The sequence below is a fragment of the Ahaetulla prasina genome, chromosome 2 (genome assembly GCF_028640845.1).
Source record: "Ahaetulla prasina isolate Xishuangbanna chromosome 2, ASM2864084v1, whole genome shotgun sequence".
Classification (NCBI taxonomy): Eukaryota; Metazoa; Chordata; class Lepidosauria; order Squamata; family Colubridae; genus Ahaetulla; species Ahaetulla prasina.
The window spans coordinates 95,275,512-95,347,600 of NC_080540.1; positions in this window are offsets into that span (position 1 = coordinate 95,275,512).

Sequence of the window (72,089 nt, forward strand, 5' to 3'; positions counted from 1 at the left end):
CTCGCAATGTTTTGAGGCTTTTCAGGGCGGCCATGTATGCACTGATGGACTCGCCTTCTTGCTGTCTGCGCTCCCGAATTCAAACCGTTGCACATACTTGGATGGCATCGGTGCAAAATGGGCTTTCAGCAGAGTCTGCAGAGTTTGCCACGGTACCGACTGTACCGGCGTTGGCTCAGCCAGGATTCTGCGGTGTCGAAACTTCTGGACCGCAGTGGCTCAGAAAATAGGCTCGTTTCCTGTTGTCGGAAACCCCTTGAAGTTCGTTTGCTTCGAGGAAACACTCGAAGCGAGCCATGTATGACCCCCATTTCTCTTTGGCTGGGTCGAATGGCGCTGGCGGTGTGTAGCCAGACATCGCTGCTTTCCGCCCTTGTTTTGCTGGGTTCACGTCTTCCTGGTGAGTTCAGCTCTTTTCCTGGCGCTCTTAGCCTCGAAATCCCACCTTCGTCGCCAGTGTTAGATTCGGACAATAACGAGGCAGGAGACCAGGATAGTGACAACAGCTCTTTACTATATGGTGAACCCAGCAACCCGGGCTGGGAAAAACCTCTCCTTAAATACAGTTTAGCCGGAGGCTTCAACCAATCAGCAACGTGCTTGTTTCCCGCCAAAATATTTAAAGATACATTACAGAGCTTTCCTCTATAGTTTAGATTTAGTTTGTACAAGATATGTTTTCATTGCACTGAGTAAATCAAAATATTGTTTCTGTAAACATGCACCTGCTCTGTCACTTTGTCATTGTTTTTAGCAAAAAGCACAAACTCATAGCAAAAAAAATAGCAAAAAGGACACATTGCACTCCAATAACAATAGCACAAATTTGGGGAAAGAAAGGAAAAAAAACAGGGAGGGGAAGAGAGGCAAAAGAAGATAAACTCTTTACTGTCAACTCGTTTTTTGAGCCTATAAAGGTTCAAAGAGCGGATCACCCACAAAAAATTGGCTCTGTACATGAAAAATGTTTTATGCTGACAGGAGATTATACGCGCATATATACAGAATATATTCATGCTGCACAGTAAACCAGAACAGATGGAAAAATAGGATTTATGTTCCACAGACTAATTCAGTTAACAGTATCCAAATGATATCCAAATGAACCAGGAGTCCTATACAATATTTGCAATGGAAACCTTTGTATTTTTCCTCCCTCTAACTCACTGATGGTTGTCTGTACAATGATGTTGCCAATTGCACAATCAATTTGTAGAGTCAGATGTTTTCCATGTTATGCAATTGACATTACATCTCAGTTGTGTGTGGATAAGACATCAAGGCACAGAGAGCAGCACACTAAGCAGATCTCTTTTAAGATGTCCTAATGTCTGAGACCTATTCAAAGGAAATCAGGACATTTATACAGCATAATTAAGACCTGCAAACTAGAAATGATTGGAAAAGCTGGAAAAGCATTAAAAACGCTGCTTCTGTGATTCCAGATTTTGAAGAGAGGCAAATATCATGTTCTGTGTCACCTAAGCAGATACAGTAGTTTAGCCAAACATATTTATGGTGATAAGAATGCATCTTTCAAAATTAAAAGTCGGTAGAACTCAGATATTGTTAACAAGCAAAAGTTGTACAGTTTAAAGTTACATTATGATCAACCTTCATACCCCCATTACTTACAGTGGCAATTCTGGCTCAATTCCCATTTAGAAAATTCAGGAAAGCAATAATATATCATTTGGTTTTAGAAAGGCGTAGCTTCTCCAATATTTATTATGTCATAGGGCAAGAAGTTACATTATTGTAACTATGTTATTATTACAGGAATGTCCTTGTAGGTCCCCTATGTTTGTTGATCTATAGCGATGAATTTCAAATTTATTATCCTTATTCTAAATAATTTTTTATCTGTCCATTACTATCTGGATTAGATGGCAGCAATAAGAAAGTTGCCATCTGGAAGCCACAGCATCCTTTGTTCTTCCTCAACTGTTTTATTTATTTATTTATTTATTTATTTATTTATTTATTTATTTGTCGAATAAGTATTAGATAATATATATAAGTATAAGTATGAATTGAATGCATAAAATGAATACAATTAAAGGGAACATTGGGACAGGGATGGTAAGCACGCTGGTGCACTTATGCACAGACCTCTTAGGAATGGGGTGAGGTCAACAGTAGCCAGTCCAAGGTTAAAATTTTGAGGGTTTTGGGATGAAACCACAGAGTCAGCTAGTGCATTGACTATTCTGTTGCTGAAGTCATATTTTCTGCAATTGAGTTTGGTGCGGTTTACCTTAAGTCTGTATCTATTGTGTGCTCATGTATTGTTGTGGTTGAAGCTGAAGTAGTCATTGGCAGGTAGGACATTGTAGCAGATGATTTTATGAGCAGTGTACTAGAATGACAGCAACCCACACTGATGTCAAAATGGTGAACCAGATTTAAAAAAAAAACAAATGCTTAACTTCATAATTCGAATAACATATCTGGTGCATATATTTTTGTATGCATATTTTTGAGATTATGTTTTTTTAAAAAATGAAATGAAATTTCAAAGTGGACTATTTGCCAATGAGATTTTGTTTTTACACCTTGGAATCAGATGCCAAAGATGTTCAGAGCACAGATTTCCATCTCTGTAACTCTGAGATGGAAAGGCCTGGGTTTTTTTCCCCTCAGTGGCAGAGCTATTAAGAATATTGCTCCGGCAATGGGTTCCCCAGCCTTTTGCCTGGGAGATCCACCTAGACAGTTAAAGGCATTCATACTATGTCTAGATTCCATGCAAACTACAGAAAGAGGGCCACTTTTGTACATACCAATTGAGGGAGGAAGGTATATACTTTCAGTCTAAATTCCACCATGACCGCTCCAGGTAAAATCAAGATTTTGGAGTCAGCATTTTAAGAAAATATTTTTTAGAAAGCAACCAGGCTTACTTTCTTGATGGCAATCATCCAGTACAGAACTGGCATTTGTGTAGCAACCATACAGTATTTCTGGTTTTTATCTGATCTTATTATTTTCTCCTCTCTCTCTCTCTCTCAAAATGTACAAAGGACTTACAAAACGTACAAAGGAACAAGTTGAGAAATTAATGGCACATGTTCTTGAGTACACCAGATATTGAATACCTTTAGATTTTTCTAGATAAACATGACTTAACCACAGAAATCTACAAAAAAATAATTATAGTTTTTATCCTACAGAATCCCCTTGTAAGACTATACCAGCTATAAAAAAATGAAATTTCCATGGCCTCTTCAAAAGCCATGCTTTATTATGACAATCCATTTGATGATTTTATCAGCTGTTGTAGATCAAGACATAAGCTTTTCATTCTGATATTCCTGGCTATGCCTTACACCTTCTTCTTTTTCGCAAATATTTCCATACCTCAAATGATCTCCTGCTAAAATGTAATCAGTTACTACTTAAACTAATTACTTTTGCACTAGGTATTAGTCACTAAGCATTTGACCACCCTAAGCTGAAACTACAATAATGCAACATGAGACTTTTTACTTTGTTTGTCTGTTTTGAATCTTTATTCGTATAAATATTGTCCCTTACTTGACATAATCAGAAACAGATAACATTCTCTTGGTAACATTTCCTAAACCTACTTGAAAATTCAGTTTTCAGAATTTACTTCTCACACTTTGCTTCCATCAACATCCTCTATAAATTGCTAGCCCCTCCATTTTGTGGCGAAACAGCAAAAAGGTGTGGGGATTAACTGAAGTTCTTAGTATCCCTTGTTCTCATGGTATGAGGCCATCAATGTAGGTAAAATCAGAAATCAGGCACTGTGTGGATTATAGGAGTTGTACTGCACTGCTGTATGTAGTAATAGAATTTTGAGTGACAGAATTTATCTCTGTTCCATCTTATACATAATAAAATCAAGGTGGGGTTATCTTGAGATTCTTTCTTATGCATTTTGTTTTCCCTGGGCTGTATTGCAATTTTCTCTCCCTTAACAGCTCATCCATTTCTTCAGCAAGATATTTCTACATTCCTTTACTTGTAGTAAAGCAAATTTTAATCTTTATTGACCTTGGAGACAAACTACTGACAAGAAGAGGAGTACTTTGGACTCTTCATTCGCCACAAAACAGCCTGTCGTCAAAAACAGCTTGGCAGGAAAAAAATGGTAGAAGTATAAACTTCTGTCTTTATTTTACCATTCACATCTTCCTTTCTTCCATCATAGAACAGAAGGCAGACTACATGGGATGACCTATTGTGGCTCCATTCATGCACTAATCAGACACATTATGCTTCATAAATATCAGGGTTTAGAACCTAGTGTTAAAAAATAAACTCCACTCGATACGGGGTAGGTTGCTAACAATCTATCTGGTGAAAAGTTTCAGTCAGCATACAAGAATGTTCACTGGAATGTTTCTATGGCTTCCCTTGAACAGGTTAACTCTAAAGATAATGATATTTTTTTTGAAATATCAATTCTCTTAGAAATCTTCCATCTCGGCTAAAATGCAGTGAGATAATATTTCAAATTTCTGAAGTAGTGATTCCCATATTTCAGAGTATAGAATCCTTGAGTCCAGGCAGAAGAAAACAGAATTCTTGAGATGAATTTCATTTATGGGATGCCAACTAGAAAGTGATAGACTTATTAGGCGACCTTTTTCACATCACCATGTGCTTATGAAGTAATAGGTATAGTCCAGAGGTGAAATCCAGCAGGTTCTGACAGGTTCTGGAGAACTGGTAGCGGAAATTTTGAGTAGTTCAGAGAACTGGCAAATACCACCTCTGGCTGGCCCCAGAGTGGGGTGGGAATGAAGATTTTGCAGTATCCTTCCCCTGCCATGCCCACCAAGCCACGCCCACCAAGCCACACTCACAGAACTGGTAGTAAAAAAAAATGGATTTCACCACTGGTATAGTCTTCTGTGTAGGTTTGTACGTTTTGTCTTTGGAATTGTAATATTTCCAAATGTTTGAAAAGTTGTTTTTATCATTGTTTGTTTGTTTCTATCTAACCCAGGGAGAAATGTAGGGTATGCTCTAAGATCCAAGAGACGCTGCTACATAGAAAGAAGAAAAGGGGAAGCTTGGAAAGCATTGGAGAAAAGATACAAATTGGAAAACTATAATATTTTGTGGTTATAACAGTTACACAATCAGAGTTTAAGCTGTGTTTTTCCCTGACATTTGTCTTGTGAATCCAAGACTCTTTTTTAAAAAAGCACAACAAATATTACAGTGGCCAGATAGGATGATTTCAGGAGACGGCACTTCTAGACAGAAAGAACCAATTGGAAGATACTCCTAGCCAAATTGATGGAATGGTTTGGTTATCTCATCTCTTCCTTTGATACAATAAAGGGCTGTTGATGAAAACAGTTCTGGAGGAAAAATAAATCTAAGTTTGACTTCAATGAAATTGGAGTAAAACATGATAAGAAGAGAGGAGGATAAAACGCTTATACCAGTAAGTGTATAAAAAAGTGAACAGGAAGTGTGATAAGAGTGAAAGCAACACTTTGTGAATGTCTTTTCTAAAGAGTAGGCAACATTCAAATTAGACCTCTGGCTGCCTAAGGATATGAAAGTTCTGCAACGAGGCCATACAACCCATAAATATCATTAACTGGTTTATAAAGCTCATTACAAAAAAGGCCAAAGAAAAAAAATGAGATCATTATTATAACACTAAGCTTCAGATTTGTTTTAAGACCAGATTTGGCTCTTTCATCCTCCTCAGCTCCATATATCTTGCTTAATAGTTCTAGTTCATACTAAATATTATTCTCATGTTAATGCAGAGCATCTGGCCATGTCTTTCTCCACTTCATATGAGCCAGATTCCTTGCTAAATGCAGCATTACTAGAAAGGGTTATTTATCAGCACAAATTTACAAGGTTGGTTTCCATCAGGCAATATTAATAATTATATTTCTGTAGCACCCCTCCACCCCACTCCACCGTTTCCCAAAAAGAAAAAAAAAGCAGGAAGAAGGTGGAAGCCCACACAATGTTTTCATGTCAGGTAGAAACTAAATGGGTTGTAGCCAAATCTTTTTTTTAAAAAAGTATTTAATGCATTCTTTTGTACGCTACTAGCTCACTAGAATATTGTATATCAGACCTATTTCTCTGGTGACCCCTAGAAATCCATGGATCAAGAGAGTTACTTGAGATTCCTAATTTAACTCAGAACAGTGTAGAGAGAAAAGTTGTAGGTTAAATAAACTAAGCTTTAAATCAGAAAAACCTGCAAAGTGACAATCGAAAGAAAGACTGGCCAAGGGGTATCTACACTGGTTTTATAAAGCATTAGTGAACAATATCAGCTATCTTACAGGATTCCAAATTCTGTTATCTTCAGTTAGTATCCTTCTTTAAAAAAATCTTCTGAAAGGTAGACAACCAGTTTACAGAGGGTCTCAAAAATGTAAATATTGTTTGGAATTCCTGGAAGCAGTTTGTGTTAAATGAGGGTTGGGATAATAGACATAAAGAATTTCATGATTTAAAAATGGAACTTTAGATGGAATATTTATGTTTCAGATAGAGAGAAAAATGCAAGTCTATTAAATGCAAAAAAAAATAAATCCTTTTAACAACCCTTTAATCTCCTTATTTGGGGTGGGGTTGGGGCAACTGAATGGAGCTGAGCATTTACTGGCAAGATGCCCTTCCCAATGCCTATGTGGAGTTCGTAGCAGATATTTTCTCTTTGCGCCCTGGTAGAGAAACATTAAATGCAAAACATTATAACAATGAAAATACTGATTAGAGATGTTTGAAGAATGTAGTCAGAAATTAGTAGCCACAATTTGACAACGCCAGTAATGAGATCTGCTTTTATGAATAGACTGTGGAGAAATGACAGAACCAAATTTATCTGATAAGATAGAGATGGGCTCTAAAATAAGATTTATAGATGACAGGCCAAGAAAATGAGTGGGAAAAGTATATTTTAATTGGTTTTACAAAAAAAATTGGCTAATGTTATAATATTCAAAATAGAAATACAAATAATAATTCAAGAGAGTGAACTGGACAATTTTTTTCTACTGGATTTTTAAAAAGAGGCTTATTAAAGCCTCAAAGAACTCTGTGCAATGCAACAATTAAGAAATGAAAAGAAATTAAATCCTATGAAAATATTTGAATTAATTACAGTCTTCAACTTACGACCATTCTTTCAGCAACTGTTTGAAGTTACAATGGCACCGAACAAAGAGACTTATGACCGGGGTCCAAAGTTACAGCCACAGCAGCCCCTCCGTCAGGTGATCAAAATTTGGGCACTTGATAACTGCCCTGCACTTCTGACCACAGAAGTGTTCAATTCCCCTCCCCTTCTATCTCCACCCTATCTTGCCAATTGCAGTCCCCTGCAGACCTCCATTTCACTATCCGAGATGATCTTTGCCATTTTCTTGCTCCCACTGCTGTGGAGACTTCTTGTAGTGAAGGCTGTAAGCCTCTTCTATATTTATACACCTCTTTTCTCTTTTTTATAATATTCTGACTGACTTCTTTCTTCTTTCCTTCTATTCTTTTACCTTGCAGCTTTTATTATTTCTTTCTTTTCCCTCTCTTCTCTTGAGTTTAATTTTTATTACATTTTACTACTATCTTCAGAATTCTTAATAACATTACATTAAAAAGCAAAATAAAATGACACCTCTCAAAAAAATAAATAACTTGTAGCATTGTTTAAGTCTGTCCCATTTGGTAAAATTTGTCATAAACATATTTTGGAAGATGATCTGTTTGCATCTCAATTATGCACAGTCCATTTGATATGCCTGTAATTCAGATAAAAATGTATAATCTCCCAAATGTTATTCCACAACTATTTCAGCTCCTGAGTAGCCTTAATTTGTGGTGATTAGCAGCTTAAAGGAATTCTAAAAACCTCCAAGGGATAAATTTAAGAACTTCAAACATTTTTTACAAAACAGATTATCATTTTTTAAAGTTATGCTAAACAAAGAAATTATGTTTTAAAGACTTTCCTTAGGCATTATTTGAACGTTTTCTTTGACAACTCCTATAAACAATCTAATATAACATTTAGCACATTGGACGGTAGTTTTAGTAATCTGTTGATTAGAAAATCCAGTTTCCTAGTATTATAACTTCGTGGTGAGGTGGGTGGCAAACAAATTTAATAAATAAATAAATTTAAATAAACTTGGATGCCCAGATAATAATAAGAAAGCTCTAGGACAGATCACATACCATAAATATGGGATATGCAGGCCATATCAGGCAGTTGAACTGAATAGAACTGGGAACCCATTCAAAGTCTGCACAGCTTTTGACATTAATTTAATGAGATGTCCAAGTGGAGGCCTTTGCAATGTTCCTGGCAATCTGTAACAGTGCAGTTGATGTCCCATCTGGGTGTCTTGTGAAAACACCTCTGAACTCTATGGTAAGTGAGAAGTACAGAGGGGTGAATAGTAGATAAATTGTTTAATGTAGAACTTAAACACACAGTGCAAAAGTTGCTGCCAAATAATAATTTTTAATGTCACAATCATTAACTTTTTAATGTTCACTGAAGAGGCCTTCATCCTGAATCAAATTTATTCAAATTGTTGTATTTGTTATTGTTATTATTAATGAATACATTTTTAGGAACAACCACACTGGCTGTTCTTAATGTAATGTATTTTACATTTTAATTTAAATTAATTTAAATAAAATTCTGTCCTGCCACACACCGATTCCTCGTTCATGTCCTACACTTGGTGGAGCCTGGCCTCCAACATGGACTTAAAAACCAAGTGTAGGTTCTCCAGATGCACACCTATTTATATACCATGTTCATAAATCAAAGCAGCAATAAAGTTGGCTTGTGACCCCTAAACGGGTTTCCCTCTGTTTGTCTTTCAAACTGGAAGTGAACTTAATAAGAAAAGTGCCCAAAGTCTGCATGTAGATCTTTCCTGCTCCTCCTAACAGACTCTTGGCCTCAAAGAACGTTGTGGATGAATTTGATGTTTCTGTAATTTGAAGTGGAAAGAAAAATCCTGGTGATGTATATTTTGTAAGGCTACCAGAGCTTTCTTTTGCAGTCATTAACAGTCTGTGAAATTCTACCCACATCCTTGCCCCTTTCACCGTTCTTCCATTTCTCTCTGCAAGAGTGAAACAGGAAAGAAATTTACAAAGGCATTCCTTAAATGCTCAAAGTTGTATTAGGTAAGAGCAAGATGCTTTAAAGATGATTCTGTTCTGTTCCGTTCTGTTCTGTTCTCCACATTCTTGCTTGATAATGGGATTAGCACTCTAATCCTTTTGAGAAACTCTCCCCACCTTGCTCGTTCTGTTCTCAAAACAAGTCATTTCTGTAGTCATATCTCGTGTTGAGGCGCATGCTGTAATGAGTATTATACAGTAGTGACCAAAATTGTGGAAATCTTTTGGGAAAAGTTTCTAAAACTAGCTAATAACACCACTTTTTTTGTGGGGGAGTAGTACCATAAAATTATATATCAATGTAAAGATCAGAAGTGAAATGCTACCGGTTTGCTCCGGTTCAAGCGAACCGGTAGTGATAAAAACTATTTGTTCAGGTGAACTGGTAGTTAGTTACCAGTTCACTTGAACCGGTAGTTAAAAAAGCTATGATCCAACAATCAGCTGTGCTGCGTGGTTTAGTTTTGAAAACCTGCTTTCCAGTAAAGCTAAACTGCACAGCACAGCTAATCTCCCACCCCTGTTCTACTTACCTTCCTAAGCCTCCTTTTGGCAAATACTGCATATGCACATACAGCACGCACCAAAAGGAGGCTCAGGAAGGTAAGTAGAAAAGCGGGGGGAGGGTCAGCTCTGCCGTGTGGTTTAGCTTCACTAGAAAGCAGGAAATCCTGCTTCCTAGCAAAGCTAAACCGCACGGCACAGCTAATCGTCGCTTTTTTAAACTACTGGTTTGACCGGTAGCTTTTTAAATGCGCAACGTGCATTTGGTGTGCACTGCACATGCATATGCAGCATGCATTTGGTGTGCATGTGCGCGCTTAGTGCACACTTAGCACACAGCACACATGCGGCGCCAGCAAACTGGTAGCAAACCAGTTCAGGTTTCACCACTGGGAAAGATAATTTAATCAAGAATGTAATGGAATAACTTTTATTATCATGTCAGTTAATACTTAGTTGGGTAACCTTTAGCATGAATTATAGCCTTACAACGTCTTTCCATGGAGTGAACCAAGACCTTTAGTTCTGCAGCTGTTATAATGTGAAACCTGTTAAGTTCGGGCAATGAAGAGGCAGGAGACGATACAAGTGACAACAGCTCTTTGGTTTATTGTGATCCCAGCAAAAGCCAACAGGCAAAAACCCCTCTTTAAATAGTATTTTGGCTGAGACATCAGCCAATCAGCAACGTACATTTTCCCGCCCAAATTTCCCTCCTAAAATTCAAATACATTACAAAACCAAGATTGAATGATTGCTTCTATTAACTGGGTTTTATTGCTGGGTTGCTTCTAGCTAACAAGTTTCTTTAGTCGGCTCCATAGATTTTCAATTGGGTTTAAGTCAGGGCTATTCCCAGGCCATTCCAGCCGTGGTATATGATTATCTTGAAACTCCCAAAAAAATTTGTGTTATTAGCCATCAAACCTCAAAAATACACTTTCCCCAAAAGGTTTCCACAATTTTGGCCACTACTGTAGTCCTACAATATGTTACAAAATCCCAGATAAGATAAACATCACAGTTCTGTTGTTTCTGTGGATAACATGGATGCATATGTCACAATGGTGGGAGTACCATAGGTCTCTCTCTATTTTAGTCAAGTGACTAACTTTACAAAAGAGCTGTGAGTGGATCCCCCTAATTTTGGAAATTTGGGCACTCTTGAAATCTTTGTTTGAATGTGTTAATAATAACAACAACAACAACAACAACAACAACAACAACAACAACAACAACAACAACAACAACAACAACAAAGTTGGAAGGGACCTTGGAGACCTTCTAGTCCAACCCCCTGCCCAGGCAGGAAATTTCTCCTTAGTTCTAAGTTGTTTCTTTCCTTGATCAGTTTCCACCCATTGCTTCTTGTTCTACCCTCAGGTGCTTTGGAGAACAGCCCGACTCCCTCTTCTTTGTGGCAACCCCAGAAATATTGGAACACTGCTATCATGTCTCCCCCAGTCCTTCTTTTTATTAAACTAGACATACCCAGTTCCTGCAACCGTTCTTCATATGTTCTAGCCTCCAGCCCCCTAATCATCTTTGTTGCTCTTCTCTGCACTCTTTCTAGAGTGTCAGCATCTTTTTTACATCGTAGCGACCAAAACTGAATGCAATATTCCAAGTGTAGCCTTACCAAGGCATTATAAAGTGGTATTAACACTTCACGTGATCTTGATTCTATCCCTCTGTTTATGCAGCCCAGAACTGTGTTGGCTTTTTTAGCAGCTGCTGCACACTGCTGGCTCATATCTAAATGGTTATCCACTAGGACTCCAAGATCCCTCTCACAGGTACTACTATTGAGCAAGGTACCACATATACAGTACCTGTGCATTTTGTTGTTGAGTATGTTACTATTATACCTTTTGAACCCAAACTCCAGAGTTTCCAAGACCTGGAAGAAAAAGTCCACAGGCAGTCCTCGACTTACGACTACAATTAAACCCAAATTTTCTGTTGCTAGGCAAGACAATTGCTCACTTATTGCGAGACAATTTTGCCCCATTTTGCAACCTTTCTTGCCACAATGGTTAAGTGAATCACTGCAGTTGTTAATAAAATGGTTGTTCAGTGAATCTGGCTTCCCCATTGACTCTGCTTGACAGAAGGTCACAAAAGGGGATCACATGACACATAATAAATATGAGTCAGTTGCCAAGCATCTGAATTTTGATCAGATGATCATGATGATAATGCAACACTCGTAAGTGTGAAAAATGATATGCCATTTTCCAGTGCTGTTGTAAGTTCAAGTGGTCTCTAAGCAAGCTGTTATAAATCAAGAACTACTGTAGAAGAACAGCTGTAGTATTAAAACATACACCCAGACACACAAAACAACTTCCGATTTTGCCCTGGTTTCTCTAGTCCTCAGAATAAGAAAAATATAGATATATTTTTTATAAGGAGATATATATTTTGTAAGGCCTCCAGAGGTTTCCTTTGCAGTCACTAACAATCTGTGAAATTCCACCACATCCTTCCCTCTCTTGCTATTCTCCCATACCTGTCTCTCTCCAAGAGTGAAATGGAAAAGAAACTTACAAAGGCATCCCTTGAACACTCAAAATAATATTAAGAGAGAGTAATTTACTTCAGAAGATGATTCTGTGGTAAATTTACTCCATGGCCTGGCTTGATAATGGGATTAGCATTCTAATCCTTTAATAACCTTTGCTTATTCTGTTTCTAGAACAGAAAGATAGGTTGTTATTGCCACATTGCCTGCATAGGTCTGGGACTAGGCTAGGAATGGCACAAAGAACATGTTAAGACTTAGACTCCTCTGAAATGTACATTTATTGCTTCAAGTGTATAAAACAGGGGTGAAATTCAGCAGGTTCTGACAGGTTCTGGAGAACTGGTAGCGGAAATTTTGAGTAGTTTGGAGAACTGGCAATTACCACCTCTGGCTGGCTCCAGAGTGGGGAGGGAATGGGGATTTTTGCAGTATCCTTCCCCTGCCACACCCAGCAAGCCATGCCCACAGAACCGGTAGAGAAAAATTTTGAATTTCACCCCTGATATAAAACCCTTATTTTCATTTTATGAGAACATAAGAACAGTTCCGGTGCATTAAATCAACACCCATCTTATTCCAGGATTTTGTTTTGTGATTAGAACGCTCTTTAATATAATCTCCAACATGAAAGTCAAATCTTCTGCTATTGCACCCGTCACTCTTGACAGTATAGATATAATACTGAGTCATAAAGACTAATCACTTTTAATAACCGTCTCCTTGATTAATTTAAACACCCTCCTTTAAAGCTGTGCAGATGAGTGGCCAACACTTTCTACAGTTGGGTTATAAATCTCTTTACAGTTTCCATACATTGAAAAATGTCTGGTCCTGACATGGGACAAGGGTGTGATACTGTCCATATTCTCCATATTGTGAGCTTCCAGTCATGTCTCTCTCAGATTACCTTTCTCCAAGCAAAGGAGTCCTGCTTTTCTCATAGGAAGGATGTTTACACCCCAATGCTCATACCAGCTGCCTTCATCCAGAATTTTTCCACTTGCACTGTTTATAATTCAGCTCCCAACTACTACCAGCCATTGTAAGTAAAGGAACTGGTTATGCTCTCTCCTTTCTTCTTTCTCCCAGGATGATTAGTTTGATATCAAGGATGTTCTCATGGCAAAAATAAAGATTTCTACCTTGACTGCCGAAATATGTTTTATGCCCTGCATCAGGCTGAATCACACAAATTATAGTCTAGCTCAGGGGTCTCCAACCTTGGCAACTTTAAGACTTGTGGACTTCAACTCCCAGATTTCCTCAGCCAACAAAGCTGGCTGAGGAAGTCTGGGAGTTGAAGTCCACAAGTCTTAAAGTTGCCAAGGCTGGAGACCTCTGGTCTAGCTAGCATTAGCACCAGCTGGGTTGAGCTGCTCTAGCCTGTGGAATCACCAAACCTTATTAAATAAAAGCAGAACCATTTTCTCAAGCCTTGAGCAGTTTTTCCAACTACAGAAGTTTAGAATCTCTTCATGAAATTTCTGCCTAAATCTGCTTGTAAGAATTTATGACACTACCACCACCACTCACATTTCTCCATGTTTTTAAAAGCAGGAGTGTAACACTCATAATTTCATAGTAATGAAACTGAGGAGGGAGTGAAATGTAATGCCCAGGCAAATCTATTATAATCTTAACTGAAAAGTGAGTTTTATGTGTTGCTAGAAAAATATAACTTTACTGCTTATTTTTCTTTAATGCTGTATGAATAACTAAAGTCTGTTCATTTGAATCTGGTAATGTATTTTCCCTACAGTTCTGATATTAAGCTACAAGTTACCTAATAAATTTACAAGCATTGTAAAGTTCAGTTATTGCTACACCTAAGATTTTTCTGTCAGCTGAGCTTAGATATGGCCAACTGATAACCTTATGGACTCATGCCACATTGACCATGCTGATCTTGAGTTAGAATCATGCCCAATCATCCTATGTTATCATTTATTGATATGCACTGAAACTGCAGTTAATTTCATTAGATGTAAGGAGATTATTGTTCCAGGCAAAATTTCACTCAACTTTTATGATTCATTTACTCTAACCTGGCTTAACATTCATCCTGGGTTGCCCATTCTCCAGAAACCAATCAATAGCAATAGACTTCATACATCATTCCTACTAAAATAGTAATAAACCAAGAAACACTGGATAAAAATAATGCAGGAAAAGCTGAAAAGGTTTGTTTTTACACTGGTCAATGTTTTCACCCCTCATGCCACCATCATACCTGCTATAACGTTCAGAAGCAGTTCCTTCCACCACACATACACATGAAAACTTTCATTCTGTGAGTCAAAAAAAAGTCTGGCAGGACAAGGTTCTCTTTAGAACAGGGGTCTCCAAACTTGGGAACTAAGACTTGTGGACTTCAACTCCCAGAATTCCCCAGCCAGCATGGGGAAGATCCCTGCTTTAGAGAGAAGTCACTAATATGTGTTGATATTTTGTAAGACCTTAGTTTCTACATGACTGCTGGTTTAGAAAGTTTATACAACAAAGGTTCAGTTCTAATAAAAGTCTATAAGGTTACAAAAGCCAGTGTTACTAACCTACTTTTACAGAATTGTGGTGGTGGAAAAAAATAGAAGGGAACGTTAAGTATGCCTCTTTGAGTTCAGTAAACATAGTGTGAGAGAACAGGCTGACTACAAAATGGTTGTTGCTCTGTCCCTTTAAAGCAGTGGTAGTCAACCTGGTCCCTACTGCCCACTAGTTCCAGCTTTCATGGTGGGCGGTAGGGGTTCTGTCCGATACTGAAGCACTTTCCTTTTTTTAAATTTAATTGACTTTTTAAAAAAATTTCATAGCATTATTTAAAAACATTTTCATTAGGTTTTCATAAAATTCCCCATGACAATTTAAATTTCTAAAAATATAGTATTTGTATCGCCCGCGCATAAGTTTACTTCACTTTACATAAGTGAAACTAAATGGCATTATAGTGCGACCGCAAACAAAAGAGCCTCGTCCCAGAATAGCTCGTGCATCTCCCCCCACACCATCCAGCTGTAACAGACAAGCAGAACTGGTAGCCGGCGCCACCCCCCCAACCCAATCCACGATGCGCGAGAGGTATGCGCAGACGACGATACATGGCGCATTACTGTGGAACCGGTGGGCAGTTAGAAAATTTTACTACTAACAGAGATACAAAAGTGGGTGGTAAGTATAAAAAGATTGACTACCCCTGCTTTAAAGCCTCTCCCTTGCCAGCAACTGTTGGCTATAGAAGTTTAGCAGAGAGGCAGTTGGGTGTGGTGTTGTTGATGTGTGTGGTGGGGGGGATAGGAAGGAGGTGTGTGTTTATCTGGAAATAAAGCTGTCTGAAGCAGCCTGAAGCAGATGGAAAAAGAAACTATTCTCCAGCTGTTGGGCTCGTAAGGCGTAGTAGTTGGAAGAACAGTGAGAAGAGATATAGTAATGGGAAAGAGTGAAGTAGTGAGCTGTGAGTAGTAGCCTTTGAGTGCTTATGTGTTGCCTAGGGACCTGTGTGGTTTTATTGGCCCTCTTGGGTTTTGAAACCCATTGATTTGGGTGTATGTAAAAGAACCTGTGGCACACAGATATAAGAGAGAGAGAGAGAGAGAGAGAGAGAGGTAAACTGACCACTGCCCAATCTTTTATAGAGGAAGAAAATAAAGGAATTATTCAGAGAAGGATATATTTATAAACATATGAATAGTTGCATAGTGATATTTGTCAGAATATAATAAAATAATAAAAATAATAAATGCCAGTGGCATTTATTATTACCTGAAATTTGCTGTTACATAACTTGCATTATCCCTCTGCAATTAAATAGTATATATATATACATGTACATGTTCATGGGGTAAGAGTCTGTGTATACATGTTTTCCAAGGCAAAGTAAAGTATATTGGTGCAGATATTTAGCTATGGTTTGATATTCTTATTAAGGTAGAATAAATTCATTAATAAACCAACGAAACATCACCAAGCAAGAGTTTTTTAATAACCTGTACCTGATTTCGCATTTATATTGGAACAAGATTAATAGCCATGCATAGTTAGCAGTGAAAAGTAAGCTTGCACAGAAAACTGCTAATGTCTCATATCATGCTTACAGACTTTCAACTAGGACAAAAGCAAAGGACAAAAGATATTCCAGGAATAAAATCAAGACAATATTTCTCCAAGAATCAGAGCAAACATTATTAAAAATATTAGGTTGCTTTTCTGTCTTTCACTTTCTCTCTGTCATCTCATAGTGTATTTTAGAAGCCTAAACAAGATTACAGCTGGCTCCACAATCCTTCCCTGCCCTGATAAGAAAGTTTCTAGAGCACCTCATAAATTCCATTATAAGAGACATTTGAGACTTCCTGACAGATCCCAAGAGTAACAAGACTGGCCTTGAAATGTTTGCCTTGACTGTACCTATGAAGCAAGGGACTCTCTTTGGCCCTTGTTTCATGGGCCTTATAATGTTTGTGCTCCAGTATTGTAGTAATGCAGTAACAATTTATATGGAAAAAACATAAATGATGTATGATTAAAAAGGTATCGGCTGAGAAGGAGTAATAGAATGTAAAACAGTAAAATGTCCTCCTGGATACATCCATCAGGTTTTCTTCTCAAAGCTAGCCCTGGTCGTCTTCTGCAATAAATGGTTGTTCCACAATCAGATATAATATTCAGAATTGCAGAATCACAGGGCTGGAAAAGACCTAGGAAGTCTTCTACTCCACCCCTGCCCAAGGTGGAGACCTTATAACATCCTAGACCAATAGTTGTTCAATAGTAGCTATACTAGACTGATCGATACACAGCTGAATCACACTATGGACATCATATTTTATACAATAAGACTTCCACCACCAACCACTTTCTGGTTACCAGTTTTGAGTCATATTCCTCCACCACATCTATGACGGGAAAATGTTCTACTGTGAGAGCATAAGGAAATAAATCAATGCAGATATTATTGATGCTATAAACAACAGGCTTTGCTGCAGACATCCACCTATTGGGATAGCCAGAAACCTCCTGGATAACAACTTTAATCTGCTTCAGGCCTGGGATGCAAGAATGGGCCTCGATTGCTCCTCCAGTGTGTCTCAATACTCCAAGCTATACAGCTGAACCAAAAAGATAATCTACCCCATAAGACCTGGTCAACCTTCACTAGGCTTAAGACTCAACATGGCAGTTGCACTAGCCTCCTCTGGGAAAGCCCTCCTCTTCAGACTGTAGCTGTGGTGCTCCAAAGTGGGTACTGTGATATGTTGTGGAACCTGTGAGCCCATTTCCCTAACATGGGGAAAGTCGGAGACTTTCTATATGCAGCTTATTGTATTGATTATATACCTGTAGTCTATCTTCAACTATTGTCGAAGATTTACTACTTGTAAATTGAGTGAATAGTTTCATATTTTCTCATTGAGAATGTAGTTGTGATGTGCTTTTTAACATTTTTACCATACGTGAAATAATCATCTGTCAAGATCTTTTTAAAAAAAAAATCAGTCTTGAACATATGCTTTGTGTATATTCTTGCTTGTATAAATTTAATGTTGCTATATATATCAACTCAAGTTTCCAGATGTAGGCATGAAGAGCATTCTAAGTCTAGGGAATCCTTATTTTCTTGAAATGTATTTATTTGCTTGCTTTGGATGCCGTGCTGCTCAGTTCCAAAGAAACTTACAGAGCTAACATACATAGGATTAAAAATAAAGCAAAACCAAATAAACCCTGAAAATATTTGATGCTATTCCAACCAACGAAGGGATCCTAAATTAAATTAAAACCCCTAACCACAACCTGCAACCCCAAAATATTTGCAAAGTCAGGTTTGTTTGGATCACACAAATTTATGAAGCCCATTCAGCAATCTCCATTTTTAATTACCAATAATATGTAATGTCCTTCAGGGACTAAATTTATTTGTTTATTACAAAAAATAGAGGACTACTTAATTAAAATCACTATTTCTTTGACACAATGCAAATTTCTATTTATATAAATCTGATTAACTAGGCTTTTAGCCAAAATATATTTTTCATCAGGGAAAATTGAGTTTCTTGCAAGGAAAAAAACCTTCAGACTTCATTATATTTAATTTTGCAAAAAAATCTTTCTCCAGCCCATAATTCCTTTCAACTATTTCACATTCCTGGAAAGAAATATTATTTTCATTTAACAAAATCAATGATATTATATCTAAGTTACTTTCTAGAGTGGAGACAGAACTAGTTCCCAGGTGCTGACTAAATGCTGGCTAAATTCAAAATTTACAAAATTGAAAACTATATCAACAAAATTTGGGTGGAAAAAACATACCTGTACAATAGAATGTTACAAAAATGCATTATACATCCACAAGTTGTTTAAAAACATACTTAAACAAACCAAGGGTATTTTGTTTGGTAACACAGCCAGTTGGTATTTCATCAAAATGCTGAAATCTGAGTCATTTCACAACTCTGTCCCTTATATATTTCTAAGGCAATGTCAGTCACCACCTAAATACAAAAGGAACATTGCAAGTTTTATCACTGGTCCCCCATGGATGCCTTAAAAAACAAAAGAAAAAAATCCACACAAAATAGAAAAACTAGCTAAAACAAAATGGGTCCTTCTGCCTTGGCTGCAAAAATTTTAAAAAGAGGGAAGGACTCAGCTGGTCCCTTTCATGAGATATATTTGTAGAAAATCTGTCCAATTTAGTATCTTTTCTTTTATGTACACTGAGAGCATATGCACCAAGACAAATTCCTTGTGTGTCCAATCACACTTGGCCAATAAAATAAAATTCTATTATATTCTATTCTATTAACTCTCCAATCAAATGAATACATTTTTCAATGAACTATTGTTCCTTTGACTGTCCATGCTTTATTTAAAAGAGTTGACGGCCATTTCAGCCACATCAAGTCATAGAATTGTCTTTCACCAGTAACCAGGAATAAGCCAAACAGAACATAAGGTCATCATTCCCTAGTGCCTGGCCATGAGATGTAGCTCATGAAATTTTTGCCCTTAAAGGCAAATCTGGAAACTAAATTAGATTTTGTTTCCAATTCCACAATGTTTGTATTCCAGTCTACTTGTAATGTTTTATCACAATCAGAGCCCCAATCCCCAAAACATGATAGAATTAAGTAGTTGGGATTTCAAAATATGTACAGTATACTCAGAAGGGATATAGAACACTACATATTTAAAGTAACTAGATTTCATTGAAACAGCTCTTGAAAGTATGTATTCTATGGCAACAACCCTATTTTTTTTAATCTTCTAGATAAGGAAAATTGAGATATATGTATATTTTTCATCTTGGGTGCCTGGTCTGTTGCAGTTCTTCTTGGCAAGCCACTAGCTATTTGGAGGGGTTCTTAATCATCTTATGCAACTTGTTCTTAGCTCTTGCTTTTCAAACCTTATATCATTATCATTATATATATCATCTTCATTTCAAACATTATATCATTATATTTTCTTTGAAAAAAATCCAGTTCAGGATCTTCTGAGAGATGTTATTAGTGAAAGCAATAGCACTTAAACTTATATACTTATAATTATATACTTATTCATGATGCTTTACAGCTCTCTCTAAGTGGTTTACAGAATCGGCATATTACTGACCTCGGAAGGTTGGAAGGCTTAGTCAACCCTGAGTTGCTCAGAATCAAACTGGAATTAGCAGTGAGTTAGCCTATAGTACTCCATTCTAACCACTCTGCCACCATGGCTCTTAATTGCCTCTAACATCACAAATAGCTTCACGTTTGTAACATTCCTTGTTGAAATGTCTGAAGAAATCTTTGACATTAGAATTAATCTCTATATATCTTCCAATTGAATTAAAGTGTCAGCACAAATCTCTACCTGAGATTTCTACTCAAAGCTCTAAAATAGCTTCTCTTGAAGCCAAAATGTCAGCTATGAGACAATGGGAGAAGGGAGAAATGAACAGGGTTTTGCCTCTTTCCAAAGTATGATTACCACTCGAATTCAAGTGCAATACCAAACAATATTTTATTTATTGATAAAATGTATTGGCAACCCATCTTACCACAGAGTAACAATATAATCTGTATGTTGTCATACTGGTTCTCTTTGTTGACAGACATTATATCTGAGCAGATCACCATCTTGCCAAAACCTCATTTTAAAAAAAACAAAACCCAGAACTCTTTTGCTTTGATCTATACGCATCCCGGATCAGTTCATAGCAATTGTTGACCCATATATTGGTAGCTATTGTTTATTTAACTATAAAATACATGGTTTATTTGGTAGGTCAAGCATTGTCGCCTCTATCATTCTGATCATTATCTACATAAGGAAAACAGTATGTCAGAGAAGTGGAGGGAAAAAGAGAAAGAGAAAGCTGGAGAGAAGCTTTTTTGCAGTCTATCAAATAGTTGGTGTTCTACAGACTTTTATAGTATAAAGGCACACATCAGGTATGTGTGCTGATGAGTCATCCCCCTCTCCCTGACTGTGACATCAATACAAAGAGATAGTATATTCTTTTGGGCAAAATGAGACATTTCTCTTGGTGACTGACAGAAACTTATACAATAAAAGTTGATGTCTCAATGCCAGTATTGGAGACTGGTTGGGTTTTGTACCAGTGGTAAAATCCAAATTATTTCTACTACCGGTTTTGTGGGCATGGCTTGGTGGGCATGGTATGGCTTTGTGGGCATGGCTTAGTGGGCAAGGGGAAGGATATTGCAAAATCTCCATTCCCACCCCCAGTCTGGGACCAGCCAGAGGTGGTATTTGCCGGTTCTCCGAACTACTCAAAATTTCCTGCTGGATTTCACCCCTGGTTTTGTACAAGGAAAAACAGTCCAGTTGCCTTTTGAAAAAGTACCTGTGAGACAACTATGACCTGGATGACTGAGAATCTCCATAGACATCCTTCTTAATATGTTTCTGACTTAGCATGATTGTGGATTCAGACTTTGTGGACTATAAACCAGGCTTTGTGGCTTAGTGAGCTGTGCAGATTCAGTTATTTACAATTATTTATATGTTTACTGCATGTAGACTGCATCCCTTCTCTGGTAGCCCAAGAAAATGTTCCTGTGGGTTTCCCCTAGTTTTCCTGAACATTTGAAAATAGTCTATAGAAATGCTCTAGAGCAGGGGTCTCCAACCTTGGTCCCTTTAAGACTTGTGGACTTCAACTCCCAGAGTCTCTCAGCCAGCAAAGCTGGCTGAGGTACTCTGGGAGTTGAAGTCCACAAGTCTTAAAGGGACCAAGGTTGGAGACCCCTGCTCTAGAGCACAGGTATCAAACTTGTGTCATCACAGCATTGTCACGTGATGTATCACAACTTTGTTCCCTTCGCTAAAACGAGTGTGGGCGTGGCCAGTGCATGGGTGTGGCCAGTGCATCCGGCCCACATGCCACGGGTTTGACAGCCCTGCCCTAGAGGATTTAACTGACCAGTTCAAATAGAAATGGTCAGCTATCTTTCCATTTACAAACTGATATTGCTACAACTGTCTAAGTTTCCTGATAAATATAAAACAAATCACTTCTATATTCCCATTGCACTATTCTCAGCATATCTAAAGGGAAAATGAGTCAGTAAGTTTTCACTAGCTAGCAAACAGAAATATAGATGGGAACAATGTATCAAATACAGAAAGCCTTGTCATGCTAAAACTTGAGAAGGAGGGAGACTCACCCAAGAAAGAATATTTTAAAAATCAGAGAAGTTAAAGCTTTCAAAGTCGAAGTGCTCATCTGTTCTGAAGGCCTGGCTTATACTGTATCCAAACTGCTTCCTTATGTCTCTATTTCTATATAAAGAAAAAACTCCTGGAACCTTCAAGGCCCTGCCTGTTTCAATTAGGCATTGGTACCCATGTCTGGGCCAAGCTGGCAATGCAAATTGAGCAAATACTTAGTAAAATGCTAAAGAAACAAAGAGGAAAAATGTAGGGAAAAAAATAGGAAACGTATTATATGTTTTCAAATTAGTTTACCTGGCAAAGGAGACAATACTTAGATTAGGCTCACATGCTATAATTTGTTGAACCAATCCTAATGACCTAACTCTAAACTTTGGATTCACACTTTAAACAAATTAAACAAATCGCATTATGGTTTAACATAGTCTATAAGCAAGAACTCTGTCTTGGGTTCCCCACACCCTTCCATTCAAACGTGTCCAACTCTGAGACTGTCTAAATATGTCCCTCACTTTTCTTGGCAAGATTTTTCAAAAGTGATTTGCTATTGCTTCCTTCCTAGGGCTGAGAGAAAGTGGCTGGCCCAAGGTCACCCAGCTGCCTTTGTGCCCAAGGTGAGACTAGAACTTGTGGTCTCCTGGCTTCTCGCTTGTTGCCTTAACCATGGTATCAAATTGACTCTCGTTTTGTTTTTAAATTTCACATTGAAGCTACTCAGGAGATGTGGCTTTATATATTCAGATATTACAAGGGGGGGGGGGGAATGAATAAACCTAAATTTTCAACCAGCTTTTACTCCAAATTTCTTCATTTTCTTCTAAAATGAAAATGTGGGTGTTGTTTTATTCAACTGGGCCTTTAAAAAAAGTTTTGGAAATATATCCCCTATTTAAAAATGTTATTTGCTTCATTCTAGACTTAGTTTCTTTTTATCAAAGACAAAAGTAAACTAGAAATCAGAACTGCTTAGGCAATCAAAATAAACAATACAAGAAATTAAAACTCCACTTGTACACATATAGAAATCATTAAAGATTTAATTGTTAAAAGAGAACGATAGTGCTAACAATGGGAAAGGTTAAGCTCTTCCCCCCCTCATCCACTTTCCTTTTTACTGAAGCATATTTCCCAAAGTTATTTCCTTTCCAGCTGGGATTAGATGAGGACCGTTTCCAAGACAATGGTACAGTCTTGAAATAGACATTTGTTTATGTCCAGGAAACTTAACATTCCATGTTCAAGTATGTGAGCATGTCCCTTAAAGGAAAAACAGCAGGCCAGCTCTTGGCCATAAAGTATAATATGAGTTGAAGCTCAAATATATTGGCCACCATGTCCATATAATTAGAATAGAATAACAGAGTTGGAAGGGACCTTGGAGGTCTTCTAGTCCAATTCCCTGCTCAAACAGGAGGATTCTCAGACTATACCATTTCAGGCAAATGGTTGTCCAATCTCTTCTTAAAAACTTCCAGTGTAGGAGCATTCACAACTTCTGGAGGCAAGTTCTATCACTGATTAATTGTTCTAACTGTCAGGAAATTTCTTCTTAGTTCTTGGTTGCTTCTTTTCTTGATTATTTTCCATCCATTGCTTCTTGTCCTGTCCTATTGAAGAATAGCTTGAACTCCCTCTTCTTTGTGGCAGCCCCTGAGATATAGCAACATTGCTATCATGTTACCCCTAGTCCTTCTTTTCATTAAGCTGGACATACCCGATTCCAGCAAGCGTTCATTACATGTTTAGCCTCCAGTCCCTTAATCATCTTCACTGCTCTCCAATGAGAAGAGAGGACTCATTGGAAAAGCCCTGATGGTTGGGAAAGATTGAAGGCAAAAGGGGATGGCAGAGGATGAGATGGTTAGGTAGGATCCTCAATGCAGTGAACGTGAATTTGGCAAACTCCAAGAAGCAGTGGAGGACAGGGGTGCCTGATGGGCTAGGGTCCACGGGGTCCTGAAGAGTCAGACACAACTTAGCAACTGAAAAACAATAACAAAAATAATATAAGCCCTATTAACTCAGAAAGCTGCTCACAAATGACATATGGACAGCTTAAGATCCGGAAGTGCATTGCCTGGAGGGCTTCTTTTGGTTCTTCAGCCATATAACTTGGGTCTGTTCCTAAGTATTAAAGATTGGGAGACAGGGGGCATAACAGGCTTTCACCTGTTTCTGAATTTTCAAAAGCACAAATAAAAACAGACATTTTGACAATAAATGGAATTCTCAAATGATAACATTTCTATTCTCACTTCAGCCTAGTACTAATGAGGGAACAATTCACCTCAGACTCAGAACTGGTTAGCCATTACAAGCCATATGAAGAATAGTGGATTGCGGGAAGGAGAGAGAAAATTCTCAGCTGAATGGAAGTGTCATTCGTACCATGTTACACTGCTTTCACATTTTCTCTCATGCTTGTCCTGGTCCCAGACAGTAAACATAGCAGAGCTAAAGCAAATGAACCTACCCCACCCACCTGTCCAGGTAAGGTGCATTTGTTTTAACAGTGAGTTTCTGGTGGGGGGATACTTTTGATCTCACAGAAGGCACAAAATCAAGGCAGGCTAAGGTGAAGAGCTAACAAAAATGTATGAAAAGTTTTGCATAATAGACTGTAGATATTCTTACTTGGGGGTAAAAACCATTAAACATGAGAGGTTGGAATAGAATAGAATATAATTTTTTTATTGGCCGAATGTGATTGGACACACAAGGAATTTGTCTTTGGTGCATATGCTCTCAGTGTGCATAAAATAAAAGATACGTTCATCAAGAATCATAAGGTACAACACTTAATGATAGTCATAGGATACAAATAAGCACATCAGGAAACAATATCAATATAAATTGTAAGGATGCAAGCAACAAGGTTACAGTCATACAGTCATAAGTGGAAAGAGATGATTAGGGTTAGGATTGAACAGTTAAACCTGAATTTAATAATAGCCCTCGCTCAGGTCCTGTTCGTCAATGCACATTATATCTTATCCTTCCAACTGGGGGGACATTCTGAACCAAATAGTTGGGAACAATGGAAGCTGTGATACAACATATTTCAGAGCTGGCAAAATGGGAAATGTTGCTCTGTTAATATACTCGCAGATTGGCAAAACAATACACTGATTAAAAAAACAACAACCCTTACCTAGCACTCAATTGTCATCAAGGAATCTAAGGCAAAGTCACATGCTATCTTAAATCTCTGTTAAAGTTACCAAAATTAAAATGGCAATTATAAATTATTTGAATACACCTATTTTTGTATTTTTGGGTTGGGAGACTTCAGACAGCAATACCCCCAAGGATAATAGCAGGGAAGGTTTGTGGTTCACAAACTTTCTTGTAATAGAGCCTGGGCTCAAACCTTCCCAGGGATGGCCTCCACTTCCATCATCCCTCGAGATCCCAATGCACTTTGTTACTACAGTCATCTCTCTCCCAATTAATCTGAGGAGCAGCTTTGCTCCTTCCTGAGTGTTGAGCGGGTTCCACTCCCTTCCCCAATATCAAATGCAGAAGGAAGAATAAAGGTGGTTGCAGGTTGTTGTGCAATGTTTTTTACACTCTGACATGGCTGGCTTAGAGAAATATCTGTCTTGAAGGAGCTAATTGGGTGGTAAAGTGAGTGCAATTATTAGCAAGTTGGAAAGGGAACTGCATGGATGTATCGACAGTATTTTCCCTAGTTCCAGAGGTCCTAAAATGATCTGATAGGCTTTATGTATCGACAGAGGTTGCCCACCTTTCCAATAACCATTGTAAGATCTCAATCTCTTGTCTAAATACACTTGCATCATCACAGTTTTTGAGCAACTACTTATCAGAAAAATCAGATTTTTTCCCCCACTATGGTTATATCATTTTGGCTATTCCTCAGAATCTACCTAGTCTAAAAATATCTACATGTTAAAAATAAATTTCTTTTTGGTGATGATGATGATGATTAGTCTTCTCACTCAGTGGATGTCATGGAATATTAATTCTCACTTCACCAGGTTGCTATGACTTTTGCCAAGCTATATCCATTAATAGCAGCTTGAGTGAAATCTTGGACCCTTGATCAGAAATATTCCTCCAAGAGTTCCCAGATGAGAATTCAAGACAGGATGAATTCATTTATAATGCAGCAGAGAATAAGAATCAGAAGAATATCAACATCAGAGGGCGACATGAATTGGAGAAGGAGCAAATAACAAGGAACAAGGGATTTGAACTTTATAGGCACCTGGGCCAGTGAATGGAAAATTAAGACTAATGTAGAGAAACATGAAATAATAAGTCCGAGGCCAGCAAACTAAAACAGGGGGATATTATTCAATATGGCAAGGCAGCATGCTGATCGGGAAAGGGATTTGTAGGTCACTGCTTGCAAAATCCTTCAAGCTTTAAACTCAGTGTTGGCTAAGCTGCAAATGGCTAAAAGGAAACCGGCATTCATCAGTGAAGCCTGGAGAATACAAATGAGGAGGAGTCCTCAGGTGGCTTTGGGAGGTTGATGTTGTTCAGATGTTGTAGGCTTTCCATTTGCAAAGCTGTATAATCAGGTTGGCACTTTTAGTTGTTTCCAGGTACAGAGTAGATGCCCAGAGTCCTGATACAACAGACACCATGACATTATTAAGGCGAATATAGCATAAGGAATACAGTGATTACATATAACAAGAGCAGGAGAGCAAGCCAAGTGGTAAACTATGACAGGGGCAAGGACAATGTCAGGTCGAGTAAAAAGCATTTTTTAATTGTCTCTCTTTCCCAGCTGTTAAATTCTATTTGTGGTACTAAACAAACGAAGTGACAAGTAATCTTCCTAAATGCATGTCATGAAGCTGGCTGAAGCTGCTTTCAAGGACAAATCATGGTTGTATTATCGTCATTTCCCTTGAAATTTGCCTCTTTTTGTTTTGCATTTGGTCAGGACTAAATATTGAATTGTCCAGACTGATTGCCCATCCCACTTGCTAGTTAAAAAGTTATACATCACTCTAAAAGAGCAAAAGGCTCAGCACTGTAATTTTAAGGGGTTATGTTTGAATCTGACTGGTAAGGACTGAACAGAAATAAGGGTTGAAATGCTACAAACTGTTCTTTTTCACAGGCTAATATTGGTTAGGAAAAGGAATGGGGATGGCAGAGGATGAGATGGTTAGTATCATTGACGCAGTGGGCATGGTGAGTTTGGGCAGATTCAGGTAGATAGGAGAGAACAGGGGACCTGGCACGTCATACCTCTACATTAACCCCTGACGGAGGCCTACCTCCATGTACGTAACCTACCATGCCACTGGAGGTTCCACTACGGGGCCGACATTATCAATAACAAGGCCCTATCATTCGGCCTATCATCAGCACTCAGAGCTTTCACCAAATTGCTAGCAGCACTGTCGGCACACCTCAGGGCGATTCCAGCGCACATCCAATGTTACCTGGAAAATATATTGATACAATCCTCCTCTCACCTCCAGGCAACAGAGGACCTGTGAGTCACAATATGGGTTCTCCACGATCACGGATTTTCTGTCAATTTCAACAAGAGCCACCTGGCTCCTTCCAACTGACTGATACACCTGGGTGGAGTCATAGATACCAGGTCATGTGAGGTCTCCCTATCCCAGGAGTGTCAGGTCAGTATAAAGAACTTGGCAAGTCAGATCCATGTGGACCAAACAGTGTCCCTGGGCCTCCTCTTGCAACTCCTGGGCAAAATGGTGTTCTGCATAACAGTTGTCCCTTGGGCACACCTGCACCAGAACTTTACAGTGGTTCCTCCTGCCCTTCCAAAGATCTGGCAGGAAAAACTCAAATACCAGGATTCAGGTCCCACCAAGTGTACTTCAATCCTTCCAGTGGTGGATGTCCCAGGCCATAACCAAGGGACGTGTGTTCAAGAAACCCAGCTGCATGGCCATCACCACAGATGCCAGCCTATTTGGCTGGGGTGCTCACTTCCAGTCCCAGATGCCACAAGGGCAATGGTCCCAGGCGGAGCTGAGAAACAACATCAACTGGCTGGAGCTCAAGGCAGCTCACTTGGCCCTCAGTCAGTTCCAGGACATGATCTATGGACACCATGTACTCATTCTGACAGACAATGTGGCCACCAAGACCCATATCAACCACCAAGGGGGCACCCTCCAGATCCCTCATGCAAGAAGCCGAACAATTGGGCCTCTGGGCAGAGAGACATCTTCTCTCCATCAGAGGGGAGCCCATCTTGGGGACATTGAATGTACAGGCAGATTGGCTCAGCAGAACCACAGTCGACCATTCAGAATGGTGCCTACACTCAGACCTATTCAGGGAACTGTCAGAAAGATTCAGCCCTCCAATCCTGGACCTGTTTGCCTCCCCTCAAATGCCCAGCTGCCCAAATTTTACACCAGGATTGCAACACTGGGGGCAGGGGGTTCAATGCACTCTGCAGTTCATGACCCTAAGGGCTACTATATGCTTTTCCTCCTCTACCCCTCATCCCAGGGTTAATCAGGAAGATGCTGGTGGAGAGGGCAGAGATCCTGCTCCTGGCTCCCCACTAGCCCAGATGTCTGTGGTACGCAGATCTGGTCAGCCTGTCAGTATCCAGGCCCTGGAGGATCTTTCATGACAGAATCTCCCTCTGTCAGGGGGCCTTAGTTCATCCAGAACTACAATGGCTCCAATTGACCCTTTGGCAGTTGAGAAGAGAGTTCTCCAACAAAGACGATCCAGGCTGCTATGAGGCCTTCAAGTAACAGAATCAATCTCTCAATTTGGAGGGCCTTTTGCGACTGGTGCTGCAAGGCTCACATTGATCCCACTTCTGTTTCAGTGACCCAGATCCTCAAATTCCTTCAGGAGAGCCTGGACAAGGATCTGTCCCCTAATACCCTACGCAGGCAAGTAGCAGCTCTGGCCTCAATGTTATTCTGTGGGGATCTGGAGTCCTTCTCTCAATACCCGATTGTGCACAGTTTCATTAGAGGTGCAGCTAACCTAAAGCTCCCTGTAGTACACAGGTACCCCACATGGGACCTGCCTAAAGTACTTCAAGCTCTTACCTTGGTGCCTTTCAAGCTGTTACAATCAGCCAGCTTGTGCTTCCTCACTTTCAAGGTGAACTTCCTCATGGCCATCACTTCGGCCAGATGAATATCTGAACTGGCGGCCCTCTCTATAAGAGAGGACCTTTGCATAGTCCATCCAAACACAGTGATTCTGCACTTGGACCCCTCCTTCCTCCCCAAGGTGAATTCCTTGTTCCACAGGGCACAAGAACTAATCTTGCCCAGGACCGACCCATGCCCTGGAGAAGAAATGGCACACCTTGGACGTTAGGAGGGCCCTCTGCACCTACATCAAGAGGACAGCCTCTCTTAGAAAGACAGAATCCCTGTTGGTACCTTTCCAGTCCTCTATGCTTGGTAACAAGGTTACACATAATGAATACAGGGATGCGTCACCAAAGCCTACAAGCTTCAGGCTCTCCCATTGCCTAGGCGAGTAACAGCCCATTCCACCAGAAGCACAGCCATGATGGCTGTGTGGGCGACACAGGCCTCTATGGAGAACATCTGTAGGGCAGCAGCATTGTCTTTTCCATCCCCATTCATAAGACACTACAAACTGGATGCTTCGTTTCAGCTGAAGCAGCCTTCGGCAGACGGATGCTCCAGAAGTACAAATATACTTGGGGACTCAAGACCAGACTGCTACCCACCCTTAGGACAGCCGGATTTGGTATATACCATTCCTTGGATTCTCTGCTCAGCACACTGGAGAAAGGGCGTTGGTCTTACCTGATATGCTCCTTCTCAGTGTGCTGAGAGAGAATCCAACCTCACCCTGGCAACCGTCTGGTCCAAAGTCCAGGAGTAGCCAGAATCAGCACTGGAAATATGTCAAGTCAATCGCTACACCTTCATCAAAACTGGGCATGTGCAGGCAAAGGAGGTGTGACCAAAAGATTGACTTACTCAGTCTGAGCAGAAGAGCAGAGTTAACCCCCTCCGTCAAGGATCACAGAGAATCAGGCATGACATGGCAACTGAACAACAAAAAACAACAAAAAATATTAGTCACTTGATTTTACATTACTCTCTCCTGACTGTCTGCTCATTGATAGATTCTTGTTTTTGTTCCCATATCTTGGGAAGTTTATTTTTCAACAAAGCTTAGTGTCATTGGTGTCACAGGTCAAAGCCATTTTCCATTAATCAGTGCACAATATAGTGTCATCTCCAAACAGACATTAAGAAATACTCTGCACCTAATATTGAACGTTCAATTTGGTTTTCTTTCTTTCCTTCCAGTTCATTGGATATTGGTTCATTGGATATATATATATATATATATATATATATATATATATATATATATATATATATATATATATATATATATATATATATGCCCTGTTTGACTATTCCATATTATTTGATCAGTGTTTCTCAACCTCAGCAACATTAAGATGTCGACTTTAACTCCCAGAATTCCCCAGCCAGCCATGGGAGTTGAAATCCATGTGTCTTAATGTTTTCTGAGATTGAAACACTTTCTTAGACAAATAGTTCTGAGGTAAAATGGAACAATATTTTCATAAACTTATCTTTATTTGAATATTACTTCAGCACAAACAACTACAATAATACATTTGTTGGAGGGGTTTTTTATCCTACCTTTACTATTTTTTTATAAATAACTCAAGATGACAAATGTAGATTGGACTTAGTCTGGATATAGATGTATATTCACTAAGCAAACATGTTCGGCTTTCTCTCCATAAAAAAGCAAACTATTGTTTTAAGTAAGCAAAGTCATTAAAAACTGATTCCTAGACTGTTCATTGTTTCGTGATTTTTTGGTAACACTGAAGATTTTTGCAATTGCCTTCTTACATGTTTTGACTAAACAACATGATGCTCAAATGAAGTGCTGATCTCACACATACATGCAGACATGGTTTTGTGGATTCATGGTCTATTGTCAACAGACTTTAAGGCAGCAGCCACCTGTGTTGTGTGTTTTAAGTTCATACTGGCCTCAGCCCAAGTGTGTCTACCATGTGAGTGACATTTGAGAAAGTTGCATTCAGGTGGCAATTAGTTTCTGACATGGAACACAAAAATTAAAAAGCACCTCTGTCAAAGCTGGTATTTGAGCTACAGTCTGATTATCCAGCTGGCAGTTCAGCACCCTTTTGTTTTGCATATACAATCAATGAATAGGCATGTCTTTTACAAACCTTAAGGAGTAGATAAATTATTCTTTCAATATCCAGTTTGCTGCTTTCTAAGTTACTGGATAATGGCAAAAGTGGTTCCTTCCTTTAACACAGAAGACATACTGTGCTTTTCAATATGTGAAGCTTCACTGTTTTTGTTATGTGTATATTTATTTTTTACACAACATATTTGTCTCTCTTATGTAAATGGGACTTTGAAGCTAGGCTCAGATGGAACCAATGCAGACTGCAATGATTATCTAGAAACACACAAGATACCATATACCTTCCATTCTGTATTTGCATTATAGATGTAGGAATCCAAACTAGACATCAATTCCATAAGGACTAGAAACTTAATTGGCATCATATTTCAAAATAAAATATTGGATGGCAAGCTAATATTAATTGAGGTAATCTAATCCCAGACTTTGAACCCCGTGGAAAGTTATGAAAAATGAAATAGGGATAGATCAGGAAAGTGATCATTATTAAAAAGGGGAAAAAATAAAAGTATGCCTTCTAGCAATGATAACTGATTCAAATAGATGGAAAAGAAATTCTAGCAGTCAGCAGATGTCATCTTCCTATAGTCAACACTTCACAGGAATGGTGACTGTAGTCATAAAATAAACAAATGTACTACTTTAAAAAAACAGAGTAACAGATTTAGTAAATAAGTAAGTAAATAGTCTATTGAATAAGTCTCCAGATCATTTCAACTAGTGTGGCAGGTCTAGATAAAATATTGAAGTGTAGGGATACTGCACTAACAACAAAGATACATATTGTCATGGTATGGTTTTTCCAGCTGTTACATGATTTTGAAAACTGGATCATCAGAAAGACTGAATGAAGTAAAAGGATAGGTTTGAATTATGGTCCTTAAGAAAGTTGATAAGAATACCTTGAGCTCAAAGAAAATTAATTTAATACTAGATGGAGAAAAACCAGATTGCTTATTGGAAGCACTAAAAATAAAGATAAAGTTTAAATATTTTGGACAACTAATATGAAGGCATGAGTATTGGAGAAGATTTCAGTACCGGGGGAAATTATTTTTACAAATATGTTTATTAAGTTTCAAAAATTTCACTGCAGGGGGGTACATTTTCAGGATCTTTTTAAGGAGGCCTCTCCTTTAAAAAAAGATCTCTTGAACCCTTCCACCTGTCTGGATAATTCCCATTCAATTTCCCACTCTCCCTTTTTAAGAAAGATGGTGGAGAACATGGTTGCTTGGCAGCTTCAGAGACTCCTGGATGAAATGAATTATTTAGACTTCTTCCAGTCAGGTTCCACACCCAGTTATGGAATATAGAAAGCATTGGCCAGTTGGCTTGGGGCTCCAGTTGGAGGATCAGCTCAATGGAAGTGATTGATCGAGTAATAACAGATCCCACCTCCCCCCACTCCACCCTCCCCCCATGTGTTCTTGGTTTTAATGTTTAACTTTTTATGTTTTAGATTTTATACAACGGTAAGCCAATAAATTTTATAAATAAACAGATTGCAGTTGTTGATAATCTTTGCCAATAGCAGAAGGGGTTGGTGCATCCATACTTGCTTTCTTTGACCTCTCGGCAGTTTTCCAGACAATTTGATCATGTCAACCTTTTGAGCCAGCTGCAAAGTTTGGGACTTGGTGGTACAGTCTTGCATTGGTTTGACTCCTTTTTTCAAGACTGGTCCCAATCAGCATTGATAGGGAATGTGAAGCCCAGTCCACGGCCACCCCTTTGTGGTGTGCCACAAGGGCTTGGTGCTCTCTCCTTTTTAACATCTACATGAAGCCACTGAGTGAGATCATCTGCCACCATAAGATGAGGTACCATGAGTACACTGATGTACATTGAGGACACTGATGATTGTACCTGGAGGCAATACCTGGAGGCTGTGGTGATCTGAATGGGATCCAACAGACTTCAACTGAAGCCTGGTATAAGTTTCTGGAATGTGGAGCTTCCCGTTCCAGAATTTTAACATCTCTAGTTCTGGATGAAGTTGTATTATCTCAGACAAACCTGGTGCATAATCTGGTGGTTCTTCTAGACTCACAATTCCTGCTCAATAAGCAGGTGGTGGTCATGGCTAGGAGAACTTTGCACCAGGGGTGGGTTCCAATTTTTTTTACTACCGTTTCTGTGGGCATGGCTTGGTGGTCATGTGACTGAGTGGTCATGGCCAACTTGAAGTCACTCAGGGCAAGGTGGGGTGGCACCTTGCTGTGAATGACATCAAGTTGGCCATGCCCACTCAGTCACATGACCAATGCTGCAGATACAGGGCGATTTCTCCCGGGGAACAAGAGGAGGCTTCGCTGCCTCCTCTTTTCCTCAGAGGAGCTGCCTCCAAGTCCTTGGGAAGGGACACACACACACACACAACACAACAGACTCACACACAATGTAAAAGCAGCTGCACTTCACCCAAAATGGCTCCTGCAACAGCAGGAACCTCACACAGCCACAAAAAGCTCAAAAACCAACTTTCACACTTAACACAACACAACACAACACAACTGAGTCACACACACACAAAATGCCATTTACAGCTTTGTGAGATTCTGTGTGTTTGTGTAGTTAGAGTGAAACACTACAGAAACACACCAAATCTCAGAAAGCTGCACAAATATTTTATTATTTTATTTTATTTATATTTTTTAGATCAGGGATCTCCAATCTTAGTAACTTTAAGGTTTGTGGACTTCAACTCCCAGAATTCTTCAGCTAGCAAAGGCACTGAGGACATGGATTGCAGGCAGGTAGATTGAGTTGCAGCGGATGCAACTGATTGGAGAAGCAGAGCCCGAAAGGAGCTTACTTAATTATGTAAGTGGGGAGGGGGGATTGGGTGGGCCAGAGGAAAAAAAGATTTTAAAAGGTTCCTCTGAGGATCCTAGCTGAAGCTGCCTAATAGCAACCCAGAAGCTCTTAACTCAGCTGGGATCACCAGAGGAGCCTTTTAAAACCTTTTGTTTTAAAAACCTCTTCGGCCGTGGAGGTTGTTTTAAAAAAACTTTTAAAGGGTTCTGATGATCCCCGCTCAGCCGCACCGAAGGTTTTTTTTTACTTTTAAAAGCCTTTTTTTTGGCTGAAGAAAAGATGTTTTTAAAAGTAAAAAAAAAACCCTCTGATGATTGGGGAACTGGTTCGGGGGTGTGGCAGCCAGCCATTACTACTGGTTCTCTGATCGCCAGCAGATTTTACTACCGGCTCTTCAGAACGGGAGCAAACCAGGAGCAATCCACCACTGCTTTGCACAACCTCTTGTTGTGTGCCAGTCGCACAGTTTCCTGGATCAGAAGTCCCTGCACTCAGTCATCTCATACCTGGAGTATTGCAATGCATTCTACATGGAGCTATCTTTGAAGAGAATCTGGAAGCTTCAGCTGGTGCAGAATGCAGCTGCACGGCCAGTTCTTGGTTGGCCTAAGTCCCATCACTGTTCTGTGAGCTGCAGTGGCTGCCATTTTGCTTCTGGGTCTAATTCAAGGTGTTGGTTATCACTTTTAAAGCCCTTCATGGGTCAGGGCTATTTGGGGAACTAGCTCATCCGATGGACTAGTCTGCCCCATCCGTGCCAACAGAAGTGGTGTTCTGTGGATCACTTTCAGCCAAGGAATTTCTTCTTTTGGGTCCAAAAGAAGAGACTTTTCTGCTGTGGCTCTCATCCTCTTAAACAGGGGTCTCCAACCTTGGTCCCTTCAAGACTTGTGGACTTCAACTCCCAGAGTTCCTCAGCCAGCTTTGCTTTGCTGGCTGAGGGACTCTGGGAGTTGAAGTCCACCAGTCTTAAAGGGACCAAGGTTGGAGATCTCTGCTCTAAAACTCACACACACCCCATGGTGAGATCAGCATCCACCCACATGGCTATATCAACTACCTTAGGTCCCCAATGGGGATGTGGCTTTTTACTAATGCAGTAGATGATACTCCACCTCCTCCCCATGTACATTTTAATGCCTCCCTCTCCAGCCAAGAGATGAATTTAAATTTAGGATCCCTATTTATTGTTGTAATGTTTTACAGTGTATTTTAGTAGTATATCTATAAGCTGCTTAGAGTTGTCTCCGGCAAGTTGAGCTGCATACAAGTTTAATTAATAAATAAATCATAGACATTAAAATACAGACTAACATAAAGAAATGTGATGCGTGGAAAAAATGAAGACACTTGAAAATAAGATTGACAGAAGAGAAGGCAGCTAGATAATATGACTGATTATAGAAGGGAGAATTGCAAGGGATCTCTAGATCTGGTCTGTTTCCCTGCTCAAGCAGGATTTGTTAAAGCCTTTCAGTCAGATGTCTATCCAGCCTCAACTAGAAGACCCCCAGCAAAGAAGGACTTACTGCTCCATGAGGAAACCTATTTCATTAACTGACAGCTCTTGCTACCAGAAAGCTTTAATATCCAGTACAAAGCTACTTTCTTATCATTTCAACACATTGCTTCTAGTTTTGTCCTCAGGGCTGAGGGAGAATGAGTCCACAACTATTTAGATGTCTGAGAATGCCATCATAGATCACCCTCAGTCTTTCCTTCTACAGGCGAAACATATCCAGTTCCTTTATGGTTGCTTGTAATGGACTATTAGCCCTGAGCCGCATGATGGGTGGGCAATCATATAAATTGAATAAACAAATACAGGTAGTCCTCGACTTACAACAGTTCATTTAGTGACTGTTCAAAGTTACAACGGCACTGAAAAAAGTGACTTATGACCATTTTTCACATTTATGACCTTTGCAGCATCTCCATGTGATCAAAATTCAAATTCAAGTGCTTGGCAACTAGTTCATATTTATGAACATTGTTGTATCCCAAAATCATGTGATCAACTTTTGCGACCTTCTGACAAGCAAAGTGTCAGCCTTCCAGAAAACCCCCTCCTGCAGAAAAGACTCAGAGGCTTTGGAAGCCATACTAGGCCAAAGGCTTCCACACGCTGCCACAAAGTCAACGGGGAAGCCAGATTCACTTAACAACCAGGTTACTAACTTATCAACTGGTATGATTCACTTAATAGCAGAGGCAAGAAAGGTTGTAAAATGGGACAAAACTCACTTAACAAATGTCTCACTTCACTTAACAACAGCAATTTTGGGCTCAATTGTGGTCATAAGTCAAGGAGTACCTGTACTCTCAGGAATCTTCTCCAACACCAAAGTTCAAAAGTGTTGGTTCTCATCATACATTGGTTCAAAGAAGGGAAAGAAATTACAAACTTGGCAGCCTGAAATTTATATTGTGCAAAGTCCTGAAATAAATTATTAAACAATGAATTTGCAAACGCTTGGATTCTCACCCAACAGCTAACAAGAGTATCATGGGTTTGTCACAAAGAGGTTACGATATACCAAGGCTGTCAAACTCACGGCCCATGGGCCAGATTTGTCACACACTGGCCAGGCCCACGCCCAGTTTAGCAAAGGGGGGAAAAGTTGCAATATTTCATGTGACAATGCCATGATGATACGAGTTTGACACCCCTGCAATACACTAACCCCCCCCTTTTTTTTTTTAACCAAATTTCTAGCTGAATAGAGTGTGGAAGTACTCTGGATAGAGGGTGCCTGAAGCTTAATACACTTGATAAAGTGTATCACAACATTCTTCATTAACATCATAGTAAAATATAGGCTAGATAATAATAATAATAATAATAATAATAATAATAATAATAATAATAATAATAATAATAATAATAATAATAATAATAATAATAATAATAATAATTTAATTTTTATACCGCCCTTCTCCCGAAGGACTCAGGGCGGTGAACAGGCAGATAAAATAATACAATATATTACAATAAAAACACTGTTTAAAAAACTTATTCAATATGGCCTAAATTTAAAATACAATACAAAATATAAAATAAACCCCAATAAAATCCATGTCTAAAAACCCTATTTAAGCCAGTCCTGCTCGGAAGAATAGATATGTCTTCAGCTCGCGGCGAAAGGTCCGGAGGTCAGGAAGTTGTCGAAGTCCTGGGGGAAACTCATTCCAGAGGGTAGGTGCCCCACCGAGAAGGTTCTCCCCCTGGGGGTCGCCAGCCTACACTGTTTGGTTGACGGCACTCTGAGAAGACCCTCTCTATGGGAGCGTACCGGCCGGTGGGAGACATGTGGTAACAGAAGATGATATGACAGTAGGATAAACTCAGCTGGCTGAATGACTGGACCCAGAAAGTGGTCATAATATCAGAAAGAAGAAAATGTCATCTCTTCATCACTTCCATTCTTTTAGGTCAGTTACATTAGAAATTTAGTTTTGTCAAAAGTTCTAACTTCCTTTCCCTTTGACAAGAATACTAGGATTGCTGTTCTCCAAGCATGCTGTATAACACTGTAATAAAACAAAATAACGATAATGGTCAAATAGTGTCTGTGTATTGATGCAGGGTGTGGGTGGCCTAATAGGACACCAGAGGCTTTCCGAGCTCTCTGACTTGCAGAAGTTCAACTGATTGTTTTTTTCCCTAAGGACGGAGGTTCCAGTAATGAGTCAACTGAATCACTGTTTAACATGCAGCTGTTTTTAGAGGCCTAGAAGGCCAGCCAGGAAAAAAAGGAAACTAATCTGGTTATATATTATATATTTGGTCATTTGTTTCCAAATCTTATCTTCCTGAAACTTTTGGCTGTAGAACAAATGAAAAATCGGTGAATGTATAAATGCAGATATAAGCACTTTACTGATCTACCATTTTGTAGGGTGCTCAGCTATGCTTTACTTGCAAAAGCCTTCACTCTATGGAAGAGGGTTTTATAACTCTTGTGTAAAGCATGGAAGAATTCCTTTAAAATCTCACATTAAAAAAAGATTGTTGCAAGGCAGCTTAGCAAATCCAAATGACCACTGGTTATACGGGCATTTGACAAACCGCTTTCAGGTTATAAACCTTTATGTAAAGAACACTGTCATGTTGCAAACGCATCATCACATCTTACATTTAGCCCAAAAGATATGTGGTTAGATGTTCTTGCCTTTCTTGAATACTTAAAACTATAAGTAACCAGTCCTCTCCTCTAAAATGTGAGCAAGATTTCTTGGTTAGGGTTATACTTTCACATTCCTATTCTGTACACATACAAAAAGAGTACAGGGGAGTTTAAGATTCAACACAACATCATTTCCCCCAAAAAATTTGATGAACTACTCCCCACTAATGCCTTTCTTTCCTATGCAAAACCCCTAAAACCAGACAAGTATCAATTGTTCAGAATTGAGGAAGTGTACCACAAGAGTTTGCTTGCATGTCAACATGAAAAGTGAATTTCTAAATTCAAGGCTCAAAAGATGTGTGTGTGTGTGTGTGTATGTGTGTGTGTGTTTTGTGGAGGTGTTTGTCCATGTGTATTGAAGAAAATTAGAAAAGACTTTTCCTTTAGATACAGATACTATGTTTCTCTTCCAACCCAATCCATTTGCACTTGCAAATAGCTAAGTGTCTAATGTATATAACTGGAACTATTTATCTCAATCAAAAGCAATGAGAAAAAAAAGTTAGAATCGTCCCTCCCCATAAAATACACAACCTTCTTAATTTTGTGTTTCACAAGCCTCAGTTTGCCAACAGGTGGCAGAGCAGACTACTAGTTTATTTGCAGATGCACCAAACAAGTTTTATCTGATGCTGTTAGTATCTATATAATTACATATGTTTTTGTTTTATTTTTTGTGGAATCCTAGATCTCTCAATAACCACTAGAAAAAAGATGACAAGAGAAGACATCAGAAATGCAAGCACTGACTTTCAGAAATAAATGTATGAAAGCAACGCAAATAAGGCATTTTCATGCATTATAATTTCAGGCATTACACTTGTTTTGCCTAAGCTATTTTATTTATTTAAAGCTTTCCTAAAAAAAAAAAAAAATCCCACTCTTCAGCTGAAACAACTCCAGGCAGCTTGCAAAGTTTAATACAGCAAGTAAAATAGAACAAGGTGAAAGCGGGTCACAAGCAAACCATGATTAATTGAAATTTGTTAGCGAGTCTGCACTTCTTAATTTATTATTAAAGTTAATATACAACAACTATTTCTACTTGCCAGTTTATTAAAATGCACAAGTTGAAAGTAGAGATTAACAATTAAAAAGAATTAAATGCGATCATTAAAATAAGATTTGTTTTTTTCCATCCAACAAAAAAAATGAAAATAAAGAGGATTGAGTCTCTTGCCTGCCTGCCTGCCTGTCCAACCGCGAGAAAGATAGACAGGCAAATGGAAGAGAAGGGGGCTGAATCAAGGGAGAGAAGCCAACAAAAGAAAGACTGAATTTAAATAAGATTTGGATCTGGTTGGGAGATGTAGACAAAAATATTCCAGAAGACATTCCCCATTTCTAGAAGAAAACCCTCCCTCCCAATGTTTCCCTATGGAAAAGATTGTGAAAGATCTCTTACCACCAACTCCATGCTGGGTCACATGACTGGGAAGAACACTTGGAACTGTGCAGTTGACACAGCATTCTGCTGCCCATCAGTCTTTCCCATAGGGAAGCATTGGGATGGGGGGGGGGTTTCTTCTGGAATTTTCTTCTCTATACCCCCCCGCAACCAGATCCAAACCATATTTATATTCAATCTTTCTGTTAAAGCTTTGGGGATTTTGGGAATAGACCACAGAGTCTGGTAGTGCATTCCAGGCATTAACAACTCTGTTACTGAAGTCATATTTTCTGCAATCAAGATTGGAGCGGTTAACATTAAGCTTAAATCTGTTGTGTGCTCGTGTATTGTTGCAATTGAAGCTGAAGTAGTCTTTGGCAGGAAGGACATTGCAATAGATGATTCTATGAGTTATACTCAGGTCATGCCAAAGGCGGCAGAGTTCTAAATTTTCTAAACCCAGGATTTCAAGTCTGGTGGCATAAGGTATTTTGTTGTAAACAGAGGAGTGGAGAACTCTTCTTGTAAAATATTTCTGGACACGCTCAATTGTATTAATGTCCGAAATGAGGTGTGGGTTCCAGACAGGTGAGCTGTATTCGAGAATTGGTCTAGCAAATGTTTTGCATGCTCTGGTTAGTAGTGTAATCTTTCTGGAGAAGAAGCTATGCAAAATTAAGTTTACAACTCTTAAAGCTTTTTTTGCGATGTAGTTGCAGTGGGCTTTGGCACTTAGATCGTTTGATAGGAAAACTCCAAGGTCTTTAACAGGGTGGGTGTCATCTACAAGGTAATGTCCATCAAGCTTGTATTTAGTGTTCTGATTCTTTTTTCCAATGTGTAAGACAGAGCATTTGCTGGTTGAGATTTGCAGTTGCCAAATTTTTGACCATTCCGACACAAAGTCAAGGTCTTTTTGAAGGGTAGCCGCATTGTTGGTAGTGTTGAATAGTTTAACATCATCGGCGAAGAGAATACAATTGCTTATAATATGGTCACAGAGGTTTGCTGGTTTCTTCCCCAAACCAAAGTCCAGAAGCTGTGTTTCTCAGGTGTTCTCAACCTTCCTAGGATTTTTTAAAATAAATTAAGCACTCAGCAAGGAAAGGATAAGAAAGAGATGCAATTCTGGGGAATACCATAGTAGCTCATAGCTCCTATTTCAAGGACACTTGTTTCCAGGTGATACCATTTGAAATCTATCAAGAGATAGAAACAGAATCACTGCAAAAGTGGGCCTCCAGTTCACAAATTCCTCAGAAGGATTCTGTGGTTGATGGTATTGAAAGCTGTTAAAATACCAAAAATTCCAAATATCCTGCTATCAATCTCCAGATAAAGATCATCCATTTGAGCCTGTAATCCTGTCTAAAGCCAGTTGGAAATAGGTCAAGTGGATTGTTTCATTTGTTTCTGAATAATACCTTAAGCTGCCTCTGTTCATAAGAAGACCAGTTCTAGAATATGTGAAATCCAAGGGTGATTATAAGGAGGAGAAGATTTAAACGTTTATTGCAAAGTGTTATACAAAGCCAATTCACGTTTGAACATAGTGTTAAATTATAATGTGTGGCATAATGCCATAGAAACAAACCCATCAAATCTTTGGATTTTTTTCTGAACTGATAAGAAAGGGTAGCTTAAGAAATCTGCCAAGATCAGTAGCCAACATTTGAAGTTGATTTGTTTCTCTAAATTACTCTTATTTTTACCTGCTGCTTGCCTAAATTCCATCATAAGGAGTATCTGAAAATTACATGCATCCTCCCAAGCTTCTTATGGCAGTCAATCCTTTTAGGGTTCATATTTGGATAGGATAAAAAAATAGCATATGATTCCAATCTGGGCTTAGAAAAATGGAATCAAAATCTTCAGCAATTGAAATATAATTATAAACCCTTAACCATCTCCTTTTAAGGAACTGCAGTTACATATAATTCACATTTAATAAATAAAATATTTTTCTTTCCTAACTCCATTACAGATGTCATGAACATAGTGTGTGTTTAAAGAAATGAACATTTTTAATCAATTTTGCATAACATGGTAATCATTAATATGCTATTTTTCAAGAAAAAATGGAAACAGCAAGATTAGAGTTTAAATGCTATTCAGTTTGATTTTATATGACATGATTTCCCAGACAGTTTATGCTTTGGATTATAATGTAACAGTCCATATTTTTCTTTTTAAAAAAAAAAACCTACAACCCTCTACCAATTTATCCAGTAATAAACCTCATAAACTCATTGTATGGGATTTTCTTCTAAGGGGAAATGTAAAGGACTGTGTAACAAGGCTGTATTTCATTTTTGAGCATTCCTGGAAGGCACTTCCAAGGAAAAAGCCAGTTCACATGCATCTATGTAGGATTAGCTGTATTAATCATTGCAGTCAGTAATGACCTTCCTGTTCCTTGATTTTTGGATGAAATTATAAAGGTGGTTTTGGCACAGCTTCATTTTCTGAAGACCACCCTCTACAACTTCAGGAAAGTCAACCCTCTAAGGGCTTCATAAAGGAAGTAGCTTGCCTGCTGTTAAAAAAAACAGCTAAAGAGTCCCACTGTTCATTTATAAAATATTGCATGCAAATGAAGACATTCTAGCACATTGCTCTTGGCCTCCGTGCCTAGTAGATATAATTTCAAAGAACAGTCATAACATTTGTAGGGTCATATAAACCAAGATGTTTTCAGTTTTAAAAACTGGAATGCCGTCTATAGATTTTTTTGGGTTAGATTTTTTGTATGAGGAATCATACAAAATAAAACTGGTGGGAAACTGTAGTTCAATGTTCCTTTGTAACTTTAATTCTCCTGTCCAGAAAAATAATAAAGAAAATACAAAGTAGAGATACAAAATACAAATATCAAAAAGAAATATTGGGAAAAAATATTTTTTGTTTGATGTTTAAAAAATAGGTATTATCTAACTGGTTATCCTGGTCATTGCAGCCATTTTGGAAAATTTTCCCAGAGCAGCCATTTTATGACATAACACACAATTCTTTGTCAAGTTTATAAAGGGGCCTTCCAGACCTAAAAAATTGCCTTTTGCAGACCTATATCCATGATAATTAAATTGGCAAATGTTAAACATAAAATGTATTTCAATTATTTTTAAAGACATATATTTTTAGGTTTAGATACAAAGTTACAAAACATCTTAGGTTCACAAAGCTTACAGAAACTTACAGAAAAGTCAGAAACTTACAGAAAGGGGGATATTAAAGGAGAGGAAGTATAAAAGTAAGTAGAAAGTAAGCTGTGAACATATGCAGGTTCTAAGATGACTCTTAGTCCACCAGAGGGGAATTAACATAAGAACTTCTATGCAGGGAGAATGACACAACTTGCAGATATCATGTGCGTAAAGAGGTCCTGACGATACAAGACAGAAGATCCAGGTTTTGTTAGCAGTGAAAAGATAACCAGCTAAATGTTAACTGAACCCTTTAATTAACTCTTCAGAGAATTTAATAACAGCTATATTTTAAGGTAAGCACGGTGTTATTTTAGCAGAAGCTGAATAATCTTTGAAAGGTAGAACAAGCAGAGATTGGACAGACATTTCTCTGAAATGGTATAGGGTCTCCTCAGTGGTGGGATTCAAATAATTTAACAACCGGTTCTCTGCCCTAATGATTTCTTCCAACAACCAGTTCACCAAACTGCTGAGAAAGTTAACAACCAGTTCTCCCGAAGTGGTGCGAACTGGCTGAATCCCACCACTGGGTCTCCTGCTTGGAAAGGGGGCCAGAGTAGAAGACCTCCAAGGTCCCTTCCGACTCTGCTGTTCTGTATTCTGGCTATATTGTATGCTCCATAAGAGGAAGGCAAAAACTGTAAACTACTTTGCATGCATCTGCTGCAGAAGTGGGTTTCAGCAGGTTCTGACCAGTTCCGGAAAACCAGTAGCAGAAATTTTGAGTAGTTCGGAAAACGAGTAGTAAAAATTCTGACTGTTCTCGCCCCCATCTATTCTCTGCCTCCCAAGTTCCAGCTGATTGGGAGGGAATGGGGATTTTGCAGTATCCTTCCCCTGCCATGCCCACCAAGCCATGCCACACCCACCAAGCCACACCCACAGAACTGGTAGTAAAAAAATTTGAAACCCACCACTGATATGCTGAGTTATCCACTTGCATAGTTATCTGACTGGAAAATCATCCTTTCAAACAAACTGTTGTATTTCTAGCCTTGCTGCTGTAAAAATTTTTTAAAATTCTACAGTTTAGAAGAATAACGATGTCAACGCTCAATGCTGTAATAGACACATTTGGCAATAAATCTCTTTGCCAGTGTTTATGCTTGGGTCATGCTCATTTATGTCCTTTGATGCTGTCAAAATACAATCAATAAATAAATGTACATCCCCATACATTGAAAACAGACAATATTAAAACTGGTATTAGGACCAAATCAATCAATCAATTAATCAATCAATCAATCGGAATAGAGCTGAAAGAGACCTTGGAGATCTTCTAGTCCCACCCCCTGCTCAAGCTGGAAATAAAGCATCATTCTGTGCTTCTACTCTATGCTTCTAAAACACAGCTCGATGTAGTTCCACATTTTAAAAAGACAAACCAAATACCAACATTTAAGGCAAAATTTCTTTCAATTATAATTCAATCATTGTAATTTTTTATATTTTACATGTTAAAAATATAAAATATAATAAGTGTTGGCTTTTATTGACTTTATCACATCTAGGAAAAAATTGCTCTAATAACTATTGTGCTTGCAAAAGGGAATATTGTTTTCTCCTATCTCGATTTCTGTGATATTTGGCAATACAAAAAGTTGTGGGTGGCAAATGGCATCAATTTTATTTTAATCTGCATTGTGTTGAGCAGAAAGCGTGATGACTTAGATTTGTACCAAAAAGATGATATTGTAGTTATTGCAAGGAATGTAACAGCAACTGTGCCTTCAATTCACTGATAATCAGCAGGACAGGACATTTTCCTTGTGCATGATACAGATTGGAGTTTGAACGTTGACCTGAAATTCAGTAATTAGCAGGCTGTTTGTGTTATGTGTTGCATGCGTCAATCTTCTTTCAACAACTCTTTGCTTTAGGATCCATCCTGTTTTGTATCATCTTTGGAGACAAAATGAAGTATAAGCTTAGCTGAAAACAAAAGCAAATGGTCAACAGTTTTACTGAATAGAAAAGAGAAATAAACAAAATGAAACCGGGGAGATAATTCCCTTGCATAAATGCAAAAGAGTACAGTTAACTTTTTATCTTTTTTCCCCACCTGTTTTTCTTTTAGAATAGCCATAGGGGACTTTTAAATTTTAAAATGCCTTGTCTGCTTCTTGACTCATTAGATTATTTAGTTAAAGTTATTTTGCTAAAACTGAGATAGACAATGAGCAGCCAACCTGATATTGTTGAACCTCTAGCCAACAAAGCCAAGGATGAGCAATGCTGGTAATTTTAGTCCAGCATGTAGTCCTTCACAGTGGAGGGATTCAAATAATTTAACAACCGGTTCTCTGCCCTAATGATTTCTTCCAACAACCAGTTCATCAAACTGTTCAGAAAATTAACAACCGGTTCTCCCGAAGTGGTGCGAATTGGCTGAATCCCACCACTGGTCCTTCAGGGCAAGCCATGATAATATGAGGTAGGTCATCACCTTTCAAATTATATATTTTATGTAATGTGCTGAGGTCATGTTGCTGGTTTTCCCTTGTATAGACACAAGTGGTCCATTAATAATTAGAAGGCCACAAATTGAACCAAAGAAGGGATACAATATTAATTTTTTGCAGAAATTTTGATTTGATTTGCAGAAAATTTATTTCTCTGTCCGCTTCCCACTATACAAAAACAGCATGTATTCTTTAAAAAAAAAAGCCAAGCTGGCCAGTTGATTATGGATTGGAAATCCAGACAATAGATAACATGGGTTATGCCAGTGAAGGCAGAAATGACCTTTTGGTCTGTCTTTATGCAGGAAAAAATCTATATACAGAACATAGAATAATTGGGCTGGAAGGGACCTTGAAGCTCTTCAAGTCCAATTCCCTGCCCATGGCAGTAGATCCTATATCGTTCCAGACAAATAGCTATCCACCCACGACTTCCAGTTGTAAGCCATTCCACTAATTAATTGTTTTCATTGTCAGGAAATTTCTTAATTCTAGGTTGGATCTATCTGCAATGAACTTTCACCCATTACTTCTTGTCCTCCCTGCAGGTGCTTTGAAATATAAGTTGACCACTTCTCTGTGACAGCCCCTCAAGTCTAGGATGATTACTATCATATCACCCCCAATCCTTCTTTGTTAGACTAGACATACCTCGTTCGTTCAGTTGTTTGTTATATTGTGTAGCCACTAAACCTCTTCTCATTCTTATTGCTCTTCTCTGTATTCTTTCTGAGGTCTCAACACCATTTTTGTACCTTGTGTCAGGGTGAAATCTATTTACCTTTCTTACCAGCTCGGAAGTGCACACGCCGCGCAGACCTTCTGCACATGCGCAAAACCTTCTGCTCATGCACAGAAGGTAAAAAACACATTACTTCCTGGTTAAAACCAGGAAGTAAAGACACCTGGGCAGGTGGATGGAGCTTTACTCCACCATCGCTACTGGATCTCTGAACTACCGGCCACGATCGCTACCAGTTCGTGCGATCTGGTCCAATCCAGTAGCATTTCACCCCTGCCTTGTGTCCAGAATTGGACCTAGTATTCCAAGTGTGGTCTCACCAGTGTGGTATAAAATGGTATTATCACTTCACAAAACTTCACAGGAGAGTTGTCAGGGTTCAAAATAACACCCCCGACCTTGTGGGTCTAGAGTTTTGTTTTACTTCCCTTGCAAAGGTCGAAAGAAAAGATTTTCTGTTGCTGCCACTGAAGAGTTTGTTTTTCTTCTTTTTACTTTTGGCATTGGAAAGAGACAGACAGAACAAATCAGTTGCCAGGGGAAGATATAACTCTCCCCATCTTATCCCATCACGTGTGGTGCCATGCATTTGCCATAGGGTTAAGGAAAAGAACCAAGGGTTATCTTATACTAATGGAATATTACTTTGAACTTTAGGTAGAAAAAAAGGAGGATGGTTCATAAGTTCTGTTTGCATGTTAATTGTTGTATACAGAGATTGTAATGCTCTAGATTCCTGTGCTTTACTTTCAGTTTTCTCTCATTACCTCAGAAACAAGAAGGAAGTTTCTGTATCCCATTTCAACTAATTTGGATGAATCCAACCCAATCAAATTAATAATGCTAACAATAGTTTGCATTATCAAGGGATGGTTATCAAAGGATGGTTACCAAAGCACCTCTTGTCTATGGAGATTCTGAGTTATCCAGGTCTCAAAAAGCACCTTTCAGACAAAACTTATACTTTAAACCACTTCTTTAAGTGCAGTTAATATTCTCATGAACTCAGGAGGAGATTCCAACCTCAAACTGGTATGCTAAAGGTCACCTTGGACAAATAGTAACCAGTTCAAAGAAGATCAAATAAAGGAGGGAATCTACTGATACACCCTTCAGTAGAGATGTCAACATCCAAGTTATCTTATGAGATATTTTTTACTTACAAGAACCTGTAGTACTAGAGGATAAGTTAGATCACCACTCCAGTCATTATCAAAGCAGAAGGCTACGGGAACTGATGCAATACCCACTGAAATATGGTAAGCAACAGAAGAAGAATCATTCAAAGTTCTACACAGTAAATCTGGAAAACAACAGAGTAGCTCACTGACTGGAAGAGGTCAATCTACATTCGAATATCAAAAAATAGAGCATGGAAACTATTGTACAACATCCTTAATTTCACTTGCTAGCAGAATAATACTTAGGGTTGTCCAACACTGATTACAGACCTTCAGGGAAAAAGTGATGCTAGAATTTCATGTTGGCTTTAGAAAAGGTTGAAGAATACAAGACATTATTGTTGATGATACTGGATAACTGAGAAAGTCAAACAATACTAAAAAGTCCATGTCTGCTTCATTGATTATAGAAAGGGCTTTGATTATATCAAATATATCAAGTGGTGGAATGTGCTTGAAAAAAAATGGAATACCAGTATATTTCATTGTTCTAATGCAAAACCTATATACAGGTCAAAAAGCCACAGTATGAGCAGAAGATCGTGAAACAGACTGGCTCCAGGTCATTGATAGAATGAAAAAAATAGTATTAAAATTACAGTAAATGTAAACATGACCAAACTTTTGACAACAGGCAGAAGAACCAACCGTAGAATCGGCAATGAAGTTATTGAAATGGTAGATAGCTTGTCTTTTAGGATCAACCATCAACAGTAAAGGATCAAAGGGTCAAGAAATATGCCACGGATTAGTTCTTCATAGAGAAACCACAAAGGTGTTATAAAAAATGTTCAGATGCCATGATGTATCTATGCTTACAACGATCGGAATAATGCAAACCTGTGGCACACTATGGAAGCAAAAGTTGCCCTTTTAAAAGGCAGAATAGGGGTACTGCTGCTTTTGAACATTTTTTGTCAGGACCCTTCTTCATCAAACAAATGGATCCGTGAACAAATCAACCCAGAATTTTTACTCGAGGCATAAACGACCAGGCTCAAACTATCCCACTTCATGTACATTATAGGGCCGGTGAATAGCGCAGGCTGGTAAAGCCTGTTATTAAGCCTGTTATTAAGAACACAAAGCCTGCAATTACTGCAGGTTCGAGCCCGGCCCAAGGTTGACTCAGCCTTCCATCCTTTATAAGGTAGGTAAAATGAGGACCCAGATTGTTGGGGGGGCAATAAGTTGACTTTGTAAAAATATACAAATAGAATGAGACTATTGCCTTATACATTGTAAGCCGCCCTGAGTCTTCGGAGAAGGGCGGGGTATAAATGTAAACAAAAAAAAAAATTATGCAAAGGCATAGCTCTCAGGAAAAGCCTCTAATGTTCAGAAAGCAAGTAGCATCATGGATGGATTCAGTTACAGTAGTCAGGGATGCACCTGAAACACCATGGTGTGAGGGACAGCTGTGGGTGCTGCAACTCCAGAGGTTTTTAAGAAGAGATTGGAGAACCATTTGTCTGACATGGTATAGGGTTCCTGCTTGAGCAGGGTGTTGGACTAGAAGACCTCCAAGGTGCCTTCCAAGTCTGTTATTCTCTTAGTCATCGGGGGAATCTGTCTACATAATTGCTAACAATCAACACTAATTTGAAGAAACAACCAATCAAATTTCTCAACTCAGATATTGGGTTCCTTCAGTTTTGATCCTGTTTATCACTGCAATGCAAGTAATACATCCTCTCATTGAACTCATTAGTATTCTCTCTCTATTGGAGGTACCCCCCCTTGCTTTTCCCTTACATATACTTTGCAAGGGAAAAGATTGTTGTTGTTGTTGTTGTTGTTGTTGTTGTTGTTAAAACAATGCAATCATTTGATGGATGAGAGTAACATTAAAGTCACCCTACAGAATGACTTCAGATAAATGGGAGGTAATGCTGTGGCACAGTACTTTGGCTGCAAGAAGGAAATGAAAAATTCAATAAGCCAAGCCACACAACCCTGCAAAACTGGCTTTGCAACTAAGTGGTAGTCCTCATTGAAGTACTTGTTCAGTGACCATTCAAAGTTAGAACGATGCTGAATGAGAGGGACTTACAACAGTTTCTTGTGCTTGCAACTATGGAGTATCCCCACATTTACCTGATTGCAATTTGGTCACAATTATAACGATCACAAAGTTCCACAGTCATGTGATCACCATTTGCAACCTTTCACTGCTGGCTTCTGGCAAAGTCAATGGGGAAGCCAGCAGGAAGTCACAAATGGCAATAATTTTTTACAATGTAAAAAAGATGTTGAGACTCTAGAAAGAGTGCAGAGAAGAGCAACAAAGATGATTAGGGGACTGGAGGCTAAAACATATGAAGAACGGTTGCAGGAACTCGGTATGTCTACCTTTAATGAAAAGAAGGACTAGGAGAGACATGATAGCAACGTTCCAATATCTCAGGGGTTGCCACAAAGAAGAGGGAGTCAAACTATTCTCCAAAGAACCTGAGGTAGTGGTGGGATTCAAATAATTTAACAACCAGTTCTCTGCCCTAATGATTTCTTCCAACAACCAGTTCACCAAACTGTTCAGAAAGTTAACAACCGATTCTCCCGAAGTGGTGCGAAGCGGCTGAATCCCACCACTGACCTGAGAGTAGAACAAGAAGCAATGGGTGGAAACTAATCAAGGAGAGAAGCAACTTAGAACTAAGGAGAAATTTCCTGACAGTTAGAACAATCAATAAGTTGAACAACTTGCCTGCAGAAGTTGTGAATGCTCCAACACTGGAAATTTTTAAGAAAATGTTGGATAGCCATTGGTCTGAAATGGTGTAAGGTTTCCTGCCTCGGCAGGGGGTTGGACTAGAAGACCTCCAAGGTCCCTTCCAACTCTGTTATTATGTTATGTTATGTGACTGGGGGATGCTATTACCATGCAGGATTTGCCAGAAACTGAAACTGCCACAACTGTCATCACATGTCAACACGGTCATATAACATTACTCTAAGACCCCATCACTTAGTGAAGTTGCTAATTTCAACTCTTATTGTATTCAGGTTTACCCAATATCAGGTTCCCCCCCTTCATTAAACACATCACACTAATTATTGTGTGAAGATCACTTGTAACAGGTTGGGGCAGCCATAAGGAGTAACTGCTGCTAAGTGAAAACAGCTATGCCAAAGGAACAACCCTATACAATTTGCTGCTTCTCATACATAAATGAAATATTACTTAAGCATAAAGTGATAATTTTTCCCAAATTTTATATAGGTAAGGTAAAGGTAAAGGTTCCCCTCGCACATACATGCTAGTCGTTGCCGACTCTAGGGGGTGGTGCTCATCTCCGTTTCAAAGCCGAAGAGCCAGCGCTGTCTGAAGACATCTCCGTGGTCATGTGGCCGGTATGATTCAATGCCAAAGGCGCACGGAACCAGCACATTTATTTTGCCCCGCTGTTATTATAGGAAAACCTTTCTTTGAGAATGCAGAGTCTTTCTTTTCCTCTAATGTGTTCTTCCCCTAATGTGATATATGCTGTCATCTGCCAGCCATACCTCTCTGGTTTCTAGACTGGTCAAACTTTGCACAAAAGAAATAAGTTTGACACCAAAACAAGGACAAGGTACTATCAGAGCATTTCAGCCTTCCAGAATATTCCATTACAGATCTCAAAAATATTCATCTTGGAAAAAATAAATTTCCCCAGCATGATTGATTGAGAGATTGCTGAACACGCATCAAAACGTTTCAGGCTACACCATGCGTATCCGGAGTTCTTTATAAACCTTTTGCATTGTCTTAAGAAGCAAGCTGTTCCATATTTGAGAATCTATTTTAAATCTAAAGCTAAAAGAGCAGTTATCGTTTAAGCCATGCCTGCAGTTGTTTATGTACTTAGGATGTACGAAGATGGGCAAATAAACGTTTCAGCCTATGAAATGTTATGTTAGCATGCATGCCTGAATTCTCTGCCATTAGGAAATATTCAGACAAATGAAGCAGAGCTTACCTCAAGGCTCAGGTTGATTATTCTTATGGCAGTTTTTCACATATGCTAGTAATTATGATATTGCTTGGTCAGTCCATTCTCTGATAGTGGCTGGTTGCAATGAACTGATATACTGCTGTCAGGAGCTAAGCTAGTACATGCACACACCATAAATTAGAATAATATGGAATGCAATGAAAGGAAATAAAACCACTTGTAGCTGTTTGTGATGAAAGTAATTCAAAGCACATATAAGCTAAAATTTAATAGTGTTTATTTTGAAGGACTATTTACCAGGAAAATTGGTTCATTACAATGGTGAAATCCAATTTTTTTTACTACCTGTTCTGTGGGCATGGCTTGGTGGGCGTGGTGTGGCTTGGTGGGCGTGGCAGGGGAAGGATACTGCAAAATCTCCATTCCCATCTCACTCCAGGGGAAGGATACTGCAAAATCCCCATTCCCTTCCCACTCCTGGGAGAAGGATATTGCAAAATCTCCATTCCCTCCCCACTCTGGGGCCAGCCAGAGGTGGAATTAGCCGGTTCTCCAAGCTACTCAAAATTTCCGCTACTAGTTCTCCGAACTGCTCAAAATTTCCGCTACCAGTTCTCCAGAACCTGCTGAATTTCACCCCGGTTCATTAGGATACTTATAAAAGGCTGTAACTGGTATGGTACCATTCCTTAATGCGCATCCTTTTCCTTTGGCTGACATAATTAAAAGGAAAGCACTTATGTTCACCATCCCTAACCCACAACTAATATGATTAATAGGGAATACTAGCTGTGAAAAAGGATGATCAAGGAAATTATTCATGGGGGGGATTATATTCACAAGGATGTGTTTAACTAAGAAAAAAACCCTGATATTGGATAAACAGTTTATAGATCTACTACCTATCTCCTGAGATTTCTTTACTTATTAAAAAAAGCATTTAAATTTGCACAGTTACTTACAGAATAGAACAATCAACATAGGGCCTCTCCTCAGGTTTTTAAACTAAAAAAGCACAGCACAGATGGAAAAAGAACAAAAGGAAAACTTGAGAACCTCTAGTTAATGTTTCTTTATTCTCATAATTCCAAGCTAAGGTGGAAATCTACTTAGGTAGCTAGATGTCACCATTGCCCCCATAGCATACAGTTCCAATGGCTTCTGTGATGAGAGTTTAGGGTCTTAAATCCAGCTGATAACAGCAATAGAAAGCAGAGATAAGAAGAGAGGAAAAATCTTGCCCTGCTTACTTCAAGTATGCTGCTTCTGCAATGGCCAACTAGATGTCTAGCACATCTAGTTATTGTGTCCTTACAATTGGTGTTCAGAAGAATACTATTTCGCTACTGACATCACAACCAGTGCCCTTTACTATAGCTTTATTCTCTCCCATATTTTTCCAATACATTCCAAAACAGTCTTGCATGAAGTCAACATTTTCACCGAATGTTGAAAACATTTATATTATTTATGACCAGTCACCATTTGCTCAGACTCTATGGACTCGGACCCCATGGGCAAAGAAGCACTGCTAAATTTGAGACTAAAAATTTATTATTACTATTATTGCTCCACTGGAACATTTTACATTTGTTAACTCTGAAATAAATAAATTCCCACTCCAGAGTTCGGAGAGATTCTCCTGCACTTAGCACTTAGACCACTGCCCCATTTTGTATTAAACATGCTGAGAGTAATTTGAGCACTAACTGGTCATCCTGAGCTAAATTATGAAGGAAATTCAAATTAGGAATGCCATAGAGCTGTAGTAATGCTTCTGCTTGCGGCAAACTAAATATTATTTGCATAGTCATGGGAGAAAGCTCTGAAAAATGACCTAGAAGGCTGCAAAACTGGAAGGAAGAACAGGAAAAATCTATTTAACTCTTTCTGAGAACTATTTTGCTACCATAATCAATTCAAAAGCCCTCTCCACTGAAAATTTTAATGAAGAGATTTGCTGGCAAATATGATGACACATATCCTAATCAACCTAAAAGCAGGAGTATAAGCCAGATAGGAAATTGTTAAATATATTTCTCAAGGGATAGCATGTGAAACAAGTTAGGCTGGGCTTTTGCGCAGAGGGGAGGGTTAACTATTTTTCTTATATAAATAATACAATGTCTTCCCAACCAAATAGTAGCCATAAGTGGAAAGATATTAATTTGCATCACACAACCCAATAGAATCTCCTGTTTAATGTTATAACAGTAAGAATTTTGATACACAGCCCAAACAACACTACCAAAACACAGTAATTATATCTTTTCATTTATTTATATCCCCGCCTTTATTTTTTTTTAAAAACTCAAGGCAGTAAATATATCACTTTCTTCCTCCTATTTTTCTCCACAACAGCAACCCTGTGAGGTGGGTTTGGCTGAGAGTGACTGGCCCTAAGTCACCCATCTGGCTTTCATGGCTAACTCTTCTGCTTTCTAGCCTAGTGCCTTAACTATAATACACAAGGAAAAAAACAGGCATATTCTTAAAATGACAGCTGCATGATTAAAAGCAACTGAACAAGAAGTCTAATATACCGTGTTGATGTAAAAAGGAAAAAAAATGTTCAAAATATGCTAGCAAAATTGTTCCTGGGTGGACTTCTTGAGACCAGCTTAATGTGCTCATCGTAATAAAACAGATAGACTCAAGGACTATTGAAACAAAAAATCATACCTGCTTTTTAAAAACTGCAATGCACCAAATAAGAATTAAGTTGTACACCAATATAGTTGAGGAAGTTATATCAAAACCAACTCAAAAAGCTTCATTGTGGCATTAAGTTTTTGAGCAATGTTTTGATTATTTTTCTGCTTTCTGTTGCTAAGGATTCAATCCCTTTTAAGCTTCTTACATGCTATAGAATATTAATTAAATATATATTTAATCTAGAGGCTGCCAAGCAATCAATATGAATATGGCTTAATATTAACTCTTGCACACAGAAAATATTTTAAATTCATAAAAATCTTTCTGAACTTCATCTGAAATGTTGGTTTGCTTTATTCTATTTCTTTGCTTCATGTTGACCACTCTTGACATGAAAAATTGTGTTGTTGTTTTTTTGCTCAGTAGCAAATGGCAATTTGCAATTTTTATGAATATGCAATTCTTGAACTTTTGTATTACTCATGAACTTTTGGGGATGGAAGCAACCTGATTTGCCAGATTTAGAATTAATGATATATTTTAATCCAGGGTTTTCAAAAAGACATCTCAGACAAAAACAAAATTATGATTTTCCAGTTATATTTTAATGGGTCATGAGAAAGGGTCTTGGCATCGTCTATATTTTTTGTTTACAATGATTCTGGTATAATTATGCTTTGCAAGAATAATTGAATTGCTTTCTGTCAGTATATAAACATCTAAAAGGTCCATATAATAATTCTGACGCCATTTGAGAAACTGTGTGTTAGATCTGCATACCAAGATCCAATCATCAGTATAAGACAACAAAGCAAATATAAATAAAGAAGCCCAAGTCCCTTTTATAGCAATATTAGAATTTCCATTGTTTATTCTAAAGGAAAAGACCTCCCAAAAAGACAATGGTGGAAAGCAGGTGCTTGCCAAAGGGGTCCAGCACTTAGCTATGGAGGGTAGGGAGGGAGTGGGGATGGGGGCTAAACCACATTTTCTAAACTGCCAAGCAAAATATTTTCATTCATGAGTTCCCCCAGCCTAAACATGTATCTAATCCTCTAAAACTGACAGCAGCTCAAAAAGCCAGCCATTCACTTCAAAGGAAAAAGGACCTGGGGATTATTAGCATTATCGCTTATCAAGAAATGACCATTGGCTTTAGGGGCAAAAAGCTCCACCCACCCACTTAGCAAACCAAGGAATTGACTCTATGTAACACTGTTAAAAGGATGGAAAATCCGACTCGCCCAGCTCCGTCTCATTCAGTGTCAAGGATTCAACAAAAGGACTGTCAAAAAACCATCATTATAATAGGCAGGGAAAGCATTGTAGTCCCACATAAGGCATCTGTAAACACTTTCAAAATTAACAATTAGGGGAAATATTATTTGTAATGTGTAAATCCCTATCCCCAACTAAGATCCTTAGACCAGTATGGCCATTAGAAAAAACCAAGGCATTTATTTTCCAGTATTCTGATGAACATATAAAAAACCTCGGCATGTCTGGCTACGGTTTTGTTTTCCTACAGCCACAAATGCACAAAATTCTTCCAAGTATTTGGCCAAAGTATCATCTTTACAGTCAAAAACAAGAGAACTATCCTTCTGTCTTTTCAGTTGTGGCTGACTTTTAAGACTGGGAGCACTTAGAGGAATTGGGAATTCAATTAGCATAATTTATAAGTATAAAATGCAATGGCCTTATTAATGGATTTGGTAAGTAACAAAATGATATTTGAACAGAGTTATGAAGTTAGGAAAACGTTCTTTCCTAAACATAAGTCCTTTCTTAGATTTAGCTTTAAACTGTGCCAGCAATATATCCACAAGAAAAGCAATGCAAAATGTGAATTACAAAATAAATCCATTTGTTTCCTCTGAATCACTAGAAATGTGAAATTAATTCAATAGACATTTGCTGCGCCGTTGGGCTCATTTGCTTCTGAACAATGCTTGAATCTTAAATACATCTACTTAAGACATAATTGTTTCAATGAGGCTATTGCCCAAGAAGCTGCATATAAACTTAATGACTTCTGACTATACAGCACCAATTGCAGGAAATAAGACATGAATGGATCTAGGATCCAAGAAAAATCAGGAAAGATCTAGGAAGGATGAAATAAAGATCTAAATGCAACAATACAACAAGGAGGAGTGAGAAGGTGCTTCCCAACTAAGCTTTCACCGAACTTCATCTAAAAATCGCCTAACTTCATTTGCAGAATGTTAAACAAAAGTTTCAGTGTCTTTTTAACTATTTCAACTAAATAGTTTTTCAACTATCATAGAAGAATAATTAAAGGACTGCTTCTATTTTTACCAGACAAGCTGCTTCTATTTTTACCAGACAAGTGCTTTCTGAAGAATAGGAAACATTTACATTAAAATTATGAAATATCAGAAAAACGTCTTCCTCCCTGAAACTAACAGTGTATGGATAACTACACTGATTATTTTAAAAAATTGAAGATATTAAGGAGCTCATCGAATGGAATTCATTTACCTATGTATGGATTTGTTCTATTTTATATATCCATAAAGAATAGTCATTGAATCAACTTCCAGCCCAATAAATTATGGAAAGACAATTTTTAATGTTTAAGATTATCATTTGTATAGTGTGGAATATGTTTGTGTTTATTTGCATGATACATTGATTGATATACTCTAATCTATTTACCTTAAAATGTTAAAAAAAATACGAAGAAGTAATAACAGTAAAAGCTGAATCATGTCTCAATATTTAAGGACTCTCTCCATAATAGGCACTGTAACTCATTTTCTGTAATTTAATTCTCTTGATATATTATATAATTTTATTTCTAAATACAGTATATCTAAATTGTATCTGAAAATTTAGCATATTGATATATACATTTTCTTGCATTCTACAATTCCTGCATAATAAGCAAATAATTTCTCCCGGTCCTCTCATTATTGGGAATATGATTTAAAGTTTCATCAGGATTGAAATGGAATTTCTTATTGAGCAATCTGATAATTACAAATTACAAAACACCGGAAAGCTGTTTTCATAATGATTTACATTTATGTAAATGGTATACATAATCACTAGAAAACAGTAATCCTATATACTAAAAGAATATTTTGTTAGTATCATACTTAATATTCTGATTTTAGTAAAAGGCACTATTATTTAAATTTAACCAATAAATGGGTTTCTATTAATAATCTTACCCCTCCTTAAAATGTGAGTCTTGATCTTACATTCATTATAGAGAATGATTAATTGCCAGAAATTGAGCAATAAAATTATATTTCTTCATAGTAAGATCTGAATTTTGATATATATATAAAAGATAACAAGTTTCTTTAGTTTTAATATTGTTCAGCAGAAACAGAAATATTTAATCATGAAAAGCCTTCTTCCTTTTTTCAGATCCTAAATTGAATTTCCTCCAGTTTCACCACTTGGTGCTTATTGGGATTTCTTTGGCTGTACAAAGGGATATGAGGCCAGGGTTCTATTCCAATATGACTCCATTTCTTGGCTGTCCTGGAACTCAAACAGAAGATCCACTATGGTGGGAATGACATGACCTCAGGCTTAGGGGAAAGCAAACATGGTTTACTGGCCTTTGCGTCTTTGTAATTTTGCTGACCATTGATCATCAATAAAGAGTTTCATAAGAAAAAAGGAGAGGAGGCTATATCAATGCCCATCCAAACACATCCTTCATTCCACTGCCTTGTCCTTGAAATATGTGCAAAATCATAGTTAAAGTATTAGTTTTCAAAACTTCAAAACAATGATAACACATTCATTAAATGTGCTGCTAGAAGCCCTGAGTGGTTCAATCATTAGTTTAAAAAACACAGGGCCTTAGATTAGTTTATCAATGAAATTATTCCGGAAAGGGGAGCTCTGTACCCGCACCCTACTTCCTTTTTATGATTCAGGTGGGTGGTAAAATATAGAAAATTCCTTTTCAACATAATCTATATAGAATATTATTCTTACAAACACTAGTTCTCAGAAGACAAACACAGAAAGGAGATGTCAATGCCCAATAGTCCTTTGCCCACTTCTTTCTTCATTGGCTGACTTACCTTCCTATCCAAACAAACATATAGCTCTCTACAATCTGGATGCAATTTTTAAGAAATCCACCCACCTGTGAAAAAAGGCAGGGAAGCTACACATCAATAATTGCCTTATTGTTGCATTGCCAAAAAATAGCATCTTCTACAAAGCAGAATTCATGAGTCACAAGGCTTTATTGAAATAAATGTCAGTTGTCAAACATACTGTTTAGAGATCTACTACAATATATTTGTCCAATGTCAGGAATGTATATTATGATTATCTCTGTGAACAGGATATTGAAGCTGCTTCATGAGATACTGTGTTCCTGTATTCTGGTCAGATACTTGGCTCAGGTGATACTGTATAAATGGTGTCAGGTGCTTGAAATTTTTCCAAAAGACAGATGCCAATCAAGAGCTTTCTGTTGTACTTCTGAAAGTACACTAGCAATATGTGAAGGAAAGTTTTCCTAATTGGGGGAAGAGGAGCCTTACCACAGTGACTGGTGATTATTTGTTAAAATAGATTAAATCTCATCTCATTAATCCATTTTTATCTATTCAATGCATTATACCAATTCTCTATTTTACTACACTGTTCTTTTGCATGTTTAATCCAGAACTCTATTTTGACATTGCCACTAACCATATATTCCAAATCCAAGTGGCTGAAAACATTGCAAGACAATTATAAAAAGCAATGCAGGTTTTTAAAAATGCAATACTGAAAAAATGCAGAGCAATAACTAGGGACTCAGAATTCTACTGTATACAAATTGTACTAATGTTCTGAAATTTGGTAGAGAAATGTTTATCTCAACTGTTAAAAAATCTTCATTTTTATTACTATCTCTTTAGCAGTCAGCATAATTTACAGATCATATCTCATGCTGCTGGAAAGTTATATAGGGAACAACTGAGAAATTGAGGCTCGACAGATTCATGAACCCAACACTTCGTTTTATTTATTTTTATGCTGTGATAGAATAATATTTCCTGTCTTTCCAACAACGTGAACCTAAATTCTAGGGATTTCAACAACCAATTGGCATTATAGATGCCAATTAGAAAAAAAGAGAGAAATAAAATCTTAAACAGAAGAATGAAAGTTTAATTTGCCATTTCATAAACAATTTTAAAATTCCCCTTTTAGGAGTTTTATATAAATCTGAGGTGATTAACATCAATTTCTTTTCACAATCTTGACTCTCAATTATCAGATCTGACAGAAGTTTCAAGGAACACTAGTTAACTTATATGCAGAACATTTTCTAAAAATCTCTTTAAAGAAGGAAAAATGAGAGGACACTAGAATGGAAGACTGAAAAGTTCAGTTTTAGGAAAATAAAACAATAAATATCAATATTGTTTCATTTGGCCAAAAGGATTTAAAAGATTTGGGTGTAGGGCTTTCTAATTCCATATTTTTAAATGTGTGTACTCAAGTCACATTTCGTGCCCTTAAATGTATCTTCAGTTTTAGAGAAATGTATCTCCTAAATTTCTAAATTAGCAACCATTAGCTTTTGCGAAAAGTCAAGGTAGCACACGATTCAGAAATAAAGTCTGTTCTGTTCCATCCACAAATAAGAACTATTCATTCTAATCTGAGTATAGGAGTGATATTTATCATCTACGTACTACATATGGGAAACACAACAACCAGATACATAAAATTCAGCACATATAATCCCATATTTCTGGATTTTATTACACTCACAGATGGTTATGCAGGAAAAGAGGGTCATTATTGATAGAGTCAACCCTTACAGAATCATGGAAAATGAGTGTCTTATTTCCAACATTTATTAAGTAGAGATTCGATTGTTCTTACAGAAAAGTCTGCCAGCTACCTACCATAGGAGCAGTTTGATAGTAAAACCAATTACTAGGAAGGTGGTCAGCTTTCCTTCACTGGATATGTTTAAGCAAAAGATAGACAGTCATGTGTCAAACAGGCTCTAATTTCAATTCCTGTTCTGAGCCAGGGGGCTAAATTTGTTGTTTGTTTGTAGGTTTCTCGATTCCTTCCAGCTGTATGCTCTTGAGGCTCTTTTGCTCAGTCCGATGCAGGTGTGTGAGTCATAAGCACAATCACTCAAAGCAGGAAGGCTCCCAGGTCCCAAATCCTGCAACAAGACAGAATGAGAATCAAAGATATAAACTGGGCATAAAGACAGAACCAGAGAGGTAAAAACAGGATATAAAAAATTGGGCACCAGCCCAACTGACAAACAGAAGCCTGAACCAGCAGTAAGTAGGGTGAGCCTACCTGAGAGTTTAGACCTCAAAGGAAGGAGGACTTTAAGCCACAACATTTTTAAAATGAGGAAACAGATTATCAGGTTTTGCAATCAACTGATTACCAGGACTTGCCAAATCCTTTAAAAGCATTCCCAGCCCACCAAAACTGTTTCAGGGAAGCGACATTTGCAATTTGGATTTTGAGATGATTCTAAGTTTACAAGGGAGTGTTATGCCTTCCAAAGGGAGCGTTTTCTCCTTCTGTTAGAAGGGACTGAGCATCCCTTAGCAATTTTAACAAATGATGGGGGTTGTCTACATTCTTCCATAAATACCGACCTACACACAGCTTCATGTTTTGTCAATGTTAAGCTGGATTCCAAGCTGAATAGATCCATCCCCCACTCCATTCTATTATTTTAACTGCCCAGCAAATAGCAATCCTTTTAAAAAGTTGCAGGAACAGATTCAAATCAAAGAACTTCTTTGAAGTTATTTACTTTTGTGAAATGCCTGCAATCTTCCTCAGCAAGCTAATTCTTTTCCCTCCAATTCCATTTATAGTATCCTTATGTCCTTACCTGCACATCTATATCACAGAACTTCACATATTCCTTGAGAATCCATCCCATTAATTTACTGTTATAGCCACTCAGGTTTAATTATCCCTTTTGTGTGTATATGTGATTTTTAGAAGCCTACTAAAGACATAGCTCTGATTCATAATCTTGTAAATGTTTACTTAGCTACACTATATTCCAACAGGTAATCCAATGTAGCAATTGACTCTGCCTCGATATTATTTTTAATAAGCACAAGGTGTGATTGCACATTTGGGGGATGCAGTTTGATGACATGTGTTTTTCAAGCATTAGTGGATACCTTACCAAATGGAAAGCACAAGGTGCAGATTCTGAAATCCGCAGCTTTAGGGCCAGAGACCCACAACAGTAGGGTCCAATTACAGCAGCAAATTGGTCCATTACTGCTTGAGGAAAATGACTGCTGCTAGTAATTACTGCTAATCCACTAATGAGCAATTGTTTGCTGCAAGTTCTTAGAGGTGAGCCTAATAATGCGAGTACAGTACAATAGAGTAGCTTCCCACCTCTACCAAAAGACCCTCTTCGCTTCTTCTAAATCAACTTAATTGAATGGATGCTTACTTAGCAAATGTATTGTGAATGTGCTTCATATAGGCCTGTTTTAATAGAAACATGATCTTCTGCAGTTCAGGTTTTCTTCACCTTAAGGCAACTCTAAAAGACAAGAAATCAGGTGCTGATTAATTTGTTATTTTAGGGCATTGTATGCATTGGGGCTCTTTTTCCCTGAGGATGATTGGCAAGATTTTTTTAAAAAAAAAATCCAATTGTTTTGACATCTGTAAGACCAAGGTAGATGAAGCCCAGTAAAGAGTTAGGATATGCTTAATTCTGACTATGCTGAATAATATCCTTTCTCCACCCCCCACTCTTTAAGTTTGCATTAGACTTGCTGTTTTGAAATGATTCCAAGTACAATTTGGTTTAAAAACAAAAATAATAAACCCATAAGCTCATAAAATCAGAAATATTTCCTGCAATAGATCGACCTTTGGGCTTGAACTGAGATCTGGTGAGGGAACTTTATAGTACCCTGAAAAGAAATCAGATGGAAATGGAATGACTGTCAGGGCCAAATCTGGTGTAAAGTTAAATAAGTCACTTCAAGTGCTTGAATTCTCTTTGCAAATAAAATTAGAGCATGTTGCACGCTTCTGTAGTTACATTGCCATGAGTCATCGTCATAGATTGTTCAGCCTTTTGAAACACAAGATTCCACTTTATTTATTTTCAACTTAAGGACATATTTTAAAATGTGGATTAATCCATGTTCCTATTGAAGAACGAAAATAATAATAATCATTCCATCATTCTTTTAAAAAGAAATGGCTATTTATTGTGATCTTGCTACGGTTATGCAGAGTCTGGTTCCTAATAAGAATTGTTTATTCCATGGAAGTAGAGTTGCCACATTTTCTGGAATGTGAGATGAATATCCAATGCAACTAAACAGAACTTCAAAAATTATTTGGAAGAAGTGCTTCTGACTTTATGCTACTCCACTGTAACCTGTTGTAAAAAGTTGCGTCTCCTTTAGAATAGAATAGAACAGAATTTTTTATTGGCCAAGTGTGATTGGACATACAAGGAATTTGTTTTGGTGCATATGCTCTCAGTGTACATAAAAGAAAAGATGTGTTCATCAAGAATTCTAAAGTACAATACTTTAAGAGTTGCATTAACTTCAGTTACTACATTGAAAACAACAAAAGGATGGTTTGTGGAACAGCAAAGATGTGCTATGTTTTAAGAACATTTGAAGCACTTCTACATTTTTTTTCAATAGTGCACAGCCTTATTACTCAAGTGACAGAAGCATCATAAAGATTCATATTCTCTAACAATAATAGAAGCAAACCTATAAAAAAGAGCAATGGCTGCATCATTAATATCAGAAACCTGATATAGGTTTCCTAACTTGCATTTGTATGCCTATCTAAAATAAGTTTTTTTAAACTTGCTTTTTTTTTCAAAATCAGTTTTCTGTCAGCAGAAGGAAGGAGCAAGTTTTTCATTTCTGGCATGATTCCTAGACATTTAGCAATCACACAACAAGCAGAAAACCAGTTAACTAGATTAACTTGGGGTACTACTCACAGTACAATGTGCCAACATTTAAGACTCAGTAAATATTTTTTTCAATAATTTTATTATGGATTATAATTACCTATATTATACAAGTAAAAATTACACAATTACAAAAACAAGGAGATACATTTAAAACAAAATAAAAAGGGGAGAAAAGGAAAAAGAAAGTGAAAGATGAAAATAGAAAAAGAAAAAGGAACTCTCCCCTTTGTCTCTAGCAAGTATAATCATATTTAGGCCAGTCACTCTCTCTCCACCCTAGGAAGGAGACAATGGCCAGCCACTTCTAAATCTTGTCCAGGTAATAGCCTGGTTTGAAGGAACAATAACAACAAAAATCAAGAAAGTTGATTAAGTATTAATTGTGTTATGCTTTTTATGGTGATATTACTATTAAGTTAAATTTATGTTGATAATTATTGATACAACTCAAGATTTTTTTAAAATGTATATTGTTATTGTATGTTATGCTGGAAGCTGCTGAGAGTCATATAACAATCTAGAAACATTGAAAATAAATACATAAACCCTTTCCTCAGTAATTTAGCCTATTCTGCAATGCCTAATTGGGACGGGTTATGCTAATACAAATTTCTTTTTTCTTGTTGGCTAAAGCAACATGCATGCCACTTCCAGGATAATGCTGTACCTATTACCACTACAGAGTGTCTTCTGAGATTGGTCATGAGCAAAGGAAGGATGGAGCTATTTATGCAGGTTGCTAAATTTATGCTGCCAAAATATCCATGTATATAAATAAGCTCTGATTCCGAAGATGCATGACATTAGAATGATCTGCAATTGATTTAAATAAGTGCAAAGACAATCTAGATTGTGTTTTATTCCCAATCTTTTCAGGGCCCATTATACTTTTTTATTTAACTAAATGTCAAAGACTCCTACTTCGAGCAAGGCAAACAATTTCAATGCTCTAAAATCAGCAGTGCAACAACTTGTGCTTACTCAGTCCAATATTTTTAAGCTCTCTTCCTTAGGATCTGCTTTCTTGCAATGATATCTGAGTACGTGTTAACGATAATAACATATCATGATGAACTGCATGGACATTTATCCCAGGTTTGGTACATAGCATGGAAATTTATTTGGCATGACTTGCACTATGGGAGTACAATTATGATACAGACCTCTGCAAAATATATGGCCTGGATTAAAGGCCTGTAAATACTTTTAAAAGGAAAATCCATTCTGATCCAATTCCAGCAACTGCTTAGAAGTTAGTGTGTAATCTTACTGGCCAGTCTTTGAGGCTCAGCAACTTTTGCAACACCTAGAACATGAACAAAAGAAATTAAAAGAAGTCAACAAAGAAAACAACCTTATTAAATCTATTTTACACCAATACCATTCACTATGTCTCTTGTAACTCTCTATCCTTGCAAACTGTATATCAGTTCATTTATTGCTATCAATTCATTTATCCATACATCAATTCATTTATTGATTTTTGTTCTTTAAATTTCTTACTTTTCTCTTTTTATGGACCCGATCAACTCCATCCACCCATGATTTTCTGGGACTTCCCCATGGTCTCAAGACATTCACCCTTCTTTTATGTGTTGGTTTTACAATTTGATCCTCATTCATTTGCTATGATCAAACCACCTCAATGTATTTTTTTCCATATTGGTCACATTTGTATTCAATTTGCATTCATTTTGCACCCGTTCATTTTTGATCATATCTCCTTTTGTTTTATAACACATGGTTTTTAAATTAATACATTCCTACCTCATGCAGTTTCCATGTTTCCCTTTACATACTCAGTTCTCAGAATCAATCAGAATAGAGCTGGATGGGACCTTAGAGGTCTTCTAGACCAATTCCCTGCTCAAGCAGGAGACCCAATATCATTTCAGGCAAGTGGCTGTCCACTCTCTTCTTAAAGTCCTCCAGTGATGAAGCAACCACTATCAACTCTCCAAATGACTCTAGCTGAAGCCATATTTTTCTCTGCTTCATTTCTTAGTTGCCATGCTTATGAGGGGAGGGGGACTTATGGAATGTAGAATGTTTTCTTCCAAAGTGCCAAACATAACAGTGATAAGGCTCGTGAGAACCAAGGCCAGCTCAATATGCCCTAGCAACGGCAGGAGGGAGTGCTAAAAGGTTCATCACTTGCTTGATTGGATAACATGACACAAGGGGGATGGCCAGTATCTGTTCTTTAATTATACCAAAGCGCGGGAATTATTCAGAGTTGGTTTCACATTTGATTGTGCTGACATGATGTACCCAATAAACAAGATCTTTTGGAAAGCCACGGCCTTGGAGTCTTGAACTGATTGGGAGCATTACTGGGAACCATGACATTAAACCATTTAAATTCGTCAAATCTCCGGGACTCCTGAGCCTCAACCCTCCACCAGGCCACTCCTTATGTTTAATCATCTTAGTTGCTCTTCTCTGTGCTTTTCCAAAGTCTCAACATCTTTTCAGTGCATATAATAAAGTGAGCAGAAACCCACTCTTACACATTTTCTTATTTTGACCCACCATCATTCTTCACAGCAAATCACAGCTGTAAACTTATTTCAAATCTTTTTCAAAGCAAGCATTGATATTATAAGGAGAATTCAGGTGATATTTCGCTATGATATAAGATATATAGGAGAATGAAAATGAATTAGATAATTTCAAGCTTCCCCTTTAATTATCAAAAACTAATCTATTTTTGCAGCCCCTATACTGATTGATATCAATGATCGCAAACGATTGCAATGGTCTGATTTAAAAAGAAGTCCTTCAATCTGACCAAGCAGGGATAAACTGTTAGTGGTTAAATGTGAAAGAAGAATTCATCATTACTTGTCGCATTTGGTTCTAAAACATAAATCTTTGCCAAATGTTCTGGATATTTGCAGAAAATTATAGATTGCAGGGGGTATAAAAACTAAGCAATTCCAAGCCCCAAAGCAGGAACAAAAGGCACATCTTGTATGTTTTGAAGCAGACACTTTCACAAAGAAGGAATACTTTTCCAAGTTGAACTGCATACTCCAATTAGGGACAGAGGTCAATCCTGATACCGTTCCTAGCAATTGCCTTTTGCTGCAGCTAGTTTTGAGTACGTTGTTCCTTGCTTGATATATTGAAAGAGTGAATAAAAACAAAGAATTGTTATTCACTGCTTCCAGTGAAGCATGACTATGGTTGCATTTTATGTTGGGGGGAAAAGTGCATGTGTTTTTCACAGCTGTAACAATTGTCTTTTTAAAGATGAGAGCAATAATAGCAGCCAAGTGTTTTCTAAGTGAAAAAATAAAGATTGATAGGAGCAGGAGAAAAGATGGAGTTACACAATAATGATGGCTTTGACTTAGAAATACACACCTTTCTTTGGCATATGTATCATACCACATTTCCCAGGCGTAAGATTGACGTCAGATCGGATTGTAATTGAGAGGGCAATTTACACTTCTCTGGTCCTTAAAATTCTTCACAAATCCCCCAGATAAGCTTGAGATGTTTTTGAAATCAAAGAGGGCCATCCACAATTTACACACATTGAAACATTCCATACGATAATAAATCTGACTTGCTTGAGCCAAATATATGGGTAAACAAATTATTCTCTATTCATATAGTATAAATGTTTAGATTCTGACATTGCCCTCCTCCCCGCTCCCTAGAATTGGCTTCTACAAACATGGAAACAAAGAAACCAGTGAAATATTTTTGTTTTTATATTGTGTTTATGCTATATGTGTATTTAAAGTTTTGTTGTTGTTTTTAATCATTCTTTCCAGAATGAAACACAACAATGAAACACAACAAAAATATCTCGGGGAGTAGGGGAGCTGCTCAAACTAGAATACCAGTCTTAATTATGATAAATGCAAAATTACATCTGGGATCTCTATATAGCTTTCCGTTTGAGGCATATTCACTTCACAGCCTAATTCTGATGGTATGGACCATCGCATGAGTTTTGTTTCCTTGTTTGCCTTCAGTCCCAGATATTGGTGTTAGAATTTGAAGTTCAAATGGATGTCAACATCTGGGTTTGGCAAATTTCCAAAGGTTAATGGGTTATGCCAGGAGCCAGTTCATAGGAAAGGCAATGCAAATACAAATCCGAAACATTTGCTAGAGAAACACAAACATATAAGCAAGTTCCCATGCACATGCCATGACACTGGCTCTCATTCAAAACTCTCTGTGTGGTCTCATCCACATACATGGAACTCTTGAATGAGATGAACTGGTCTGCCTTGGCTTCAATGAATTGCATGGACTCTTTGAGTATTTGAGTACATTTTTATATTTTATGGCTCGGAAGCTCTGTTGGTGACCATGAGGTAGTTTTTAGATATTATTAAATAATTAATAAAACTATTAGGTAGTTTTTAGACATTATTAAATACAGGTTGAGGAAATAAAGGTTGAGATGCCAGTGGACTGGATCAAAAACCTGATATCAGACAGCTAATGTAATGATAGATAGAAGAAACTGCTCTCCAATGGGTCAGGCTATTTTATCACCACGCCCACTTTCATCAACATTGTCCAGCAACAACTCTTTAAATTTTTAGGTGAGAATTCTTCCAGCTCCATTTAAGGAAGGTAGAATAAAAGCTAGGGCCTTCCAAAGACAAATTGTTAGCAATACCCTTGAACCACCGTTCTTCCATACATTTGCATTTTTCTAGAATGATAGATCATTTTAGGGACTTTTTAAACCGAGAAATCAGGAATAAGGATTATGAACATACTTTCCTACACAAGTTGTAACTTCTAATGATGTATTAGTAATATATCTATCCTAGCTTCCATCCAGTGTAAGAAAAATTTTAAGAGTCGTGGATTGCAGTAGGAGTTTTCAGTAGACATACATACATAGTGTCATTTGCAGTAAAACGTTGATTTAACAGAGAAACCCTAGATTTAAATGGAGAAATTCAAACAAGGGGGGGAAAATCATTCTTTGTTAGCTATAGTAGGTGTTAGGCATTAAATGAAGGGTTTACTGTACTTATGAAATTTCATTTTATCAGATTGGCACATCACAATCTGGTATTTTTATGAGTAAAGGCAGCATTTTTCTCCTTGAAAGAAGGCTGGGATGCAAAAGGAATGAGTCATCATTGTGATCTGGAATATCACATTCATCCTCTATTTCTCACAGCAGTAACATATCTGCATCTCTCAGATTCTTAAGTAAGACACATTTATTATCTTAAGTGGTATCTACGAAACCAATTTCACTGACCTTTCTTCTTCAGTTATTTTGAGTTGTCATTCAGAAGACTTCAGAGGTATGCTATAACCAACGTAAGTTAGTTGCCCTGAATCTGTCCTTTTTTCCCTTTTTTTCTAGGTTTGATTCTCTTTCAAGAAAGAATTCAGATGTAATTTAGTCTTCCCAACTATATTTGCAGAAAGTTATCAACCATGTAAAATTATACTATCTCTTGCTGGCTATTAGATAAAACATTATTTAATCACAGAAGCCTAAAGCTGCCCATGGAAATAAAACATAATATTGGTGGTATTATTCCTATTACTGGGAGCACCTTAAGAAGACAATGGACAATCATTTGGATTTTGTATTGATCCAGAAAACCCTACAGATTACAAAAATAATTTTGTGGCGGCATACACATGCTTCATACAACTTTCATCTAATAAGTATTTTCCCCTTTAAAGTCTATGAGTCTCTGATAAAATTCTCCAATAAATTAGATATTTATGCTCCATGCATTAAAACAGGTCTGCTTCTTATTACCTTTACATAGGGGATTTATGAGGTTTATGTTGATCTCAACCCTGGCTTGTGTGTATGTGCTACGTTATCATCCCAAGGAGCTGTAGTTCTGCACAAACCCCAACTTACAAGCAAGTTAGTTTCTACTTGGCACTGTTTCATAAAAACTTCTGGCTTTGCAGATTGAAAAAAAAATACATTTCCACCATCACTTGCATTTTCCTGGCTCAGGTGCAGGAAAGTGTCGGTCGTAAATTACAAGAACTACTCAGAAGGTACATTGCACCATAGAAGGTTATGATATCTCAGGAGGCTAGGAAGGAATCCTTCCAACATTTGGGTCTATGTGAACACATGTAGCTTATTAGAGGGTATATTGCTGTTTTTGACTGTGTATTTATTTAATTCATAGTCTCATGTTACTTCTGCAATAATGGTTATAATGCTGATCATTTGTAAGTCTATATTACATGTGTTTGTATGTATTGTATTATGACTGCCACCATATGAGATGCTAGAATTCACTTTATGAAGAAAAGCAGGTTTAGAATAAAAATGCAAAATAAACTTTATGGCCTTCAGAGAAGAATTCTAAAGGGAAAGGAGATGGACATATTTATTGTCAAAAAGGGCAGCTGTCGAACTCCACTGAACCTGAGAGCTGTGTTCCGCTGCAGGTGTCCATTTCAAACTATGACGATGACAAAATGACAAAACGTGTCTTAACTTCACGCTGAAAGCCCTGCCCTTTGTAATTGTGCTATGACAGCACACACCACCAGTATGTACAGAGAAAAGAATGTATCACAATTGTTGCAATGCACGTTTTATCCTTCCTCCCTTTTCCTCTCAAGTCATGGTCAATGAGCTTAGTTATCAGATTTCAGCAGCCTTCCATAATCAGCTACTCCAAGATTTCTAAAAAAAAATATTAATCAGACAAGTTTAATATTTGTTCTTTCCAAACATTTATAAATTTGTAAAGTGAATCTGGCTTCCCCATTGATTTTGCTTCTCAGAAGATTGCAAAAGCTGATCACATGACCTCAGGTCAGTGTAACCATCATAAATATGAGTCCGTTGTCCATCATTCTGAATTTTGAGCACATAACTATGGAGATGCTGGGGTCATAAGTGTGAAAAATGGTCATAAGTCACCCTTTTCAGTGCCAATATAACTTTGAATGGTCTCTAAACGAACTGTTGTAAATCAAGGATTACCTGTGTATTCTTCAAAATTCTTTAATAATAGATATAGAAAATATAATCCCTTCTTTCTTTTAGTAAATGATTTGATATTAAAGGTACTAAGCTACCTTTTGACTCCAGAGATATTTTTAAAAATCCAAATAGTTCACTTATGTTCTTGATACACCATCTCCCAAAAATACATTTTTGCCTGATTGTGGCAATAATCATGAAAACTTTATTACAGTCACAGACCAGCAATAGAGAAGAATTATCACTGTTTACAATAGTGTTAAAAGATATTGCTAATAACAATAGTAAATAATAATGTCCATAATAATAAAATACATGGTATCAAACAGTATGGCTCTTGCCCTTGGTTACATGATGGGAGAGCGTGTATGTGTGTAAAGATTCTCCAAAAATTATTAGAGATATCTATGAAAAATTGGTGCAAGTAAACATCTTTAATTCTGTAATCGAATTTTCCTTGTGGTCATTGCAGCTGCACAGAATTTTGCTACTGCACATGTGGTAGCCAGGTTTGAGTCCCGGAGGAGATAATGTACATATGAATTATCTGCCCTCCCTGGTAATAAGGGGAGAATATGCATTGACCTAAAAACTCTGTATAACTCACAGTGCAATAAAACACGTGTGATATCTTCAACTTTTCCTTTCCCACCTATACATACTCGTTCCGCTGTTGGGGTCTTGTTATACCTGCCCTGCAGGAGTACTTAGGGGAGGATGTTAAATCTGGCTCTGAAGAATGCTATTCTGTTTCAGGAAGATCAGGTCCTTTAAATATTTTGATATGGTTCCTGATTGCAGCAATAGTTTCAACAGCATTTAGGGAGCATTTAAGAACATAATTTAAACGATTTCCAAAGTCATTATGGAAATGCTTTTCTTCAAGACCTGCTTCCAAGAATGACCCTCCTTGGAATGACATCTATTTTTGCAGGTGGGGAATAATAGCACTGCCTTAAAAACAAATTTGGCATCTCCTAATAGCCTACTGTTTGAGGAGATACTGAAAGCTTTCTGGGAATAGCTTAGCTTATCCCTAATGTGTTTGCAGTGCAAATTTTAAAAAATTACTTCTGCTAGTTTTTTAAGGATGAATTGATCTACATAAACTTAAAATCCATTCACACTGGGCTCTGCATTGCTAAAAGCATGTTTATGAAGCAACGTGCTAAGTGACCTGGAAAAGTACACAGTAAACAAGAATCTTGTCTATACAGGACCCTTGCATTGTATCATCAATCTGAGTTGCATGTGGATCACAATGAATGGGGAATTATTGACTTATTTCTGTACATAATTCCACCTAAGATGAGTCAACAGCCTGTGCAAACAAAAGTTTTATTGGTGCTTGTCACCAAAAAAGGAGCAGCTTAAGCTGACAGTTGAAACTGGCAAGCAAACTATGCAGTGCACCATCCTCATTGAAAGGGACAATTTGGTACTTCAGAGCTTATGATATTTGAAAATCGCTGCTATTCCTCTACTATAAAGTTCTAAGGTTTCTATCTCATAACACAGCAAGAGACCTCAAAGAGTGATGTCATTACCTCAAGGAAGTTTGTTGTTGTTTTTTAAAGCAAACCTGGACACTTTATGACCCACAAGCAGAACAAAACTGCTTGGTGTAGGGTTTCCTGCCTGGGCATGGTGTAGGGTTTCCTGCCTGGGCAGGGGGTTGGACTAGAAGGCCTCGAAGGTCCCTTCCAACTCTGATGTTATGTTATGTTAAAACTGTCTCTGTATCCTCCCATTCAGATTCCTCAGCAATTGATGTCAGGGGAGATAAAATATAGCCTTATACATTCGATGAACAGATCTAGGCATTTATAAACGCAATCTAAGACTAGGGCTTTTATTAATTTGTAGCAGTGAAGCAGTGGTATTACTATGCAGGGTTGTATTCACTTAACTTCGTGTGAACCAAATGTGAGTGATGCGCCACCTCCGCGGAAGGCAGGACCTTCTGCGCATGCACAGAGTGTCAAAAACGGGACGTGATGACATCCGGGCGGGTGGGGGGAGCCTCCCGCAGTTACCGCTACCGGTTCGCCTGAACCGGATAGAACCGGCTAAATACCACCACTGTTACTATGTGTTGTGCAAAGAAGTTCTTCCTTTTGTTATTACTGAACCTCCAACTTTTTATTTGCATAGCTGAGAATTTAGCATTATGGTGAAGATATGATCCTGAGATTCTAGCATTGTGGTGAAGCTTTCTTCCAATCCTTTCTCCAAGATGTCCCCCCAGCAAATCAAATCAGAATTATAGAGTTCAGCCATAACTGAAATGCAAGAAAGCTTGTAATAAATTATAAACAAAATGCTTTTTTTTATGCTGCAAGAAATGTATTCATTGTAAGGAAATATAGCTGCCAGATCCACTTCACTGGAATAGCCCAAATCCTTACATTCCTGCTAGAAGGAAAGGAGAAAGATTCTGAATATTCATTTCTATTTTTCCTTACAATACCTGCTCTTCAGCTTAGCATCCCCCT